The sequence below is a fragment of the Nerophis ophidion genome, linkage group LG05 (genome assembly GCF_033978795.1).
Source record: "Nerophis ophidion isolate RoL-2023_Sa linkage group LG05, RoL_Noph_v1.0, whole genome shotgun sequence".
NCBI classification, from domain to species: domain Eukaryota; kingdom Metazoa; phylum Chordata; class Actinopteri; order Syngnathiformes; family Syngnathidae; genus Nerophis; species Nerophis ophidion.
The window spans coordinates 4,117,205-4,189,293 of record NC_084615.1 but is presented as its reverse complement, the minus strand read 5'-3'; the positions used below and the strand labels follow the sequence as shown (position 1 = coordinate 4,189,293).

Sequence of the window (72,089 nt, the reverse complement as noted above, 5' to 3'; positions counted from 1 at the left end):
CTTTTCTTTTTCTCCTATGTCCCCCCCTCCCTTGTGGAGGGGGTCCAGTCCGATGACTATGGATGAAGTACTGGCTGTCCAGAGTCGAGACCCAGGATGGACCCCTCGTCGGGACCCAGGATGGACCGCTCGCCTGTGTATCGGTTGGGGACATCTCTACGATGCTGATCCGACTCCGCTTGGGATGGTTTCCTGTGGACGGGACTCTCGCTGCTGTCTTGGATCCGCTTTGAACTGAACTCTCGCGGCTGTGTTGGAGCCACTATGGATTGAACTTTCACAGTATCATGTTAGACCCGCTCGACATCCATTGCTTTCGTTCCCCTAGAGGGGGGGGGTTGCCCACATCTGAGGTCCTCTCCAAGGTTCTCATAGTCATCATTGTCACTGGCGTCCCACTGGGTGTGAGTTTTCCTTGCCCTTATGTGGGTTCTTCCGAGGATGTCGTAGTCGTAGTGGATTGTACAGTCCTTTGAGACATTTGTGATTTAGGACTATATAAATAAACATTGATTAATTGATAGTATATACATTGAATTATTGACATTATTTACAATCCCCGGGGTGGGATGAGGAGCTTTGGTTGATATCAGTACTTCTGATATCAACAGGCTATCAAAAGACACAAAGTACCGTATTTTCCGCACTATAAGGCGTACCTTAAGACCTCACATTTTCTCAAAAGCTGACAGTGTGCCCTATAATCCGGTGCGCCTTATATATGGACCAATATTGAGCCACAACAGGTCTCGCAACTACGATAAGCTGCCGCCGACTTCATTTTCCCTCGTTGAAGAAGATGTTATGATCCGCTGCCCAGATTATATTATGATTTAGTTTTTTGAGTCTGTTTGTGTTTTCTGTTAGTTTTGGACTCCTTATGTTACTGTTTGTGCACCTGTTAGTTAGTTTCGTCACCATAGCTACGTATTATTTTTACCTGCCGCTGGTTCCTGCCGCACACCTGTTTTTGTAATCACTGTCGTTATTTAAGCCTGCCTTCTCTCGTCAGTCTGCCTGGTTTCGTAGTTTGTGTTCATACAACAAGTGACGACTTTTGTTCCCGATTCTGTACCTGCTAGCTTCCACGCTAGGCCCTTTGTTCTTCTAGCTCCCATGCTAGCTCTTTTGTTTTGCCTTCTGTGCTTTGAGCAAGTTTTTCTTTTTCACAGTCTGATTCATTTTGAAATAAATCATTTGTTCTTACCTTCACGCTGTGTCCAAGGCTCGTCAGCATTCCTGGAAGAACAAATCTGCATCACCATGCGACCTGGTGCTGGGATATATGACTGCGGGAGGCGTGCCGTTTCTGTGTGTTTATGTAAAGACCCTGCTTATCGTAGAAGAAGAAGCGCACAGATGGATCATTGGCATGGTTCATCACAAGGTGCGTAACAGGTGATAGATGGTGATGTTGCCAGGACGAACAACAGAAACAGACTGGCTTAAATAGGAGTGACATGATCAGTGAAAACAGGTGTGCGAGTGCAAAACGTGATATAGGTGCGTGACACGAGGACAGGTAAAAACTAATGGGTAGTCATGGTAACAAAACAAACAAGGAAGTGCAAAAACAGGAACCGAGTGTCCAAAAAAAACAAAACATGATCACACAGACATGACACTTGTAAGTATTCATATATATGTAATATATGTAAGTACAGTATTTTGTATTTCTACAGTCTTTTGTATATTGCACAGGATTGCTTGTTATTTGTATTGGATAGTAGTCTGTTTATTTCATAAAACTCATTTGTATACTCTAGCCTTTAAATAGACTCCCTTTTTAGACCAGTTGATCTGCCGTTTCTTTTCTTTTTCTCCTATGTCCCACTCTCCCTTGTGGAGGGGTCCGGTCCGATCCGGTGGCCATGTACTGCTCGCCTGTGTATCGGCTGGGGACATCTCTGCGCTGCTGATCCGCCTCCGCTTGGGATGGTTTCCTGCTGGCTCCACTGTGAACGGGACTCTCGCTGCTGTGTTGGATCCGCTTTGGACTGGACTCTCGCGACTGTGTTGGATCCATTATGGATTGAACTCTCACAGTATCATGTTAGACCCGCTCAACATCCATTGCTTTCCTCCTCTCCAAGGTTCTCATAGTCATCATTGTCACCGACGTCCCACTGGGTGTGAGTTTTCCTTGCCCTTATGTGGGCCTACCGAGGATGTCGTAGTGGTTTGTGCAGCCCTTTGAGACACTAGTGATTTAGGGCTATATAAGTAAACATTGATTGATTGATTGATTTGTTAGTTTTTCCTTTATTACCTCTTGTGTTATTTATTTTACCCCATATTTGTTCCCTCAACCGCACCTTAAGTTGGAGTCTTTAATCTCGTTATATGCAAAAAAAAAATGACAATAGAGTCTATTCTATTCTATTCTGTTATTGTGCGCTGCCGAACATGCTCCTCTGCTCGTAAACCCAGCAATGTCATGACTTTTAAGTCTCATCTTAAAACTCATCTGTATACTCTAGCCTTTAAATATACCTCCTTTTTAGACCAGTTGATCTGCCGCTTCTTTTCTTTCTCCTATGTCCCCCCCCTCCCTTGTGTCCGATGACCATGGATGAAGTACTGACTGTCCAGAGTCGAGACCCAGGATGGACCGCTCGTCAGGACCCAGGATGGACCGCTCGCCTGTATCGGTTGGGGACATCTCTACGCTGCTGATCCGCTTGAGATGGTTTCCTGTGGACGGGACTCTCGCTGCTGTCTTGGAGCCACTATGTATTGAACTTTCACAGTATCATGTTAGACCCACTCAACATCCATTGCTTTCGGTCCCCTAGAGGGGGGGGGTTGCCCACATCTGAGGTCCTCTCCAAGGTTTTCCATAGTCATCATTGTCACTGGCGTCCCACTGGATGTGAATTCTCCCTGCCCACTGGGTGTGAGTTTTCCTTGCCCTTTTGTGGGTTCTTCCGAGGATGTTGTAGTCGTAATGATTTGTGCAGTCCTTTGAGACATTTGTGATTTGGGGCTATATAAACAAACATTGATTGATTGATTGATGACTTAACGGCGTGCTGTTATGCCTCTTAAAAAAATTATAAAAATACATTTGGAACCGATACTTTTCTAACAAAGTATAGTACCATTTTTTATTCATTAGTACCGCGATACTAATATCTAGTATGCCGTACAACCATAACACCAAATCACCTGGGGGGGTGTCGAGAATGTAATTTACAGCCATTTAAAAAAATTGAGTGACCAAATATGTCTGCTAGGTGCTCCGGATGCTTAGGAAGTCTCGTGGCCAATGCCGTGACATCATTGCTGCATCGTTGTGTTTACCTTCCAGCGTGGAGAAAAAGCAACTGTGAGACAGTGACAGCTCATATTAAGCAGTAAGTATCCACTGAAATATAGCGCTCTTCATGCTGTGTTTGTAATCCTGAGTCACGACCTCTTGTCTCCCTCTGTCCATATTGTTTGTATCATGGTTTGATGCCCCGTCTGTGAACCCTCACACACAGCAGCAGACGCCGTGCGTGAAGTCGCCCGAAGGTTTTCAAGTATTGCTGCGTAGGAAGTGGGGCTCTTAGATTTAGGAGATGTGTATAGATTTGTCATGCGGTCGTGCTGGAAAAGAGTGAAAGACCCAAATATAGACATGTCGGTTCTGTTTGTTTTTTTGCTTGCCTCCTTTTATCAGGCTGGTGGTCTGACCCAGTCCATAGATCCTTGTCGGCCATAACCGCACGTGATCCAAGTACTGATGTGAGTAACCTGGGTTTGATTAAGAAGACCCCCCCACGCCACCCGCCCCCCCGCCAGACACACTGTCACATTTCCAGATCAGACCCAGGTGTGTGTGTATGTTTCTCATGCAGGCTGTGTTTAAAAGTACTGTTGCACTGACCTATTTAATCTAGCACACAACCCAGAAGGCACAATAACTGTTTATGGTTATATCAATACTTTCTGTTTCCCACACTCTTTTACACGACATTCAAGCCCTCGCAAAATTGACTAATGATCTATTGCTAACGATGGACTCTGATGCGTCATCTATGTTGCTGCTCCTCGATCTTAGCGCTGCTTTCGATACCGTCGATCATAATATTTTATTAGAGCGTATCAAAACACGAATTGGTATGTCAGACTCAGCCCTGTCTTGGTTTAACTCTTATCTTACTGATAGGATGCAGTGTGTCTCCCATAACAATGTGACCTCGGACTACGTTAAGGTACCGTGTGGAGTTCCCCAGGGTTCGGTCCTTGGCCCTGTACTCTTCAGCATCTACATGCTGCCACTGGGTGACATCATACGCAAATACGGTGTTAGCTTTCACTGTTATGCTGATGACACCCAACTCTACATGCCCCTAAAGCTGACCAACACGCCGGATTGTAGTCAGCTGGAGGCGTGTCTTAATGAAATTAAACAATGGATGTCCACTAATTTTTTGCAACTTAACGCCCAAAAAACGGAAATGCTGATTATCGGTCCTGCTAGACACCGAACTCTATTTAATAATACAACTTTAACATTTGACAACCAAATAATAAAACAACGTGACTCGGTAAAAAATCTGGGTATTATCTCCGACCCAACTCTCTCCTTTGAGTCACACATTAAAAGCGTTACTAAAATAGCCTTCTTTCATCTCCGTAATATCGCTAAAATTCGCTCCATTTTGTCCACTAAAGACGCCGAGATCATTATCCATGCGTTTTTTGCGTCTCGTCTCGATTACTGTAACGTATTATTTTCGGGTCTCCCCATGTCTAGCATTAAAAGATTACAGTTGGTACAAAATGCGGCTGCTAGACTTTTGACAAGAACAAGAAAGTTTGATCATATTACGCTTGTACTGTATATACCTTTATATACATACAGTATATACATACATATATACCTATACTGTATATACCTTTATATACATATATACATACATATATACCTATACTGTATATACCTTTATATACATATATACATACATATATACCTATACTGTATATACCTTTATATACATACATACATACATATATACCTATACTGTATATACCTTTATATACATATATACATACATATATACCTATACTGTATATACCTTTATATACATATATACATACATATATACCTATACTGTATATACCTTTATATACATATATACATACATATATACCTATACTGTATATACCTTTATATACATATATACATACATATATACCTATACTGGCTCACCTGCACTGGCTTCCTGTGCACTTAAGATGTGACTTTAAGGTTTTACTACTTACGTATAAAATACTACACGGTCTAGCTCCATCCTATCTTGCCGATTGTATTGTACCATATGTCCCGGCAAGAAATCTGCGTTCAAAAGACTCCGGCTTTTTAGTGATTCCTAGAGCCCAAAAAAAGTCTGCGGGCTATTGAGCGATTTCCGTTCGGGCTCCAGTACTCTGGAATGCCCTCCCGGTAACAGTTCGAGATGCTACCTCAGTAGAAGCATTTAAGTCTCACCTTAAAACTCATCTGTATACTCTAGCCTTTAAATAGACCTCCTTTTTAGACCAGTTGATCTGCCGCTTCTTTTCTTTCTCCTCTGTCCCCCCCTCCCTTGTGGAGGGGGCCCAGTCCGATGAAGTACTCACTGTCCAGAGTCGAGACCCAGGATGGACCGCTCGTCGGGACCCAGGATGTGTATCGGTTGGGGACATCTCTACGATGCTGATCCGACTCCGCTTGGGATGGTTTCCTGTGGACGGGACTCTCGCTGCTGTCTTGGATCCGCTTGAACTGAACTCTCGCGGCTGTGTTGGAGCCACTATGGATTGAACTTTCACAGTATCATGTTAGACCCGCTCGACATCCATTGCTTTCAGTCCCCTAGAGGGGGGGGGGTTGCCCACATCTGAGGTCCTCTCCAAGGTTTCTCATAGTCAGCATTGTCACTGGCGTCCCACTGGATGTGAATTCTCCCTGCCCACTGGGTGTGAGTTTTCCTTGCCCTTTTGTGGGTTCTTCCAAGGATGTTGTAGTCGTAATGATTTGTGCAGTCCTTTGAGACATTTGTGATTTGGGGCTATATAAATAAACATTGATTGATTGATTGATTGATAGATAGGGCGCCCGGGTTGCTAATCCATGAAATGGATTGCTTTTACATTCTGCTTTTTCAGCATTGCACAAACAAGTTTTATAGTGAAGAATCACTTTTGCAATAGTAAATCCTGGTTGTGTTTTGTGATAATGTCTTCATGGAGGAGGAACAAAGCCATTTTTATGAAGTGCCTCCTTCACTTTAAAGGGTTACATTGTAATTTTTCACCTACGTTTAAAACACTCCCTTGAGGTCCGCATCAGGGGTGTCAAAATCGTTTTTTATTAAGATCCACGACGCAGTTATGGCTTCCCCAGAGGGCCGCTTGTAACTGTGAATAAATATTAAGAGAAACCAGTGGTGTGCTGTCAGGCCTAACATAACCACTTAGGATGTGACTTTAAGGTTTTACTACTTACATATAAAATACAAACCCCGTTTCCATATGAGTTGTGAAATTGTGTTAGATGTAAATATAAACAGAATACAATGATTTGCAAATCCTTTTCAACCCATATTCAATTGAATGCATTTCAAAGACAGCATATTTGATGTTCAAACTCATAAACTTTATTTTTTTTCCAAATAAGAATTAACTTAGAATTTCATGGCTGCAACACGTGCCAACGTAGTTGGGAAAGGGCATGTTCACCACTGTGTTACATCACCTTTTCTTTTAACAACACTCAATGAACGTTTGGGAACTGAGGAAACTAATTGTTGAAGCTTTGAAAGTGGAATTCCTTACCATTCTTGCTTGATGTAAAGCTTAAGTTGTCCGCTGTCGTATTTTACGCTTCATAATGCGCCACACATTTTCGATGGGAGACATGTCTGGACTGCAGGCGGGCCAGGAAAGTACCTGCACTCTTTTACTATGAAGCCACGCTGTTGTAACACGTGGCTTGGCATTGTTTTGCTGAAATAAGCAGGGGCGTTCATGATAACGTTGCTTGGATGCCAACATATGTTGCTCCAAAACCTGTATGGACCATTCAGCATTAATGGTGCCTTCACAGATGTGTAAGTTACCCGTGCCTTGGGCACTAATACACCCCCATACCATCACACATGCTGGCTTTTGAACTTTGCGCCTATAACAATCCGGATGGTTATTTTCCTCTTTGTTCCGGAGGACACCAAGTCCACAGTTTCCAAATACAATTTGAAATGTGGACTCGTCAGACCACAGAACACTTTTCCACTTTGCATCAGTCCATCTTAGATGAGCTATGGCCCAGAGAAGCCGGCAGCGTTCCTTTGTGTTGTTGATAAATGGCTTTTGCTTTGCATAGTAGAGTTATAGCTAACACTTACAGATGTAGCGACCAACTGTAGTTACTGACAGTGGTTTTATGAAGTGTCCCTGAGCCCATGTGGTGATATCCTTTACACACCGATGTCTGTTTTTGATGCAGTACACCTGAGGGATCAAAGGTTCTTAATATCATCGCTTACGGGCAGTGATTTCTCCAGATTCTCTGAACCTTTTGATGATTTTACGGACAGTAGATGGTAAAATTCCTAAATGCCTTGCAATAGCTCGTTGAGAAATGTTGTTCTAAAACTGTTGGACAATTTGCTTACAAATTGGTGACCCTCACCCCATCTTTGTTTGTGAATTACTTAGCATTTCATGTAAGCTGCTTTTATACCCAATCATGGCACCCACCTGTTCCCAATTAGCCTGCACACCTGTGGGATGTTCCAAATAAGTGTTTGATGAGGATTCCTCAACTTTATCAGTATTTATTTGCCACCTTTCCCAACTTCTTTGTCACGTGTTGCTGGCATCAAATTCTAAAGTTAACGATTATTTGCAAAAAAAAAATGTTTATCAGTTTGAACATCAAATATGTTGTCTTTGTAGCATATTCAACTGAATATGGGTTGAAAAGGATTTGCAAATCATTGTATTCTGTTTATATTTACATCTAACACAATTTCCCAACTCATATGGAAACGGGGTTTGTACTACACGGTCTAGCTCCATCCTATCTTGCTGATTGTATTGTACCACATGTCCCGGCAAGAAATCTGCGTTCAAAGAACTCCGGCTTATTAGTGAGCTAGCGGGCTACAGAGGTTTTTCTATTCGGGCTCCAGTACTCTGGAATGCCCTCCGGTTACAGTTCGAGATGCTACCTCAGTAGAAGCATTTAAGTCTCACCTTAAAACTCATTTGTATACTCTAGCCTTTAAATAGACCCCCCTTTTAGACCAGTTGATCTGCTGTTTCTTTTCTGCTCTGCCCCCTCTCCTCTGAAGCAAAGATACGGTGACCACAGATGAAGCGCTAGCTGTCCAAAGTCGGGGAACCAGGGTGGACCACTCATCTGTGTATCAGTTGGGGGACGTCTCTGCGCTGCTGACCTGTCTCCGCTCAAGATGATCTCCTGCTGGCTCCACTATGGACTGGACTTTCACTATTATGTTAGATCCACTATGGACTGGACTTTCACTATTATGTTTAGATCCACTATGGACTGGACTCTCACTATTATGTTAGATCAACTATGGACTGGACTCTCACTATTATGTTAGATCCACTATGGACTGGACTTTCACTATTATGTTAGATCCACTATGGACTGGACTTTCACTATTATGTTAGATCCACTATGGACTGGACTCTCACTATTATGTTAGATCCACTATGGACTGGACTCTCACTATTATGTTAGATCCACTATGGACTGGACTCTCACTATTATGTTAGATCCACTATGGACTGGACTTTCACTATTATGTTAGATCCACTATGGACTGGACTCTCACTATTATGTTAGATCCACTATGGACTGGACTCTCACTATTATGTTAGATCAACTATGGACTGGACTTTCACTATTATGTTCGATCCACTATGGACTGGACTTTCACTATTATGTTAGATCCACTATGGACTGGACTCTCACTATTATGTTAGATCCACTATGGACTGGACTCTCACTATTAGTGATTTAGGGCTATATAAGTAAACATTGATTGATTGATTGATTATGTTGGATCCACTATGGACTGGACTCTCACTATTATGTTAGATCCACTATGGACTGGACTTTCACTATTATGTTAGATCCACTATGGACTGGACTCTCACTATTATGTTAGATCCACTATGGACTGGACTCTCACTATTATGTTAGATCCACTATGGACAGGACTCTCACTATTATGTTGGATCCACTATGGAGTGGACTCTCACTATTATGTTAGATCCACTATGGACTGGACTTTCATTATTATGTTAGATCCACTATGGACTGGACTTTCACTATTATGTTAGATCCACTATGGACTGGACTCTCACTATTATGTTAGATCCACTATGGACAGGACTCTCACTATTATGTTGGATCCACTATGGGCTGGACTCTCACTATTATGTTAGATCCACTATGGACAGGACTCTCACTATTATGTTGGATCCACTATGGAGTGGACTCTCACTATTATGTTAGATCCACTATGGACTGGACTTTCATTATTATGTTAGATCCACTATGGACTGGACTCTCACTATTATGTTAGATCCACTATGGACTGGACTCTCACTATTATGTTAGATCCACTATGGACTGGACTCTCACTATTATGTTAGATCCACTATGGACTGGACTCACACTATTATGTTAGATCCACTATGGACTGGACTTTCACTATTATGTTAGATCCACTATGGACTGGACTCTCACAATATTAAACCAGATCCACTCGACATCCATTTACGTTATTGCAATCAGTTGATAAAACATTGTCCTTTACAATTATAAAAGCTTTTTACAAAAATCTACTACTCTGCTTGCATGTCAGCAGACTGGGGTGGATCCTGCTGCTATCCTATGTATTGAATGAATAGAGAATTATTTTAAATCGGGAAAAAAATCGTTTTTGAATCGAGAATCGTATTGAATTGAAAAAAAAAAAATCGATATTGAATCGAATCGTGACCCGAAGAATCGATATTGAATTGAATCGTGGGACAATCAAAGATTTGCAGCCCTACTTTAGATTCAACAAACCAACACAAACATTCGACAGACAGTTGCGATTGCCAATCAGATCACGATTTGTAGTCAGTAAGGCCTTCTAGCTGGCCTAAGGTAGATACATATTGTGATGTTATGAGCTAGGTAACATAAGAACTTCATTACCCAGCATACCACAGTACTGAAGAGCATGCGCAATAGCCTCATTTCGCCATGCCGGGATGTTTTTGATGGGCACACTGTGGAGTAAACTTTTAAGAACTCAGTCAACACGCCTCGTCTGCATCTTTTATGATTAGACCAGACAACACATATATTTGCAAGGCCATTTTCAAGAAGGATATTTAAAGACAAACTACATCTTGTGAGACGATGTCAGCCAACCCAGGAAGCTCGAATGGGTGCTACAGATTCAAATATTTTATTTCTTTATTTTATCACGTTTAATATGTTTTTTGCAATTTTGATTTTGACAGTAACACATAAGATATGTTTTAATTGGGGCTTATGGTAGAGCAATCAGGGCTTCACGGTGGGAGAGGGGTTAGTGTGTCTGACACACAATACGAAGGTCCTGAGTAGTCAGGGTTCAATCCCGGGCTCGGGATCTTTCTGTGTGGAGTTTGCATGTTCTCCCCGTGACTGCGTGGGTTCCCTCCGGGTACTCCGGCTTCCTCCCACTTCCAAAGACATGCACCTGGGGATAGGTTGATTGGCAACACTAAATTGGCCCTAGTGTGTGAATGTTGTCTGTCTATCTGTGTTGGCCCCGCGATGAGGTGGCGACTTGTCCAGGGTGTACGCCGCCTTCCGCCCAATTGGAGCTGAGATAGGCTCCAGCACCCCTGCGACCCCGAAAGGGAATAAGCGGTAGAAAATGGATGGATGGAATAAAAGCTTTCATTCAGTGAATGTGTGCAAAAGAAAAAAAATAGAATAAAATGGACCAAAATTGAATACAATTGAATAAAATTAAATAAAACTCAATAAAATAGGTTGATTGGCAACACTAAATGGTCCCTAGTGTGTGAATGTGAGTGTGAATGTTGTCTGTCTATCTGTGTTGGCCCTGTGATGAGGTGGCGACTTGTCCAGGGTGTACGCCGCCTTCCGCCCAATTGGAGCTGAGATAGGCTCCAGCACCCCTGCGACCCCGAAAGGGAATAAGCGGTAGAAAATGGATGGATGGAATAAAAGCTTTCATTCAGTGAATGTGTGCAAAAGAAAAAAAATAGAATAAAATGGACCAAAATTGAATACAATTGAATAAAATTAAATAAAACTCAATAAAATAGGTTGATTGGCAACACTAAATGGTCCCTAGTGTGTGAATGTGAGTGTGAATGTTGTCTGTCTATCTGTGTTGGCCCGGCGATGAGGTGGCGACTTGTCCAGGGTGTACGCCGCCTTGCGCCCAATTGGAGCTGAGATAGGCTCCAGCACCCCTGCGACCCCGAAAGGGAATAAGCGGTAGAAAATGGATGGATGGAATAAAAGCTTTCATTCAGTGAATGTGTGCAAAAGAAAAAAAATAGAATAAAATGGACCAAAATTGAATACAATTGAATAAAATTAAATAAAACTCAATAAAATAGGTTGATTGGCAACACTAAATGGTCCTTAGTGTGTGAATGTGAGTGTGAATGTTGTCTGTCTATCTGTGTTGGCCCTGCGATGAGGTGGCGACTTGTCCAGGGTGTACACCGCCTTCCGCCCAATTGGAGCTGAGATAGGCTCCAGCACCCCTGCGACCCCGAAAGGGAATAAGCGGCAGAAAATGGATGGATGGAATAAAAGCTTTCATTCAGTGAATGTGTGCAAAAGAAAAAAAATAGAATAAAATGGACCAAAATTGAATACAATTGAATAAAATTAAATAAAACTCAATAAAATAGGTTGATTGGCAACACTAAATGGATCCCTAGTGTGTGAATGTGAGTGTGAATGTTGTCTGTCTATCTGTGTTGGCCCTGCGATGAGGTGGCGACTTGTCCAGGGTGTACCCCGCCAAGTAGGCATTTAACTTAACTTTTAGCTGCCTGTTAAAACAAGCCATGAACCCCCTTTATAGTACATTTTAGAGCCAGATCAAGCCTGCAAGAGGGAACCGAAGAGGAAACAGTTTGCAGTGCAATACAGTCCTAATCTTAGTCAACATTGGGTGAAAATGTTGCCTAAAACTTCCCCACAACTGCATCCATCCATCCATCTTCTACCGCTTATTCCCTTTTGGGGTCGCGGGGGGCGCTGGCGCCTATCTCAGCTACAATCGGGCGGAAGGCGGGGTACACCCTGGACAATATTTACTTATTTAATTGCAGTCATCAAATTTTAGATGCAAATATAAGGCAAGGGTCTGACATTAGAGGGAAAAAAAGAGGCCTACTATAAATTACAAGGTTTTATGAACTGCAATATTAAAAAAAACCACGAGGCTCCCACAGAATTCTTACACATGAACACTTTCATGCACATTCTCTACAGCTCACTGTTAGGCAAAGTGATGGATGCCAAGTTAAAAATCCCTTCCTCACTGACCCCTGCCACCATGCCGGGGTGAAATGGTGCAGTCTTGGACTATAAAGCAGCTGTCTGTCAACGGTGGCATTTCCGTGCATTCTGGGAAGTGCGCCATATGCTGGGACGTCGTGTCCGACCGAATAGAAAATGAAGTTTCCTGAGAGAAGTTTGTTCTGGCACGGCTACACTGCAACATGCCTCGCTGCACAGCAACAACAATAGCCAGATCTGCGGGGTCGTAACCTCCTAATTACTTCAGCCCGAGAGGCGATGACATGTACTTGTCAGCGGAGCCTGTGAAGGAGGCTACCTGAGATTCAGCGGCGCTAGGTGATATAGAACTGGGGTGGGGGGGGATGAAAGGTCAATGCAACGGCTCCACCTGCCAGCACCTGGGCTATTTCAGCACCACCTTGCAACTTCTAGCCTCTTGCCTTTCAACCCGTGCTATCTTTTTCCCGAACTGATGGTGTGTCGCGGTGGAGATGTGGATATGCGTTCCCATGTCTGAGAGCCATCCACTACGGCTCTCGGGTTCTCAGCAGGATATATTTCTGAGCATGATCAAGGTCTTCGGCAGCAGCACCAGATCACAGCACTGCTTGCCTCAATGGAGGCTGGTGTGTAACCAATATCACCATTGACGTTATTCAGAGCTCTTTCATGCACTATTTGCAAGAATGAGCATTGAAAAAATGTACTTTTGCTATCCATCCATCCATCCATCATCTTCCGCTTATCCGAGGTCGGGTCGCGGGGGCAACAGCCTAAGCAGGGAAATCCAGACTTCCCTCTCCCCAGCCACTTCGTCTAGCTCTTCCCGGGGGATTCCGAGGCGTTCCCAGGCCAGCCGGGAGACATAGTCTTCCCAACGTGTCCTGGGTCTTCCCCGTGGCCTCCTACCGGTTGGACGTGCCCTCCTACCGTTCTTGAGGGTTCTTGAGGGTGCATGGGAGTTTGCCCAACCAGTCTACATGTGCTTTGTGGACTTGGAGAAGGCATTGGACCGTGTCCCTCGGGAAGTCCTGTGGGGAGTGCTCAGAGAGTATGGGGTATCGGACTGTCTTATTGTGGCGGTCCGTTCCCTGTATGATCAGTGCCAGAGCTTGGTCCGCATTGCCGGCAGTAAGTCGAACACATTTCCAGTGAGGGTTGGACTCCGCCAAGGCTGTCCTTTGTCACCCATTCTGTTCATAACTTTTATGGACAGAATTTCTAGGCGCAGTCAAGGCGTTGAGGGGTTCCAGTTTGGTAACCGCAGGATTAGGTCTCTGCTTTTTGCAGATGATGTGGTCCTGATGGCTTCATCTGACCGGGATCTTCAGCTCTCGCTGGATCGGTTCGCAGCCGAGTGTGAAGCGACCGGAATGAGAATCAGCACCTCCAAGTCCGAGTCCATGGTTCTCGCCCGGAAAAGGGTGGAGTGCCATCTCCGGGTTGGGGAGGAGACCCTGCCCCAAGTGGAGGAGTTCAAGTACCTAGGAGTCTTGTTCACGAGTGAGGGAAGAGTGGATCGTGAGATCGACAGGCGGATCGGTGCGGCGTCTTCAGTAATGCGGACGTTGTACCGGTCCATTGTGGTGAAGAAGGAGCTGAGCCGGAAGGCAAAGCTCTCAATTTACCGGTCGATCTACGTTCCCATCCTCACCTATGGTCATGAGCTTTGGGTCATGACCGAAAGGATAAGATCACGGGTACAAGCGGCCCAAATGAGTTTCCTCCGCCGTGTGGCGGGTCTCTCCCTTAGAGATAGGGTGAGAAGCTCTGCCATCCGGGAGGAACTCAAAGTAAAGCCGCTGCTCCTCCACATGGAGAGGAGCCAGATGAGGTGGTTCGGGCATCTGGTCAGGATGCCACCCGAACGCCTCCCTAGGGAGGTGTTTAGGGCACGTCCAACCGGTACTTTTGCTAGTCATTATACAAACCCCGTTTCCATATGAGTTGGGAAATTGTGTTAGATGTAAATATAAACAGAATACAATGATTTGCAAATCATTTTCAACCCATATTCAGTTGAATATGCTACAAAGACAACATATTTGATGTTCAAACTGATAAACATTTTTTTAACTTTAGAATTTGATGCCAGCAACACGTGACAAAGAAGTTGGGAAAGGTGGCAATTAATACTGATAAAGTTGAGGAATGCCCTCCCGGTAACAGTTCGAGATGCTACCTCAGTAGAAGCATTTAAGTCTCACCTTAAAACTCATCTGTATACTCTAGCCTTTAAATAGACCTCCTTTTTAGACCAGTTGATCTGCCGCTTCTTTTCTTTCTCCTATGTCCCCCCCTCCCTTGTGGAGGGGGTCCGGTCCGATGACCATGGATGAAGTACTGGCTGTCCAGAGTCGAGACCCAGGATGGACCGCTCGCCTGTATCGGTTGGGGACATCTCTACGCTGCTGATCCGCTTGAGATGGTTTCCTGTGGACGGGACTCTCGCTGCTGTCTTGGATCCGCTTGAACTGAACTCTCGCGGCTGTGTTGGATCCATTATGGATTGAACTTTCACAGTATCATGTTAGACCCGCTCGACATCCATTGCTTTCGGTCCCCTAGAGAGGGGGGGTCGCCCACATCTGAGGTCCTCTCCAAGGTTTCTCATAGTCAGCATTGTCACTGGCGTCCCACTGGATGTGAATTCTCCCTGCTCACTGGGTGTGAGTTTTCCTTGCCCTTTTGTGGGTTCTTCCGAGGATGTTGTAGTCGTAATGATTTGTGCAGTCCTTTGAGACATTTGTGATTTGGGGCTATATAAATAAACACTGATTGATTGATTGATTGATCAAACACTGACCAAGAAGTGATATATATATAAAACACAACCATTGAGAAAATCTGCGTACTGATAAAGATGGACAGTTTACCTTTGCATATAAAGTGCAATAGTGGACCAGGTTGCCGCAACCTGTAATAAAACGTAAGACACAGTGATATACAGTATCCAGTTTTTTCAAATAAGGGCAATCATTCATAAAAAGCAAGTCTCCATAATCTAGCAAAGACCTAAAAGTGGTCAGGATCAAGCGTTTCCTAACTTGTAGGGGAAAAAAAAAAAAAACAATTCTCGAGAAAAATCCCAATCCAATTTTAAGTTTAGCCACAAGTTTTTCAATGTGAGATGTAAAAGACAAGTACTCATTAATGACAATTCTCATGTACTTACAAACCCCGTTTCCATATGAGTTGGGAAATTGTGTTGGATGTAAATATAAACAGAATACAATGATTTGCAAATCCTTTTCAACCCAGTTGAATATGCTACAAAGACAACATATTTGATGTTCAAGCTGATAAACATTTTTTCTGTTGTTGCAAAAAATCATTAACTTTAGAATTTGATGCCAGCAACACGTGACAGAAGTTGGGAAAGGTGGCAATAAATACTGATAAAGTTGAGGAATGCTCATCAAACACTTATTTGGAACATCCCACAGGTGTGCAGGCTAATTGGGAACAGGTGGGTGCCATGATTGGGTATAAAAACAGCTTCCCAAAAAATGCTCAGTCTTTCACAAGAAAGAATGGGGCGAGGTACACCCCTTTGTCCACAACTGCAGGCTGTGGCCGCACACAATCTGCAATCTACACACCTGCAACTGATGAAAGCTCTACGTCAGCGGTGCCCACACTTTTTCTGCAGGCGAGCTACTTTTCAATTGACCAACTCGAGGAGATCTACCTCATTTATATATATCATTTATATTTATTTATTTATGAAAGAGACATTTTTGTAAACAAGTTAAATGTGTTTAATGATAATACAAGCATGTGTAACACATATAGATGTCTTTCTTTCACAAAGACAAGAATATAAGTTGGTGTATTACCTGATTCTGATGACTTGCATTGATTGGAATCAGACAGTAATGATGATAACGCCCACATTTTCAAATGGAGGAGAAAAAAAGTTGTCCTTTCTGTACAATACCACATGAAAGTGGTTGGTTTTTGGCATCTAATTCATCCAGCTTCCATACACTTTACAAGAAAAACATCGGCGGCAAATTCCGTAGCTTGCTTGATTGACATTCACGGCACCCGAGGGTCTTGTGAGATGACGCTGGCTGCTGCCAGTTCATTATTATGAAAAAATGACCGAGAGGAAGGCGAGAAACACTTTTTATTTCAACAGACTTTCGCGCCGTCCCTTCCGTCAAAACTCTAAAGGCCGACTGCTCATTTCCTATCTTCACAATAAAAGCCCTGCTTCATGCTGCCTGCGCTAACAAAATAAGAGTCTCGGAAAGCTGGCGTGCACAAGTGATGTGCACGCCAGCTTTCTGAGGGATCGCTTGTGCACGCCAGTTTTCCCAGACTCTGTATTTAGTTAGCGCAGGCAGCATGAAGCAGGGCTTTTATTGTGAAGATAGGAAATGTGCAGTCGGCCTTTAGAGTTTTGACGGAAGGTACGGCGCGAGAGTCTGTTGAAATAAAAAGTGTTTCTCGCCTTCCTCTCGGTCATATTTTCATAATAATGATCTTGCAGCAGCCAGCGTCATCTCACAAGACCCTCCGGTACCGTGAATGTCATTTAAGTGACGTCTTGGTGAAGATTGATGATCACTCATTTTTAGGTCTATTTTTTTTAAAAGCCTGGCTGGAGATCGACTGACACACCCCCCGCGGTCGACTGGTAGCTCGCGATCGACGTAATGGGCACCCCTGCTCTACGTCCTTCATAAGCCAGTGGATCCTGCGTTCCAGTGCCAGAACGTAGCTACTTGTCCCGTACAGTAAGCCCTACACGTCTCGAGCGCTCCTTGCCTATGTGCTTCCTTTCTCTTTGTGTCCTGTGTCGTCACCCTGCAGCTCTTCGTTCCCTGGATTCGAGCGGTGTGTCTCGATCCATGACTCGGATCTTCACATATTATTGTTTATTTTTCCATCGTTGTTCTCATTTTCCGTTTGATCCGTTTATTTCCCGTTTAGTCCATCACTATGGTTACTTATTAGTTTCAGCTGTTACTCCCGGTTCCTGCACACCTGTTCTCTGTTAATCACCTTCCCTTTATAAGCCTTCCTCTTTTCATTCTTCTGCCTGGGACTCTAATTTGCCTTCGAGCAACATTCACGACTGCCTACTACACGTATGTATATTCTCGCTAGCTTTTCTTGCTAAGCCTTTGTTTTACTCCAGCTCTCACGCTGATTAATTGTTTTTCCTTTTTGTGTGCCTTCGTGCCAAGTATAGTTTTTCTGTTTTCTATTCCTTGCTTTTATGCTAGCGCCCTTGGTTTATTTTGTCTGTTAGCTCCAGTGTTTTTATTCATAGCCTGTTTTTGTTAAGTTTAATAAATCATTTAAACTTACCGTTGCTGTGTTCATGTCGACGCATCCACAAAGGGACAAATTTGGCATCACTATGCCAACCAGTCATGATAGGTTTCCCTCCTATCTTCTTGCTGCCTTCCTGGATCTCGAACCCCTCGCTTGGACACGGACTCTTGACGCCTCGCTCCTGCCCTTGACCTCTTGCTTGCCCACGGACCTCCGTACCTGCCTTGCTCCTTCTGGACTTCCGCACCTTCCTCAACACGCACCTTCGACAAGTCCTAGTAACACTCAGCTAAACCCAACCCAGAGTCACATCGTACATATTTAGATAACTTGCGCATGTTATTATCTTAATAAACACATATAAGGCTAAGCGGCGTCCTTCTCCACCAACCGTAACAGTAAAGTTGGTTTTGCATGATCACCTTTAACGTTCAGATCTAATGTTTAGATTTAACATTTAGATTACTATTTAGATTTGGTATGCAAACCTAACATTTAGACTTAACTCAGTAGAAGCATTTAAGTCTCACCTTAAAACTCATTTGTATACTCTAGCCTTTAAATAGACTCCCTTTTTAGACCAGTTGATCTGCCGTTTCTTTTCTTTTTCTCCTATGTCCCACTCTCCCTTGTGGAGGGGGTCCGGTCCGATCCGGTGGCCATGTACTGCTTGCCTGTGTATCGGCTGGGGACATCTCTGCGCTGCTGATCCGCCTCCGCTTGGGATGGTTTCCTGCTGGCTCCGCTGTGAACGGGACTCTCGCTGCTGTGTTGGATCCGCTTTGGACTGGACTCTCGCGACTGTGTTGGATCCATTATGGATTGAACTTTCACAGTATCATGTTAGACCCGCTCGACATCCATTGCTTTCCTCCTCTCCAAGGTTCTCATAGTCATCATTGTCACCGACGTCCCACTGGGTGTGAGTTTTCCTTGCCCTTATGTGGGCCTACCGAGGATGTCGTGGTGGTTTGTGCAGCCCTTTGAGACACTAGTGATTTAGGGCTATATAAGTAAACATTGATTGATTGATTAACATTTAGATTCAACATTTAGGAAGGCAAAGCTCTCAATTTACCGGTCGATCTACGTTCCCATCCTCACCTATGGTCATGAGCTTTGGGTCATGACCGAAAGGATAAGATCACGGGTACAAGCGGCCGAAATGAGTTTCCTCCGCCGTGTGGCGGGTCTCTCCCTTAGAGATAGGGTGAGAAGCTCTGTCATCCGGGAGGAACTCAAAGTAAAGCCGCTGCTCCTCCACATCGAGAGGAGCCAGATGAGGTGGTTCGAGCATCTGGTCAGGATGCCACCTGAGCGCCTCCCGAGGGAGGTGTTTGGGGTACGTCCGACCGGTAGGAGGCCACGGGGAAGACCCAGGACACGTTGGGAAGACTATGTCTCCCGGCTGGCCTGGGAACGCCTCGGGATTGCCCGGGAAGAGCTGGACGAAGTGGCTAGGGAGAGAGAAGTCTAGGCTTCCCTGCTTAGGCTGCTGCCCCCGTGACCTGACCTCGGGTAGGTGGAAGAAGATGGATGGATGGATGGATGGATTTATATTTAGCATTTAGATTTAAAGTCCTACTGAAAGCCACTACTACCGACCACGCGGTCTGATAGTTTATATATCAATGATGAAATATTAACATTGCAACACATGCCAATACGGCCTTTTTAGTTCACTAAATTGCAATTTTAAATTTCGCGTAAAGTATCCTGTTGAAAACGTCGCGGTATGATGACGCGTGCGCGTGATGTCACGGATTGTAGCAGACATTTTATTCCAGCCCGATCCCAGCTATAAGTCGTCTGCTTTAATTGCATAATTACACAGTATTCTGGACATCTGTGTTGCTGAATTGTTTGCAATTTTTTCAATTAATAATGGAGACGTCAAAGAAGAAAGATGTAGGTGGGAAGCGGTGTATTGCAGCTGCCTTTAGCAACACAAACACAGCCAGTGTTTCCTTGTTTACATACCCGAAGGTGAAGCTTTACTATGGAAGAGAGCGGTCAAGCAAACATGATTCTCTACCACATGTCAACCGAAAGGTTTTGGTGAGAAAATTGTGGTAATAAGTCGGCTCTTACCGCAGACATGAGCGGAGCTTGCGTCGTTCCTCGTGCACCTGTCAAAGAGGCAGCTGCGGACTCTCTAGCCTCCTCCGACCGGCCGCCCCCGAACGTTGGATGCTTCCACCGTGAAGGAGGGGGGAAAAAAGCTCAGCCCGGCCCGACTGGCTGCCTTCGCCTTGCCTCGTCGAGAAACGTGGCTTCCCTCAGAGACACTGGCGGTCACCGCACCCGTGGCCACACCCCTCCGACTTTCAGGTACGACTATATAAAACAACAGTAACACAATTGCTTTCGTCCTCTCCAAGGTTCTTAGTCATCATTGTCACCGACGTCCCACTGGGTGTGAGTTTTCCTTGCCCTTATGTGGGCCTACCGAGGATGTCGTAGTGGTTTGTGTTGTGGTTTGTGTTGTGGTTTGTGCAGCCCTTTGAGACACTAGTGATTTAGGGCTATATAAGTAAACATTGATTGATTGATTGATTGACAATAACCAGATAAGGTATTATCCAGAATTATCCTAGTAAATGTGTCTAATAACATCAGATTCGCTCCCACTGCCCTGTCTTTTTTCTTCTTCTTTCTAGTCCTTCACTCTCACTTTCCTCATCCACGAATCTTTCATCCTCGCTCAAATTCATGGGGAAATCGTCGCTTTCTCGGTCCGAATCGCTCTCGCTGCTGGTGGCCATGATTATAAACAATGTGAGGATGTGAGGAGCTCCACAACCCGTGACGTCACGCGCACATCGTCTGCTACTTCCAATACAGGCAAGGCTTTTTTATTAGTGACCAAAAGTTGTGAACTTTATCATCGATGTTCTCTACTAAATCCTTTCAGCAAAAATATGGCAATATCGCGAAATGATCAAGTATGACACATAGAATGGACCTGCTATCCCCGTTTTAATAAGAAAATCTCATTTCAGTAGGCCTTTAACGTTAAGATCCACCATTTAATTTATACTTCAATTAAGAAAAAGTGAGTTAAATATTGGGCTTCACGGTGGAAGAGGGGTTAGTGCGTCTGCCTCACAATACGAAGGTCCTGCAGTCCTGGGTTCAATTCCAGGCTCGGGATCTTTCTGTATGGAGTTTGCATGTTCTCCCCGTGACTGCGTGGGTTCCCTCCGGGTACTCCGGCTTCCTCCCACTTCCAAAGACATGCACCTGGGGATAGGTTGATTGGCAACACTAAATTGGCCCTAGTGTGTGAATGTGAGTGTGAATGTTGTCTGTCTATCTGTGTTGGCCCTGCGATGAGGCGGCGACTTGTCCAGGGTGTACCCCGCCTTCCGCCCGATTGTAGCTGAGATAGGCACCAGCGCCCCCCCGCGACACCAAAAGGGAATAAGCGGTAGAAATGGATGGGATGGATGAGCTAAATATTAAAATAATGTGATTAAATGTCTTGTTGTCACCACCTTGCTTTGAATGATGGGTTCAAAGTCAGCCTGTTTTTTGCAGTTTCTCTTTAATATAGCCTGGAACTGTTTCCAATGCCTCAAGAAACTGGATTTAAATATGTCTTTGGAGCTTGTGCACACTGTAAAAGTTTCTACCCGCCGATGTAGACAAAAGTTGGGTTAATCTCCGCGCACTCCCACCTGACAAACCCAAAATTCCGCCGCCCCCATGTAAAAACTGGGAGGACTCGAACATGGCATATCAGACCTGCGAGAGCGCGCCTGCGCGTCCCCGGCGGCGAGTGACCCTTCTCTCCGGCGGCAGAGTCGTGCTTCTCATCGGGATAGAAACGCCACAAAAGACGGAGGGAGTAAATAAACGGCGGTGACATGTTGAAGTAAAGTGTTCCCCCGGGGAATTGTCGTCGCTTTTTTTATAGGTAAGAAAACTTTGTTATTAGTCCCAGTGCGCACAACTTGTTATCGTTTAACTGAACTGTTTGTCATCCTAATTGAGTTTACATGAACGCACGTTGAGTTGCTGTATCCACGTTGTACGTAAAGTGTCAACAAATACGTAAAATTGTTACCAAAATATGTTCTTAAAAAAAGTTTCGACAAGTTTTGCGCACTTTCGCTTTATCCTGACTACAACTTCCCCGCCTGTTTTAGAAAATGTATATCCTACTCCGGTGGTTCTCAAATGGGGGTTCGCGTACCCCTGGGGGTACTTGAAGGTATGCCAAGGGGTACGTGAGATTTTAAAAAATATTCTAAATAATAGCAACAATATATTTATTGAATAATACGTCAACAAAATATGGATTTAAGTTCATAAACTGTGAAAAAAAAATGCAACAATGCAATATTCAGTGTTGACAGCTAGATTTTTTTATGGACATGTTCCATAAATATTGATGTTAAAGATTTCTTTTTTTGTGAAGAAATGTTTAGAATTAAGTTGATAAATCCAGATGGATCTCTATTACAATCCTTAAAGGCCTACTGAAATGAGATTTTCTTATTCAAACGGGGATAGCAGGTCCATTCTATCTGTCATACTTCATCATTTCACGATATTGCCATATTTTTATTTAACTAAACTGTTTGTCATCCTAATTGAGTTTACATGAACGCACGTTGAGTTGCTGTATCCACGTTGTACGTAAAGTGTACGTAAAGTGTCAACAAATACGTAAAATTGTTACCAAAATCTGTTCTTAAAAAAAGTTTCGACAAGTTTTGCGCACTTTCGCTTTATCCTGACTACAACTTCCCCGCCTGTTTTTGAAAATATATATCCTACTCCGGTGGTTCTCAAATGGGGGTACTTGAAGGTATGCCAAGGGGTACGTCAGATTTTTAAAAATATTCTAAATAATAGCAACAATATATTTATTGAATAATACGTCAACAAAATATGGATTTAAGTTCATAAGCTGTGAAAAAAAAATGCAACAATGCAATATTCAGTGTTGACAGCTAGATTTTTTGTGGACATGTTCCATAAATATTGATGTTAAACATTTCTTTTTTTGTGAAAAAATGTTTAGAATGAAGTTGATAAATCCAGATGGATCTCTATTACAATCCTTAAAAGGCCTACTGAAATGAGATTTTCTTATTCAAACGGGGATAGCAGGTCCATTCTATCTGTCATACTTAATAATTTGGCGATATTGCCATATTTTTGCTGAAAAGATTTAGTAGAGAACATAGACGATAAAGTTCGCAACTTTCCGTGCTAAGAGAAAAGCCCTGCCTCTACCGGAAGTCGCAGACGATGGCTACTCACATATTCACATTGTTTTTAATGGGAGCCTCCAACAAAAAGTGCTATTCGGACCGAGAAAACGATAATTTCCCCATTAATTTGAGCGAGGATGAAAGATTCGTGTTTGAGGATATTGATAGCGACGGACTAGAAAGAAAAAAAAAACGCGATTGCATTGGGACGGATTCCGATGTTTTTAGACACATTTACTAGGATAAATCTGGGAAATCCCTTATCTTTCTATTGTGTTGCTAGTGTTTTAGTGAGTTAAATAGTACCTGATAGTCGGAAGGGTGCGTCCACAGGTGTCTTGACGCCAGTGTCTCAGGGGAGTCGACGGCAGCTTTATGGACGGCACAAGCTCAGCTTTTCTCCGGTAAGAAGCGACTTTTTACCACAATTTTCTCACCGAAAACTGCTGGTTGACATGTTGTCGTGATTCATGTTTGCTTGACCGCGCTCTGATCCATAGTAAAGTTTCACCTCCAGGAATTTTAAACAAGGAATCACCGTGTGTTTGTGTGGCTAAAGGCTAAAGCTTCCCAACTCCATCTTTCTACTGTGACTTCTCCAATATTAATTGAACAAATTGCAAAAGATTCAGCAACACAGATGTCCAAAATACTGTGTAATTATGTGGTTAAAGCAGACGACTTTTAGCTGTGTGTGTGTGCAGCGCTCATACTTCCTAAAAACCCGTGACGTCTTGCGTACACGTCATCATTACATGACGTTTTGAAGACGAAACTCCCGGGAAATTTAAAATTGTAATTTAGTAAACTGAAAAGGCCGTATTGGCATGTGTTGCAATGTTAATATTTCATATCCTGACTACAACTTCCCCGCCTGTTTTAGAAAATGTATATCCTACTCCAGTGGTTCTCAAATGGGGGTACGCTTACCCATGGGGGTATTTGAAGGTATGCCAAGGGGTACGTCAGATTTTTAAAAATATTCTAAATAATAGCAACAATATATTTATTGAATAATACGTCAACAAAATATGGATTTAAGTTCATAAACTGTGAAAAAAAAATGCAACAATGCAATATTCAGTGTTGACGGCTAGATGTTTTGTGGACATGTTCCATAAATATTGATGTTAAACATTTCTTTTTTTGTGAAAAAATGTTTAGAATGAAGTTGATAAATCCAGATGGATCTCTATTACAATCCTTAAAGGCCTACTGAAATGAGATTTTCTTATTTAAACGGGGATAGCAGGTCCATTCTATCTGTCATACTTAATAATTTGGCGATATTGCCATATTTTTGCTTAAAAGATTTAGTAGAGAACATAGACGATAAAGTTCGCAACTTTCGGTGCTAAGAGAAAAGCCCTGCCTCTACCGGAAGTCGCAGACGATGACGTCGCATGTGTGATGGCTCCTCACATATTCACATTGTTTTTAATGGGAGCCTCCAACAAAAAGTGCTGTTCGGACCGAGAAAACGACAATTTCCCCATTAATTTGAGCGAGGATGAAAGATTCGTGTTTGAGGATATTGATAGCGACGACTAGAAAGAAAAAAAAACGCGATTGCATTGGGATGGATTCCGATGTTTTTAGACACATTTACTAGGCCCCAGTGTGTGAATGTGAGTGTGAATGTTGTCTGTCTATCTGTGTTGGCCCTGCGATGAGGTGGCGACTTGTCCAGGGTGTACCCCGCCTTCCGCCCGATTGTAGCTGAGATAGGCGCCAGCGCCCCCCGCGACCCCAAAAGGGAATAAGCGGTAGAAAATAGATGGATGGATGGATACTAGGTTAATTCTGGGAAATCCCTTATCTTTCTATTGTGTTGCTAGTGTTTTAGTGAGTTAAATAGCACCTGATAGTCGGAAGGGTGTCTCAGGGGAGTCGACGGCAGCTTTATGGACGGCACAAGCTCAGCTTTTCTCCGGTAAGAAGCAACTTTTTACCACAATTTTTTCACCGAAAACTGCCGGTTGACATTTCGTCGTGATTCATGTTTGCTTGACCGCTCTGATCCATAGTAAAGTTTCACCTCCAGGAATTTCAAACAAGGAATCACCGTGTGTTTGTGTGGCTAAAGGCTAAAGCTTCCCAACTCCATCTTTCTACTGTGACTTCTCCAATATTAATTGAACAAATTGCAAAAGATTTAGCAACACAGATGTCTAAAATACTGTGTAATTATGTGGTTAAAGCAGACGACTTTTAGCTGTGTGTGTGTGCAGCGCTCTTACTTCCTAAAAACCCGTGACGTCTTGCGTACACGTCATCATTACACGACGTTTCGAAGACGAAACTCCCGGGAAATTTAAAATTGTAATTTAGTAAACTAAAAAGGCCGTATAAACTATTAGACTGCGTTGTGGGTTTCAGTAGGCCTTTAAGTTGATAAATCCAGATGGATCTTTATTACAATCCCCAATGAGGACACTTTAAGTTGAACTTCTATGTGTAGAAATCTTTATTTATAATTGAATTACTTGTTTATTTTTCAACAAGTTTTTAGTTATCTTTATGTCTTTTTTTCCAAATAGTTCAAGAAAGACCGCTACAAATGAGCAATATTTCGCACTGTTATACAATTTAATAAATCAGAAACTGATAACATAGTGCTGTATTTTACTTCTTTATCTCTTTTTTTCAACCAAAAAAGCTTTGCTCTGATTACGGGGTACTTGAATTAAAAACATGTTCACAGGGCACTGAAAAAAGGTTGACAACCACCGTCCTACTCTTACCATACGAGGACGTGTTCATGCCCAAACTCCGTGTTGTGATTAATGACTCGTTTTTTAAGCAGGCGTCTAAAACCTGTGAGTCAGCCCCTAATTGCATTACTAATCCTGCTTAAACCTGCCGGTACAAGTGTGTGCAACCGGGGATTCAGCCGTTAACCTCTCATAACGAGGATAATATTGGCGAGTCTACTCCCTTTTTTAGATTTTTTTGTATTGTGTGGTTAGCCTTGCATCACCCTTGCCATCTTTGTGTATTCTAATTGGAAGGGAGGAGGTGAACATGATGAAACAAGCACTTCCAGCAGAGAACTAGTCATTTTTGTCAACTTGGTAAAAAAAAAACAAAAAAAAACACCTTGAATCTGCATGGACAGTCATTTTTGTCAGCATATACTTTTGCCTCCACACTAAAGAAAAATAATTCTGGGTTATTTTCATAACCCAATTTATGAGTTGCGAGTGCTGGGTTAAATTTTGCGTTTTTTTTTCTTATGAAGAGCAATCCCTTTTTTGGGTTGTAAGGGTAATTATTTTAGCTGCCACCCCTCTCCTGCGTGGAGAGGTTTTTAGGTGACCACAGATGAGGCGCTAGCTGTTCAAAGTCGGGACCACTCATCTGCATACTTGCCAACCTTGAGACCTCCGAATTCGGGAGATGGGGGTCGGGGGTGTATATTGTAGTGTCCCGGAAGAGTTAGCGGTGCAAGGGGTTCTTGGTATTTGTTCTGTTTTGTTTATGTTGTGTTACGGTGCGGATGTTCTCCCAAAATGAGTTTGTTATTCTTGTTTGGTGTGGGTTCACAGTGTGGCGCATATTTGTAACAGTGTTAAAGTTGTTTATACGGCCACCCTCAGTGTGGCTGTTGACCACACTTATGTGTGTGTGTAAATGCCGCATATTTTATGTGACTGCACCGGCACCTTGTTTGTATGGAGGGAAAGCGGACGTGTCGACAGGTTGTAGAGGGCGCTAAAAATATTGTTGTCCGGGTGGAAATCGGGAGAAATTCGAGCGAATAGTTGTTGGGTTGGTGGTCGTGGGGTGTGTATATTGTAGCGTCCCGGTAAAGTTAGTGCTGCAAGAGGTTCTGGGTATTTGTTCTGTTGTGTTACGGTGCGGATATCCTCCCAAAATGTGTTTGTTATTCTTGTTTGGTGTGGGTTCACAGTGTGGCGCATATTTGTAACACTGTTAAAGTTGTTTATATGGTCACCCTCAGTGTAGCTGTTGACCACACTTTTGTGTGTGTGTAAATGCCGCATATTTTATATGACTGCACCGGCACCTTGTTTGTATGGAGGGAAAGCGGACGTGACGACAGGTTGTAGAGGGCGCTAAAGGCACGCCCCCAATATTGTTGTCCGGGTGGAAATCGGGAGAAATTCGAGCGAATAGTTGTTGGGTTGGTTGTCGTGGGGTGTGTATATTGTAGCGTCCCAGTAAAGTTAGTGCTGCAAGGGATTCTGGGTATTTGTTCTGTTGTGTTACGGTGTGGCTATCCTCCCAAAATGTGTTTGTTATTCTTGTTTGGTGTGGGTGTACAGTGTGGCGTATATTTGTAACAGTGTTAAAGTTGTTTATACGGCCACCGTCAGTGTGGCTGTTGACCAAGTATGCATTGCATTCACTTATGTGTGTGTGTAAATGCCGCATATTTTATGTGACTCCACCGGCAGGCACGTTGTTTGTATGGAGGGAAAGCGGACGTTTCGTCAGGTTGTAGAGAGCGCTAAAGGCACGCCCCCAATATTGTTGTCCGGGTGGAAATCGGGAGAAATTCGAGAGAATGGTTGTTGGGTTGGTGGTCGTGGGGGGTGTATATTGTAGCGTCCCGGAAAAGTTAGTGCTGCACGGGGTTCTGGGTATTTTTTCTGTTGTGTTACGGTGCGGATATTCTCCCGAAATGTGTTTGTTATTCTTGTTTGGTGTGGGTTCACAGTGTGGCGCATGTATGTAAAAGTGTTAAAGTTGTTTATACGGCCACCCTCAGTGTGACCTGTATGGCTGTTGACCAAATATGCCTCGCATTCACTCGTGTGTGTGTAAAAGCTGCATATATTATGTGACTGCGCAGGCACGCTGTTTGTATGGAGGGAAAGCAGACGTGACGATAGGTTGTAGAGGACGCTAAGGACACGCCCCCAATATTGTTGACCGGGTGGAAATCGGGAGAAATTCGGGAGAATGGTTGCCCTGGGAGATTTTCGGAAGGGGCACTGAAATTTTGGAGTCTCCTGGGAAAATCGGGAGGGTTGGCAAGTATTTTCATTTGTGCAATAAATTCAACCCAATAGTTGGGTTATCAATCAACCAACATTGAGTTAGCATGCCTCAACTTTTTGGGTTAAATAATTCAACGCAAAAGTTGGGTTGAAAAAATTCACCCAAAATGTTGAGTTAAACTAACTCAAATAAGGGGTTTGTCCTTTTCTGAGCCACCCATCCATCCATTTTCTACAGCAGTTGGGTTAAAATTGGGTTATTTTTCAGCCTAACCTTTTTTAGTGTGTAGTGTTTGCATGCATGTGAGGTGAATGTGATGAAACAAGCACTTCCAGTAGAGAAGGAGTCACTTTTGTCAGCATATACTTTTGCCTCCACACTAAAAAAAAATGCTGGGTTATTTTGATAACCCAATTTATGAGTTACAAGTGTTGGGTTAAAATATGGAGTTGTTTTTATGTAGAGCAATCCCGTTTTGGGCTATAACAGTATTATTTTACGTCTCTGCGCTGCTGACCTGTCTCCTTTCAAGATGGTCTCCTTCTGGCCCAACTATGGACTGGACTCTCACTATTTACTAGATCCACTCGACGTCCATTGCACCGGTGGCCCGGGGGTTGGTCCCCAAATCTGCGGTCCCCTCTAAGGTTTCCCATTGTATCCCATTGGGTTGAGGTTTTTCTTGCCCTGATGTGGGATCTGAGCCGAGGATGTCGTTGTGGCTTGTGCAGCCCTTTGAGACACTTGTGATTAAGGGCTATAAAAATCAACTTTGATTGATTGATTGATGATTGACCTCAATTTCTGGGTTTTTAAAACTATGAACCATTGTTCAGTTGTTTTACAAGTTACACATTTTTGGGTAAAAGGCTTTCTTTATTAAAAAGATACTTTTTTTTTTTAATTAAGGATTAATCTCATCAACATTACTTACAATCACACATCTTATGTACATGAACATATTTGAGCATCCATCCATCCATTTTCTACCGCTTATTCCCTTTCGGGGTCGCGGGGGGGCGCTGGCGCCTATCTCAGCTACAATCGGGCGGAAGGCGGGGTACACCCTGGACAAGTCGCCACCTCATCGCAGGGGCATTCACACTTACATTCACACACTAGGGCCAATTTAGTGTTGCCAATCAACCTATCCCCAGGTGCATGTCTTTGGAAGTGGGAGGAAGCCGGAGTACCCGGAGGGAACCCACGCATTCACGGGGAGAACATGCAAACTCCACACAGAAAGATCCCGAGCCTGGATTTGAACCCAGGACTGCAGGACCTTCGTATTGTGAGGCAGATGCACTAACCCCACAGCCACCGTGAAGCCCGCTGTATGTAACTCCTAATTTTGATCAGTAGTTGGGAAGCAGTGGGACAATTCAGCATTAAAATGTATAATTTTTAACCAATTTTTGGGTCAATGAGCGCTAAATTGCGCTACCCAATAGTTGGGTTTGGAATAACCCAACATTGTACTGAGCATAACTCAGCTTTTGTGTTAAATACATTCAACCCAACTGTTGGGTTATGAATCAACCAATATTGAGTTAGCATAACTCAATATTTGGGTTATATAATTCAACCCAATAGTGTGGTTGGGAAAACCCCAACATTAAGTTATCATAACTCAACTTTTTGGTGAAATAATTCAACGCAAATGTTGGGTTGAAAAAATTAACCCAAAATGTTGAGTTAAAATAACTCAAATAAGGGGTTAGTCCTTTACTGAACTTTTTGTAACCAGCGCGGTTGGGTTAAAATTGGGTTGTTTTTTAACCTAATGTTTTTTTTGGTGTGGATCGTTTGCATGCATGTGAGGAGAACATGATGAAACAAGCACTTCCAGCAGAGAACCAGTCATTTTTATCAGCCTCCTAAAAAAAACACCTTGAACGTGCATGGACAGTTGAAGCCGAGGTGAAGTCCAAAGTGAATGAAAGGAAAGGCAGGCTGATAAGCATGAGTTCCTCTCGTCTTTTGTGCTCAATGTTGCCTGAGTCGACCTTTCTTGTTGCCTTCTCCTAGACTGGTGAACCTTTGAACCTTGAGAAGATGTCCAAGTAGAGCCCCTATGCACATCAACCTGACTCTGGCCGTCAAGGAATCCGGTGCCTTTCATGGAACGCTGCCTCCCTTCCCCTCCGCCCCCGCTCCTGTGCAAGTGAAAGCCATGGATTCATGCACGGCGATGACGGCACCTCCGCCGCCGCCACCGCTTCCACCTCCGCCGCCGCCGCCTCCACCCGCTTCTTCCTCGCCTTTGAGCCGAGCGGACAGTGCAAGTCGGAGTCGGCTTAGGAAGCTCAACTGGGAGTGTATCCCCAAAGAGAAGGTGGAGGGGAGGAAGAGCGTGTGGAGTGGCGCGAGCCCGGGCGAGGATGAATTTCCCATAGATCTTCACTCTTTGGATGAACTGTTTAGCCAGAAGGACAGTAAGCCTCAGGACAGGACAGTCACGCTGAGACGGAGGTCTGCTCTTCTACGCTGCAGAACTCCTCAGGACAGTCCGGAGGAGGTCAGTTCTGTATACTTCTCTCGTGCCGAAGAAGCATGTTTTCTTTAATTGACCTTTTCCATTACAGATCTCTCTGCTGGACTCTAAACGCAGTATGAACATTGGGATATTCCTTCGCCAGTTCAAAATGTAAGCCATTTTCCATTATTAGCAAGAATAGTCAATTTAAATATTTACGATTACCGTATTTTCCGGACTAAAATGCGCACTTAAAATCTGCGCCTTATCTGATGTACGGAATAATCCTAGTTTTGCTTACAGGCCAGTAGATGGCAGTCACACATAAGAGATACTTGTAGACTGCAATATAACTCAAGTAAACACCAACATTTTATATGTTCCATAGAAAATATAGAACATTACACACTGCGCTCAAAAATCGATCAAAATGTTTTAGTACGAATTTGGTAACCAATGAAGCTAGGTGTGCTTCAACATACGAGTATTATTATGGTGTGTATACTATAAGGTAAGACATATTATCTGGCGTTTTGTTTCGCAATATTATGCAAAAGCAACTTATCTTACCTTTTGGTGCCTGCTGATCTGTATTTGGGATCTGCATAAATCCTGAAAAATTGCGTCCGCCTTTGTAGTCCGTGCCAAAACTGTAGTCCATAAGTTTCTTCCTTTTCTCTATCTTCTTGTTATGGGACATTCATCCTCCGCTGTTGCCGTTTCTAATATAAAGTAGTGTGAAGTTGTTACTTATATCTGTCAGTAAACTCGCAATGAAAGCTCTAAAAACTACCGAGGTAGTGAGTTTGCATTATTCACTCAAGGAACTTTAGTGATTACAGAGTTCCGGTCGGACGGTATTTCACGGGACACATTTCCTGCGTTGTTGTTTCCGGATGAGGAGATGCTGCTCCGTTATTGATTTAAGTAAAGTCTGAATGTCATTAAAATAGTTAGCTATATTTTTTGACACATCTTCCACTCCCGTCCTTGCACGCTACACCGCTACAACAGAGATGTCGGGGAGAAGACGCTGCCGAAGGTGAGCCTCGTGAATAAGAACGCCCACAAAACGGTGCATCCGGAAAGGACTCTCAGAAAGCGGTTTGAAGATGATCCGTAAAACATAATCTATGCAACATTTTGACCAAAGAACGACCATTACATGTTATGTACACCACATGGAAGTGTTTTCAATTTAGAAAAAAATTATAATATGAAAGGGACAAGCGGTAGAAAATGGATGGATGGAATATGACTCCTTAGTGCGCCCTATAATCCTTATATATGAAAATAGATAAAAAATAGACCATTCATCGGCAGTGCGCCTTATAATCCGGTGCGCCCTATGGTTCGGAAAAAACAGTATCTTGCAATAGTAAGCAGGTGCCACAGTTTGGAAAATATTACTTTAAGGCGGATCATCAACCTGGGAATCGACACAAGTACTCAACGGTACCAATGTTTGGTACTTTTGTGTGTTTATAAATAAAATATATTTTTATTTAACAATAAGCCGATTATGATAACTGTGCTGTTCAGTTCTTATATCTCGATTTATTACACTTCTGAGTCTCATTTGCAAGTACCGTATTTTCCCGACGGTAGACCGCACCAGTATATAAGCCGCACCCACTAAATTTGAGAAGAAAACTAAACCGAAATTAGTTATTTTCAAACATATCTTGAAAATGTTTATTTGCATACCATAACTGTTTCCAAATGGCTGATCAAACACAACAGAAGTCATCGTAGCAGCGGAAACTAGCTCTCCAATTAGTCAATCAGTCTCAAGAACTCTGTGGCGACGTTTTTGTGAATTTAATGAGGAATTTGTGAAACTAACACAATTCAAAAAGAATAACGTTGTATGTTAAATACTAACGCAGACACCCGTGGACGTGTTAGCATATTAGCTAATGATGCTAGTTTCATTACATTACAATAGCACAGGCAGATATGCATGAAAACAGTCCTACAGACATCACACTTGGCACGGTTGAGTAGTTATGAATTGTTTTAGTCAAATTGTTGAACTTACAAACGTTGTTTGGAGTGATGAAGAATCATTTCCAGCAGAAACGTTATGGGCGGTTTTACCTTCTGTGAGGAGGGAACTCATCCAAAAAAAATGGCACCATTTTTCTTTTTTGAAAACTATTGAACACAAAATGTTTTGTCAATTAGCAAAAAAAAAAAAAAAATCCAGAAATTAGCCATCCAGTTTTATAAGGCACAGGGTGCAAAGTGTAGGAAAAAAAGTAGCGGCTTTTTGTCTGGCATTTGCTGTATTTTTTGTAGTAAATTTTGCAAGCAGTCACACATCAAGGCATTAGATGGGAGTGTATAGACAACAGTGTGTTGCCTTAACCAGGAAGTAGTCTTTGCCATTAAGTTGAACGTGCCAGTCTTTGTTGAAACCGCCATGTAAAATCGCTAATACTCGTACCATGTCTCTGGCAAAGCCAATGTAATTTGGCATGGAGCGAGCATATTTTGAAAAAAGTGGACTCATTTGTGTGTTTTCTATCAGGCACACTTGCTTTGTTGGCATTGACAATTCTAAATTTACAGTTTGGCAGAGTCTGCTCTGAGTGCTGCTTACCAAGTGATTGTGTTGCTTTAAGTATTAAATGAGTGTAACTAATAAAAAGGGATACAATTCACGCACAATGGATTGCCAGGAACTTTAAATACGCGGACGTAGTTTCTGCACGGCCCCTGCAATAGAGTGCACATGAGAGCAAAATACGCATTGAGGCTATGAAGTGTGTTTTATCGGAATAATCAATTAATTGAACAAAGTAATGCATAGATTCCTCAATTACTAAAATATTCAATATATGCAATACATGGATAGTTGATTCATCGTTGTTGAAACAAATGATTCAAAATGGAGTCAGTACTTCACTGCAACCAACAGAGGTGCTGTAGTTTCAGTATTTACCAGCTGACCTTCTTTAAAAAGAACATATGACTTGCTATGCTCTTTATGTTTAATTGTTAGTAAAGGACTCTTAAAATAAAAATAAAAATCTTAGTTTTTTGCGATGTTTAAAGATTTTTATCCAAAAAATAAAAATTAGGGTATCGATCCGATATTGATATCGGATATTGGTCCGATATCAGCAAAAAGCAAAAATGGGATGATATCGGCTTGCATCAAAAATATCAGATACTGCAGCATGTTTACTTGTGCAAAGCTGGGCAATGTCCAAATGTCCTCCAATAAGCACACTAGATATATATTTTTGTATTTAAGTCAAGTAATTCATCAAAAGGAAACATGGTAGGCTATAGGCTATTAGGAGCTTGCAGCTACACAGAAGCTAAGCACACAATAGCACACAAGCTAGACATACATTATGAGTGCCTTTAATTAAACACCACATTTTTCAATATAAGCAAATATCCAATAATTATTTGTTGCATATTACTTACCCATACAAGGTCGATGCATATGAGTAACATTACTAATATGCTTACTGCGCCATGATCTCAATTGAATGAATTACTGTGACTACTAGGTGTTGCTAAAACAGATGTAACACTTCAAACGCATACATTTGTCATGAGGTCAGTGTTTTTCATACCTGCCATTGTTCTCTAAGTAATTTCAATTGCGAAAGCCATTTCCAACATTGCACACTACAGAACTATAAATGTATCTACTGTTGGATTAATACCGGCTTCCCACAATAGTAAAGGCTCCATTTTTGGTATCGTTTCGGAAGTGAAAAAGTTGTATATCGTGACACCCTTGATAAAAATGAACTATTTTAATTGTCCTTCAAAGCTATATTTGGATCAGCACCAATTGTCATTTCAGTGTATCATAATATACACCAAGAATTGTCGGAAGTCGTTTCAACAAATGTCATGTCTTACTTATCTTCCAATGTTCAAAGCAGATATTTTTGAAAAACAAATTGAATAAGCATCAAAAGGTAAAAAGTTCACCTTGTTCTACCCTTGGGCAAATTGGCTTAATTGTTGTTGTGTAATCTTGCTCACTTAGAAGCGCAAAACAGAAATTATTCTGAGTGAGTAGAACCGCCTGTCAGCAGTTTTGGTTTTGCAGGTTTTGCTTGAGGTCTCGTCAGTTCCAAAGGGTTCAGGAAACAGACACAGCGTTTAAAGGTGCCCTGAGGGGGGTGGGCACCAATTGAACTACCATAAATCAATCTACATGAAGTGTGGTGGAAGGTGTTTAACAGGAGGGTGTGAGAGTCATGGCTGGGGTTCTTGAGGATATTGCAGAAGACAGGTGCTAAAGGAGGGTCCAGTCTAAGCAGATGGACTGAACGTCTCAAAGTGTCCACTTAAAGCCCTTGTTAGGAGTCAGAGTTGACACCTGCTAAGGCCCCCAGGGAGTGTCTCCTGTTTAAGTGACCCCCTACTGTGAGGGACCTCGCTGGTGACCTCTAATGTCATTACTCATTTCTTTTTCTTTTACTGTTGTTCTATTGGGTTGTATTGTAAAGCTCACTTAATGTAATGACGCCTTTTTGTGCAAATGTTGACTATTGTGCTGTTGTGGCGGCAACATGTCTATTCCAAACCAGACTGTGTCAAGACTTGTAGGTGAAGCTTCTTGTAAAAAGAGCCTCTTCTTTAAGCAAACATTAGTCCTGTCTGGAGCTTATTCGACTTCTGTTCTCCATGCAAATGGAGTCCCTGTTGAAATGCGGCATGAGTTAAAACAGCGTACATGTTGTTTGTCTTTAGAACAAGCGCACAGGTGAGCACAGTGTAATGGAATAAAATCGAAGAATAAAAATGGAAGTTCTGCATTTACAAAGTTAACTAGAAAGGCACTCCATTCAGCACAGGTGGAGAGATTATGTTCTGTGTATCGGCACAAAGGATTTTAGTTTAATTCACACGTACAACAGAGAGAGAGCTTTTATTAAAAAAAGCAGCCCACACACATACTGAGTTTCAACACGTTTTCTTGTGCCTTCACTTCTGTATGCCACTTTATTTTGAGTTTTTGTTTCCATTTAGATGTGCACTTTGTGGGGATTTTTGAATCTGCATTTATTTCTCATTTAAATGCAATGTGTATGCTATCTGTTTGGATTGATACTGTTAGAAAGCTATTACTCCAAGTGTTTATTTTAGGGCTTTGGAAAAATAAGGAGTTAACTCATGTGATTGATAATGTATGAAGACAGATTGGCTTCCTGTGCACTTAAGATGTGACTTTAAGGTTTTACTACTTACGTATAAAATACTACACGGTCTAGCTCCATCCTGTCTTGCCGATTGTATTGTACCATATGTCCCGGCAAGAAATCTGCGTTCAAAGGACTCCGGCTTATTAGTGATCCCCAAAGCCCAAAAAAAGTCTGCGGGCTGTAGAGCTTTTTCATTTCGGGCTCCAGTACTCTGGAATGCCCTCGCGGTAACAGTTCGAGATGCCACCTCAGTAGAAGCATTTAAGTCTCACCTTAAAACTCATTTGTATACTCTAGCCTTTAAATAGACTCCCTTTTTAGACCAGTTGATCTGCCGTTTCTCTTCTTTTTCTTCTCTGTCCCACTCTCCTTTGTGGAGGGAGTCCGGTCCGATCCGGTGGCCATGTACTGCTCGCCTGTGTATCGGCTGGGGACATCTCTGCGCTGCTGATCAGCCTCCGCTTGGGATGGTTTCCTACTGGCTCCGCTGTGAACGGGACTCTCGCTGCTTTGTTGGATCCGCTTTGGACTGGACTCTCGCGACTGTATTGGATCCTTTATGGATTGATCTTTCACAGTATCATGTTCTCATATGTTCTCATAGTCATCAGTATCATCAGTATCACAGTATCATGTTCTCAAAGTCATCATTGTCACCGACGTCCCACTGGGTGTGAGTTTTCCCTGCCCTTATATGGGCCTACCGAGGATGTCGTAGTGGTTTGTGCAGCCCTTTGAGACACTAGTGATTTAGGGCTATATAAGTAAACATTGATTGATTGATTGATAATCACATTTTATTTTGAGGGTATATGCTTCTTTAACTTAACCGTGAAGGGTTACCTGAAAGGCGGCGCGGGTTGTTATAAGGTCGGTGATCAGGTCAATGCATACAGTGCATCTGGAAGGTATTTAAATACCGTATTTTCCGCGCTATAAGCCGCCCCGTGTTATAAGCCGCACCTTCAATGAATGGCATATTTAAAAACTTTGTAAACCTATAAGCCGCACCGGGTCGTAAGCCGCGCCCACGCTGCGCTAAATGGAATGTCCAAAAAACAGTCGGATAGGTCAGTCAAACTTTAATAATACAAACCAGTGTGCGAATGTGCAATCACAACAATAGTAACACTCAAAATATTGCAGAGCAACATCAATAACTCAACTTTGCTCGAACGTTAATGTCACAGCACACAAAATAAACATTTAAAGCTCACCTTCAGAAGTTATTCCTCATCCATAAATCCCTCGAATTTTTCTTCTTCGGTGTCTGAATTAAAAAATTGGGCAAATACGGCATCTCGTCGAAGTCATCAGAGTCAGTGTCGCTGTTGCTGTCCGGCAGTTCCATGAATCCTGGCCGGATCTTTTTTCAGCTATCTTGTTTTTACAATATGCGTGGAAAGTAGCCAGCTTTTCTTGAAAGTCTTTTGGCACTTGCTGTGAAATAGTAGTCCGTGTGCGGATGGAGAGATTGCGTCTTTTCATGAACCGGAAACACCAAGAAGCACCACCTTTTAAAATCATCCAAGTAAAGTTTGCTTGCTGGCGCTGTTGCCTTCATTGGAATAGTGATGGTACTGACACTTCTGCTTGCTGCTCTCTGCTCAACTACCCACTGTTCCAGTTTGTCTTCCAACTGTTGCCATCTTGCTTTGTTCCCTCAAACTCTGTGTTGTCTTCTTTACTCGGCGCAGGTCATCTTGTTGCTTCCTCCACCTAAGCACCATTGATTCATTTATGTTCAATTCTCTCGCTGCTGCTCTATTTCCGTGTTCTTCTGCGTGACTTATTTCCTTGAGTTTGAAGTCTGCGTTGTACGCGTGTCTTTTAGTAGGAGCCATTTTGTGGTCGTCTTTACAGAAACACACAAATTAAATGAATCGGATTAGCCGCGCGCTTCTTCTTCTACGGGGGCGGGTGCTTACCTTGGCGGTTGCGTACCGTAGAAGAAGAAGCGCTTCCTCTTTCCAGGTGGGCGGGCGCTTACCTTGGCGGTTGTGTACCGTAGAAGAAGAAGCACTTCCTCTTCTACGGGGATAAAAGATGGCGGCTGTTTACCATAGTTGCGAAACCTAAACTCTATGAAAATAAATATTTATATTAATACATATATAAGGCGCACTGTCATCTTTTGAGAAAATTTTTGGTTTTTAGGTGCGGCTTATAGAGCGGAAAATACGGTAGCTTCACTTTTCCCACATTTTGTCTTGTCACAGCCTTATTCCATAACGAAATGAATATTTTTTGTTCTCATAATACTACAGAAAAAGAACCGATAATGACAATGTGAAAAAAAATGTTCTTTAGTTTTGCAAATTAATTACTTAATTACTCAATTACAGCCTCAAGTCTTTTTGAATACAATGCCACCAGCTTGGCACACCCATTGTATCTTTCGACCATTCCTCTTTGCTGCACCGCTCCAGCTCCATCAGGTTGGATGAGAAGCGTTGGTTTTCATCCAGGATGTCTCTGTACATTACTGGATTCATCTTAATCTAGTCAAGGTGACCAAGAACTCGATAGTCACTCCGTCAGAGCTACAGGAGTCGTCTGTCAAGAGAGGAGAACCTTCCAGATGGACCGCTCGCCTGTATCTGTTGGGGACATCTCTACGCTGCTGATCCGCTTGAGATGGTTTCCTGTGGACGGGACTCTCGCTGCTGTCTTGGATCCGCTTGAACTGAACTCTCGCGGCTGTGTTGGAGCCACTATGGATTGAACTTTCACAGTATCATGTTAGACCTGCTCAACATCCATTGCTTTCGGTCCCCTAGAGAGGGGGGGTTGCCCACATCTGAGGTCCTCTCCAAGGTTTCTCATAGTCAGCATTGTCACTGGCGTCCCACTGGATGTGAATTCTCTCTGCCCACTGGGTGTGAGTTTTCCTTGCCCTTTTGTGGGTTTTTCCTAGGATGTTGTAGTCGTAATGATTTGTGCAATCCTTTGAGACATTTGTGATTTGGGGCTATATAAATAAACATTGATTGATTGATTGACAACCATCTCTGCAGCAAACCAGCAATCAGGACTGTACGGTTTAGTGGCCAGACGGAAGCCTTTTCCTTAGTTAAAAGTTTGTCTAAATACACCTGGAAGACTCTCAGACCATTAAAAACTAAATTCTCTGGTCTGATGAGACAAAAATTACATTTTTGACGTGAATGTCAGGCATCATCAGGCCAAAACCATCCCTACAGTGAACGTGGTGGTGGCAGCATCAGGCTGTGGGGATGTTTTTCAGCGGTTGGAGCTGAGAGACTTGTCAGGATAGAGGGAAAGATGAATGAAGCAATGTATAAAGACATCCTGGATGAAAATCAAGGCATATCAAGCAATCTGATGGAGCTTGATAGGTGCTGCAAAGAGGAATGGGCGAGACTGCCCAAAAACAGGTGTGCCAAACTTGCGGCATCGTATTCAAAAATACTTAAGACCGTAATTGCTGCCAAACGTGCATCAACAAAGAAGTGAGGAAATTATGTGAATATTTATGTAACTGTGATTTGACTTGTGTTTGACATTTTCACATTGTCATAATTTTGATGAGAAGAATGAATGTATTCTATTGTGGAATAAAGTTGTAACATAACAATATGTGGAAAAAGTTAAGCGCTGTGAATACTTTCCGGATGGACTGCTCATCATGTATGCAAGAATGAGTGAGAAGGAATTTCGCTCCAAAATAAACTTGTGAAGGAACTTTAGATACAACTTAACAAGATTTGAACAATTAAATCACGTGCATTAAAGTAAAACGTAAAAAAAAACATTCTGACAGTAAAAATTTGGGCCTTTTTAAAGTTAATTTGAATCATGCAAGTGAGTAATACTCTGATTAATAAGGATTAATTCCATTCCAAAAGTGTGATTTATTTGATCAAGTATCTCAGGGGTGCCCATTACGTCGATCGCGAGCTACCAGTCGACCGCGGGGGGTGTGTCAGTCGATCTCCAGCCAGGCTTTTAAAAAAAATAGACGTAAAAATGAGTGATCATCAATCTTCACCAAGACGTCACTTAAATGACATTCACGGTACCGGAGGGTCTTGTGAGATGACGCTGGCTGCTGCAAGATCATTATTATGAAAATATGACCGAGAGGAAGGCGAGAAACACTTTTTATTTTAACAGACTTTCGCGCCGTACCTTCCGTCAAAACTCTAAAGGCCGACTGCACATTTCCTATCTTCACAATAAAAGCCCTGCTTCATGCTGCCTGCGCTAACTAAATACAGAGTCTCGGAAAACTGGCGTGCACAAGCGATCCCTCAGAAAGCTGGCGTGCACATCACTTGTGCACGCCCGCTTTCCGAGACTCTTATTTTGTTAGCGCAGGCAGCATGAAGCAGGGCTTTTATTGTGAAGATAGGAAATGTGCAGTCGGCCTTTATAGAGTTTTGACGGAAGGGACGGCGCGAAAGTCTGTTGAAATAAAAAGTGTTTCTCGCCTTCCTCTCTGTCATTTTTTCATAATAATGAACTGGCAGCAGCCAGCGTCATCTCACAAGACCCTCGGGTGCCGTGAATGTCAATCAAGCAAGCTACGGAATTTTCCGCCAATGTTTTTCTTGTAAAGTGTATGGAAGCTGGATGAATGAGATGCCAAAAAACAACCACTTTCATGTGGTATTGTACAGAAAGGACAACTTTTTTTCTCCTCCATTTGAAAATGTGGGCGTTATCATTACTGTCTGATTCCAATCAATGCAAGTCATCAGAATCAGGTAATACACCAACTTATATTCTTGTCTTTGTGAAAGAAAGACATCTATATGTGTTACACATGCTTGTATTATCATTAAACACATTTAACTTGTTTACAAAAATGTCTCTTTCATAAATAAATAAATATAAATGATATATATAAATGAGGTGGATCCCCTCGAGTTGGTCAATTGAAAAGTAGCTCGCCTGCAGAAAAAGTGTGGGCACCCCTGAAGTATCTGAATAATTTCTGAGCACTACTTTCTTTCAGAGAATAAAAAAAAGTTTACCAATCGAGGGTTGGTCTTGTATTTAGGGCTGTAGGGATTTGTGCATGCAAATGAGCAAAACAGGTGGCAAAAAGCGAGACAAAGCTTTTCTTCCTGGCACTCATTTGGGAGTGGTTTGAAGATATGTGTCAGGTTGGACAAGTAAGTAGAGGACAAGTAGTACCAGTAGTTATTTCACTGATTATATTATCTTAATAAAACATCTGGGGGTGTAAAAAGGGTTTCCGTGCTGCCTATATCCGAGTAAATATGTTATTATTGTAGTTTGCAGAGGTAACAAGACATACTGACATGTTTTAAATGTTTTCCCATCCATAGCTAAATAATTAAATATAATGAAATCAGAGACACTCAATATATTAATTAGTGCCTTTGTATTTTTCATAATAACACACCTCTACAAGCAAGGCAAGTTTATTCATCAAGCATCAATCTATACACAAAATGCAAATCAAAGGATTTTACAGATAACTACAAGAAGTGTCATGATCCGTTGCCCGGGTTCTGTTTTGTTTAGTTTTATATTTCATTAGTTGTTGGTTAATTCTGTTTCAGCACTCTTGTGTTGTTGGTTGTCATGGGTGCTGATTTTTGTCACCAGCCTTTGATTAGTGGTCGGGGCGCTCACCTGCTCCTGGTCACTAATCAGAGCTATATATTCCTTAGTCTTGTTCGCAACACGTGACACTTACCTTGGGTGTTTATTTTCTTGAGAGTTTAGAAATACTAGTTTCTTGCTCCTATGTTGTCTACTAGTCTATTAAGCATTGCTGTAGCTTCTAGTGCCATCCGCACGTTTTGCTTTTTTTGTATCTTTTCCCTTGTTATTGGAACAAATCATCCTTCTTACCTGCACTCTGCTTCTGGGCGTCCTTCTGCATCTTGGGGAGGCGACCACCGCAAAATCATGCGACCCCGACGTGACAAGAAGGCAAAGAAAATCATGAATGAAAATAAAATCATTGTAAAAAATAATCATGAATAATTAAAATCAAAGTTGTCTATGAATGTTCTCATTCATCCAGGTCATTGTCATCTCAGGGCATTTAATCGACCGCAACTTGACTGTTTGGTTTGTCTTGGAAGATGTTTCGCCTCTCATTCGAGTAAACTTCATCAGTTAGTCCTCAAAGACTTAGATTGGTGAGATCTAGTCTTAGACTTAGAATGGTCAGATCTAGTCTTAGACTTAGATTGGTCAGATCTAGTCTTAGACTTAGATTGGTCAGATCTAGTCTTAGACTTAGATTGGTCAGATCTAGTCTTAGACTTAGATTGGTCTGATCTAGTCTTAGACTTAGAATGGTCTGATCTAGTCTCAGTCTTTAAGTGGTCTGATCTAGTCTTAGACTTAGAATGGTCTGATCTAGTCTTAAACTTAGAATGGTCTGATCCAGTCTTAGACTTAGATTGGTCTGATCTAGTCTTAGACTTAGAATGGTCTGATCCAGTCTTAGATTAGATTGGTCAGATCTAGTCTTAGACTTAGATTGGTCAGATCTAGTTTTAGGCTTAGATTGGTCAGCTCTAGTCTTAGGCTTAGATTGGTCAGATCTAGTCTCAGACTAAGATTGGTCAGATCTAGTCTCAGACTAAGATTGGTCAGATCTAGTCTCAGACTTAGATTGGTCTGATCTAGTCTCAGACATAGATTGGTCTGATCTAGTCTCAGACTTAGATTGGTCAGATCTAGTCTTAGACTTAGATTGGTCAGATCTAGTCTTAGACTTAGATTGGTCTGATCTAGTCTTAGACTTAGAATGGTCTGATCTAGTCTCAGTCTTTAAGTGGTCTGATCTAGTCTTAGACTTAGAATGGTCTGATCTAGTCTTAGACTTAGAATGGTCTGATCTAGTCTCAGTCTTTCAGTGGTCTGATCTAGTCTTAGACTTAGAATGGTCTGATCTAGTCTTAGACTTAGAATGGTCTGATCCAGTCTTAGACTTAGATTGGTCTGATCTAGTCTTAGACTTAGAATGGTCTGATCCTGTCTTAGACTTAGATTGGTCAGATCTAGTCTTGGACTTAAATTGGTCAGATGTAGTTTTAGGCTTAGATTGGTCAGCTCTAGTCTTAGGCTTAGATTGGTCAGATCTAGTCTCAGACTTAGATTGGTCTGATCTAGTCTTAGACTTAGATTGGTCAGGTCTAGTCTCAGACTTAGATTGGTCAGATCTAGTCTCAGACTTAGATTGGTCAGATCTAGTCTCAGACATAGATTGATCTGATCTAGTCTTAGACTTAGAATGGTCTGATCTAGTCTCAGACTTAGAATGGTCTGATCTAGTCTCAGACTTAGTTTTGTATGATTTAGTCTCAGACTTAGATTGGTCAGATCTCATCTTGGCCTTAGATTGGTCTGATCTAGTCTTAGACTTAGATTGTTCAGACCTAGTCTTAGATTGGTCAGATCTAATTTTCAATCGGTCCAATCTAGTCTTAGACATAGGTTGGTCAGATCTAGTCTAAGACTCGGATTGGTCAGATCTAGTCTAAGACTCGGATTGGTCAGATCTAGTCTAAGACTCGGATTGGTCAGATCTAGTCTAAGACTTGGATTGGTCAGATCTAGTCTTAGACTTGGATTGGTCAGATCTAGTCTTAGACTTTGAATGGTCAGATCTAGTGTTATATTGGTCAGATCTAGTCTTAGACTTAGATTGGTCAGATCTAGTCTTAGACTTGGATTGGTCAGATCTAGTCTTAGACTTGGATTGGTCAGATCTAGTCTTAGACTTTGAATGGTCAGATCTAGTGTTATATTGGTCAGATCTTGTCTTAGACTTAGATTGGTCAAATCTAGTCTTAGACTTGGATTGGTCAGATCTAGTCTTAGACTTGGATTGGTCAGATCTAGTCTTAGACTTTGAATGGTCAGATCTAGTGTTATATTGGTCAGATCTAGTCTTAGACTTAGATTGGTCAAATCTAGTCTAGCGGCTGTTGCCAAAACCCCAAATATCATGCCTAGGAAAGGAATTTTTTTGCCCTATTGTTAATTTAAAATGTTGGAATTGTGATGCATGATAGTGATGAGCTAAGGGACGTACAGTGCGGCCTACATGCAGTAGCATGCTGGTGTGTGTGTGTGTGTGTGTGTGTGTGTGTGCATGCGTGTGTGTGTGTGTAGTCTGTGGTAAGATGAGGCTAATGGAAAGCTGCTGGAGTAAAAAACAAAATGTGTCACTGGGACAAAGTAAGCCAGAGGTCAACAAGATCAGTTTCTTGATATCCCAAAGCTCTTCAGACATGTTCCGCATTATAAAACACACAACTTTCCATGCTGGCGTCAACCAACCCTCTTCTCCACGCCGACTGATAAAAATAGGGTAAACCTCATTATCTCATTATTGTGTGAAAACAAAAGAGCTGATATTGCTCAGCGGAAAGGGGGGTTGGAAATGACACTTGCTGGTCTGGCAGCCTCATTGCGTGAATGATGTCATACTTTTTTTTTTTTCCACAGGCCAGCAAAGGAGATAGTTGAGGACATCAGGCATGGAACTGGGGATCGTTACGGAGCAGAGAAGCTCACGGAGCTCTGCAAACTACTGCCGGACAATGAGGAGGTAAATTGCACCCTTAGTCCCCTCATCTGGCTCTGCTTAGAATGATCAAAAAGTGCGGCGTTACACCCCGGTGTAAGATGTGGTCTGTTCCTTCCGCGGCGGGAACACGGTGAAAGATATTGGAATAGACACCTAAACTGCAAGCTGGTTTTCCAGATTTTTTCCCCAACATCTGGTCTCTTTCAGGAATCCCGCCTGAGGAGGTTCAGCGGGGAACGGAGATGGCTTGGAGAGCCTGATCTATTCCTGCTCCTGCTGGTGGAAGTCCCCAGGTACGCTCCACCTTAGCCCTGCTATGGATAAAATTACCCAGCAACCCCCCGCCCCGATAGCTCTGTGTGCCTTTCATTTTTTCCCCGCTCTGTGACTCACGTGCCTTCTCTGGAAATGACGTGTGTTTATTTAGGTGATGATCAGGAGTGCTTTTTTTTTGTCTTCATCATCATTCATCCGCGCGTATTCACTCATCCGTCCCCCTCTCTTCCCCCTTTCCATTAGTTTTCGCCTACGTTTGGATGCCATGATTCTCCAGCAAGAGTTTGACCCTGCTCTGACCTCTTTGTGTGTGGCAGCCAGATGTCTGAGGGAGGCGGCCAGAGGTAAAGGAACAGCAGGGAGTTATGTACTCTGCCCCTATAAAGATCTTTGTCTTTGCCCTTTTTCAATGCGCACATATAGAATTAGGTGGTTAGTGGGGAATGCAGAGTACGGATTTTCTTCCTTTTTTGGGAGAATTTTAAAGGTGAATTTCGTCTTTTCTGACCGTTAAATTTTACAATGTTGGATACTCGTGTCAAACAACATCAAACTGTCAAATTATAAGGTTCATGCATTTTGGCTTTTGTGGTGACCGCGAGCTGGACGTACTTATTCTATACATTAAAGGGGAACTGCACTTTTTTATTTTTATTTTGCCTATTGTTCATAATCCTTATGGAAGACAAAATGTTTTTTTTTTTTGTGCATTAGAATTTGTAATTATCGGCTTGTTCTATGTGGGTACCAATTCAGCTAATAGGAGCGTTTCGACTCTACCACTAAATCACTTTAAAATGCATCCAAAAACCATCAACAACAACATGGGACGGCGTGGCGCAGTGGGAGAGTGGCCGTGCGCAACCCGGGGGTCCCTGGTTCAAATCCCACCTAGTACCAACTTCGTCACGTCCGTTGTGTCCTGAGCAAGACACTTCACCCTTGCTCCTGATGGGTGCTGGTTAGTGCCTTGCATGGCAGCTCCCTCCATCAGTGTGTGTGAATGGGTAAATGTGGAAGTAGTGTCAAAGCGCTTTGAGTACCTTGAAGGTAGAAAAGCGCTATACAAGTACAACCCATTTATTTATTTATTTAACAATACTTAATTTACATTCCGTAACTTGTATAATAACCAAACCAGGGGTGGGCATTACGTCGATCACGATCGACTGGTCGATCTCGGAGGGTGTGTCAGTCGATCTCAAGCCAGGCATTAAAAAATAGACATAAAAATGAGCAATCATCGATCATACCAAGACTTCACTTTCGTCAGTTGTTTGACATTCTCGGCACCCGAGGATCTTGTGAGATGACGCTGGCTGCTGCGAGCTCATATTTAAGAAAAAAATCACTAACAGGGCGGACGCAGAGAAACACATTTTATTTCTAGAGACTCCGTACCTGCTGTCAAAACTCTAAAAACCGACTGCACACTTCCGGTCTTCACCATAAAAGACCTGTTTCATCCTGCCAGTGCTAACAAAATAAGAGTCTCAGAAAGCTAGCGTGCACAAGCTAGCAAGCTACGGAGTTTGATGCCAATGTATTTCTCCCCCGGCCTCAGCGACCGCTCCCTCTCCTCGCTCGCCCACACACTCACTGACGTCACTCACCTGCTGCCAGACATTAAAGGGCCACACACATATGCTACTCTCATAACAAAGTGTTTAAAAAGGAGTATGCAAGTTGGACAAATGAGATGCCAAATCCAACCACTTTCATGTGGTATTGGACAGAAAGGACTTTTTTTTCCTCCATTTGAAAATGCGGACGTTATCAGCAACACTGTCGGATTCCAATCAATGCAAGTCATCAGAATCAGGTAATACACCAACTTATATTCTTGTCTTCATGAAAGAAAGGAATCTATGTGTGTTAAACATGCTTGTATTATCATTAAACACCATTAACTTGTTAACAAAAATGTCTCTTTCATAAATAAATAAATATAAATTATAAATAGGAATTAGGTAGATCTCCTCGACTTGGTCAATTGAAAATAGCTCGCCTGCAGAAAAAGTGTGAGCGCCCCTGAACTAAACTGTAGCGACGCTAAGAAACAGTCTTTCTATCGTAGTAATACATTGCAGTATTACGGTATTAGCCATAAAAGCTAACTACGGCAAGAGATAACCTAGATTTTATGTCAGTACGAAATACGTTTGAGTTTGTTATGCTCAGCAAAATGCGATAAGACACCAATCTGTACGGACTGAAAAACATGAACAATCATATTACAGTGTCTGTAAAGTTTTAGCCCACATTTCCTGTTTTTTTTTTTGTATACCACTAGCTTGACCGTGTATACAGTTGTACTAAGAAGCATGACGTGCTGTGTGTATCATGATCCACTTACTCGATAAACAGTTGTCTATTAGGTCAAGCTGCCGGGGACATTTTTTCCGGTTTATTTTGGGTAAGCACTATATTTCTGACGCCGAGTTCCACATTTGTAGCAGCATGCTGGTCCTGACTCTCTCTGCTTCCGTCTGCTCCAATGTTTTACCTTCTCTTTACGCTCGCTACTGTAAGAAGCAGTTCCTCTGTATATTCAGGTTCAAAAACATAAGGTTGTGATTCCTCATTTGTCAAAAACTAGACATCTTCGTCGTCTATTAGCAAGTCTGTTATAATTAGAACACACACACGTTTTTTTTTCCGGAAGCAGGAACACACATTTGATGCCAGAAGTGCGTTTCTATGCGAACGGAAATAAATGCGCTGAGAAAATAAGTTCCAAATTATTGAACACATTACACTTTGTTATGAAGGTGTCTGTTACTGTAGGGACGGCGTGGCGCAGTGGGTGAGTGGCCGTGTGCGACCCGAGGGTCCCTGGTTCAAATCCCACCTAGTACCAACCTCGTCACGTCCGTTGTGTCCTGAGCAAGACACTTCACCCTTGCTCCTGATGGGTGCTGGTTGGCGCCTTGCATGGCAGCTCCCTCCTTCAGTGTGTGAATGTGTGTGTGAATGGGTAAATGTGGAAGTAGTGTCAAAGCGCTTTGAGTACCTTGAAGGTAGAAAAGCGCTATACAAGTACAACCCATTTATTTACTACATTATGTGTAGACTTGCAATGTGTTTACAAAACAGTTGTTTTAGACGGCTTTGAAGGCTACAACCCTGACTCTCATTAGCCACATCTTGTAAGCGTTTTTTTATCATCATAATCCACATCCACATTTTCATTCAGTTGTAGTCCAAAGTTATTGTTAATAATTTCTCAATTTTTTTCTATCGTCTTGTTGTGGGGCAGACTGGCTCGTGCATGCACATGCATGATGAAATCCTCCATTGTTGCCATCTTTCATAAAAAGTAGCATATAGTTCTCACTTATATCTGTCGGTAGACTAAATATGTAAGTGCTAAAAACTACAACATGGCAGATAGAGTGGAGACGCCTGGAAGAGGGCTTTGAAACGTAAATAAAACCACCCACAAATTACAACATGAATTGATTAACGTGGACCCCGACTTAAACAAGTTGAAAAACTCATTCGGTTGTTACCCTTTAGTCGTCAATTGTACGGAAATGTAACCTTACTGCGCAATCTACTAATACAAGTTTCAATCAATCAATCAAACATTCTAAAGAAATAGTCAGAAAGCGACTTAAAGATTGTCTGACTGTAAAACATAATTTTGCAAAATTAAAACATCACATTATGACTCCTTTAAGTCAAGCCGTCAGTTCTACTTCAGGCTATGAGGAAACACAAAAAGTAAGATTAAGTATTATTTTCATCTAATCATAGCATGTGCACAGACTTGCAACATGCAGTGCCATAAATGCTGTTAACAGCATTTTAAAAGTCAAACGTTTTTTTCTCTGAATCAATCAACTGTGCAGGTGTACCTAATGTTGTGACTGGCGAATCTATATATTTACGAAGTTTGTTTTCCACCGTGTCTGGAAAAAAAATGTAGGTGACAATTTCAAGATATACAGTACATCTAAGTCAGGGGTGCCCACACTTTTTCTGCAGGCGAGCTACTTTTCAATTGACCCACTCGAGGGGATCTACCTCATTTATATATATCATTTATATTTATTTATTTATGAAAGAGACATTTTTGTCAACACGTTAAATGTGTTTAATGATAATACAAGCATGTGTAACACATATAGATGTCTTTCTTTCACAAAGACAAGAATATAAGTTGGTGTATTACCTGATTCTGATGACTTGCATTGATTGGAATCAGACAGTAATGATGATAACGCCCACATTTTCAAATGGAGGAGAAAAAAAGTTGTCCTTTCTGTACAATACCACATGAAAGTGGTTGGTTTTTGGCATCTAATTCATCCAGCTTCCATACACTTTACAAGAAAAACATTGGCGGCAAATTCCGTAGCTTGCTTGATTGACATTCACGGCACCCGAGGGTCTTGTGAGATGACGCTGGCTGCTGCCAGTTCATTATTATGAAAAAATGACAGAGAGGAAGGCGAGAAACACTTTTTATTTCAACAGACTTTCACGCCGTCCCTTCTGTCAAAACTCTAAAGGCCGACTGCGCATTTCCTATCTTCACAATAAAAGCCCTGCTTCATGCTGCCTGCGCTAACAAAATAAGAGTCTCGGAAAGCTGGACTTGTGGACGCCAGCTTTCTGAGGGATCGCTTGTGCACGCCAGTTTTCCGAGACTCTGTATTTAGTTAGCGCAGGCAGCATGAAGCAGGGCTTTTATTGTGAAGATAGGAAATGTGCAGTCGGCCTTTAGAGTTTTGACGGAAGGTACGGCGCGAGAGTCTGTTGAAATAAAAAGTGTTTCCCGCCTTCCTCTCGGTCATATTTTTATAATAATGATCTTGCAGCAGCCAGCGTCATCTCACAAGACCCTCCGGTACCGTGAATGTCATTTAAGTGACGTCTTGGTGAAGATTGATGATCACTCATTTTTAGGTCTATTTTTTTTAAAAGCCTGGCTGGAGATGGACTGACACACCCCCCGCGGTCGACTGGTAGCTCGCGATCGACGTAATGGGCACCCCTGATCTAACCAGTGTACATTTTCAAAAGATAAATGATGATGCTTATGAACGCCACTCAAGTTCTGTCTTGTTAATTTTTTTACTCTAATCTGTATCTCTTCTAGAACTGCTGAGCTGTCCTGAACTACACTCTATCCTCCGTTTGGTGCTTAAAGCTGGGAACTACATGAATGCTGTGAGTGCATCTCTCTTTATTGTTTCTTCCACAAACCCGATAAGGCTGACATTTTGTTTGTGTACAATACACTGTGTCACTCTGACACCCCCTATCTTTCTTTGAAATGATCACAATGTGTCTGTGTGTCTTTGCTTTTTCGACCTTGTATGTGGTGTTCTTAGGGTGGATACGCAGGGAATGCAGCTGGATTCAGAATTTCATCTCTGCTCAAACTGGCTGACACCAAAGCAAACAAACCCGGCATGAATCTACTCCATTTTGTAGCAATGGTTAGTATCTACAATAGAGTTTTTCTACCTTTTTTGAGACTAAGGCACATTTTTTGCGTTGAAAATATGCGGCGGCACACCACCAGCAGAAATCCTTTAAAAAGAAACTCAGTTGACAGTAAAAAGTCGTCGTCACAATTGTTGGATACGACTTTAACGCATAAGCATGCATGCATCACTATAGCTCTTGTCTCAAAGTAGGTGTACTGTCCCCACCTGTCACATCACACCCTGACTTATTTTCACTTTTTTTGCTCTTTTCCTGTGTGAAGTGTTTTACTTCTTGTCTTGGGACGGTTTAGCTCGGTTGGTAGAGTGGCCGTGCCAGCAACTTGAGGGTTGCAGGTTCGATTCCCGCTTCCGCCATCCTAGTCACTGCCGTTGTGTCCTTGGGCAAGACACTTTACCCACCTGCTCCCAGTGCCACCCACACTGGTTTAAATGTAACTTAGATATTGGGTGTCACTATGTAAAGCGCTTTGAGTCACTAGAGAAAAGCGCTATATAAATATAATTCACTTCACTTCACTTCTTGCGCTCCGATTTTGGTGACGTTTTCTCTTTTTTTTTGGTATTTTCCGGTAGCAGTTTCATGTCTTCCTTTGAGCGATATTTCTACTTTGTTTTAGCAATCAAAAATATTTCAGTTGTTTTTATCTTTCTTTGTGGGGACATTGTTGGTTGTCTTGTCATGTACGGATGTACATTGTGGACGCCGTCTTTGCTCCACAGTAAGTCTTTGCTGTCGTCCAGCATTCTGTTTTTGTTTACTTTGCAGCCAGTTCAGTTTTAGTTTTGTTCTGCATTGCCTTCCCTAAGCTTCAATGCCTTTTCTTAGCGGCACTCACCTTCTGTTTATTTTTGGTTTAAGCATTAGACACATTTTTACCTGCACGCTGCCTCCCGCTCTAGACAGCACCGACACCCAACAACAACACATCATTTGCAGACTATAATTACTGTTTTGCAAACGATATTTTAAACCCAAATAGGTGAAACTAGATAATCTCCCACGGCACACCAGACTGTATCTCACGGCACACTAGTGTGCCGCGGCACAGTGGTTGAAAAACACTGATCTAGAGTAGTGAAGTGAAGTGAATTATATTTATATAGCGCTTTTTCTCTAGTGACTCAAAGCGCTTTACATAGTGAAACCCAATATCTATTTTTTTTTTTTTTTTACATCTAAACCAGTGTGGGTGGCACTGGGAGCAGGTGTGTAAAGTGTCTTGCCCAAGGACACAACGGCAGTGACTAGGATGTCGGAAGCGGGAATCGAACCTGCAACCCTCAAGTTGCTGGCACGGCCGCTCTACCAACCGGGCTATACCGCCCCTAGTATGCATCTAGTGCGAGAACTGGAACTGAATAAGTTAAAATGATAGCAAATAGCCAGGTAAACAAAAATAAATTAAAATCCTGCAGATCAGTGCCCAAATTACAAAGGTGTTGAATAGAATAGAACAAATATAAATAACTTTAGCCCTGCGATGAGGTGGCGACTTGTCCAGGTTGCCTGATTGTAGCTGAGATAGGCACCTGCGCCCCCCGCAACCACAAAGGGAATAAGCGGTAGAAAATGGATGGATGGATGGATGGATAATTAACTTTAAAATAATTCCTAGCCAAAAGGTGATTTTTTAAAGAAAATATAAGTGTTTGTCACTATATAAACAAACTGACATTGACCAAAAATAATAAAAAATATTAATTAAACTATTTAATACTATTAAAAAAAACCATTATTTAAATTTACTAATTTTTTTTCCCTCATTGTATTTATTTTCTTTTCAACGTGTCCCTGATACTTTTTCATGCAATATTTAATGTATTTCATCAAGGAAACCAATGTTGTGTTTAATGATGTTTTACTTCATTTGGGACAATAGCTCCACAATCACGTGTTTGTCTCCACAGGAAGCTGTGAAAAAGGACCAGAGTTTACTTTCATTTCCTAGCCAACTGGGCCATGTTGGCTCCGCCTCAAGGTCGGTCTTTTCCCAAAACATGGATTCCATTATGAATATACAAGCTAAACGCAAACCTACCAATACTGCAGCTGCTACAGACTGCAATAGCACATGTTTAATTATGTCTTTGTAGTATATTTTTCTATAATTTTTTTTTAATGTCATTTAATTGTCTTTAATTTCAGTTATTTAAATGTCGTGATTTTATGTTTCCATTTAGGTTGTGTGAGGAGTCTGTGTTGGAGGATTTATCCAAGTTAAAAAGCAGAGTGTTGGCGCTGGAAGCAAATGTCCAGACGGAGGCGGAAATTTTGGAGCATACACAACTTTTCCTGGAGGTATAACACATTGATCCAGGTCACAGGTCCCATATTATACAATTTTTCAACTATTTGCTGTAAGTGTCACAGGGCCCAGCTATACTAACACATGCAGTGTAATACTGTGCTCTAAGTGGGGTAACCATATACAAATTAAATGTCACGGTTATGGTGACCAAATTATTAGTTATCATCATTATTACCACAGTTCTGTTGAATGTGCTCAAAAAGTACTTACACTGTAATATTTTAACCAAGTTTTATTTTTTATAAATTATAAATATATATTTATATGTATGTATATATATATATATATATATATATATACACACAGTATATTGTGCAAGTTCTCCCACTTAAAATGATGACAGAGGTCTGTAATTTTCATCATAGGTACACTTCAACTGTGAGAGACAGAATGTGAAAAAAAAATCCAGGAATTCACATTGTAGGAATTTTAAAGAATTTATTTGTAAATTATGGTGAAAAATAAGTATTTGGTCAACCATTCAAAGCTCTCACTGACGGAAGGAGGTTTTGGCTCAAAATCTCACGATACATGGCCCCATTCATTCTTTCCTTAACACGGATCAATCGTCCTGTCCCTTTAGCAAAAAAACAGCCCCAAAGCATGATGTTTCCACCCCCATGCTTCACAGTAGGTATGGTGTTCTTGGGATGCAACTCAGTATTCTTCTTCCTCCAAACACGACGAGTTGAGTTTATACCAAAATGGATACATGGATGATACAGCAGAGGATTGGGAGAATGTCATGTGGTCAGATGAAACCAAAATAGAACTTTTTGGTATAAACTCAACTGGTCGTGTTTGGAGGAAGAAGAATACTGAGTTGCATCCCAAGAACACCATACCTACTGTGAAGCATGGGCGTGGAAACATCATGCTTTGGGGCTGTTTTTCTGCTAAGGGGACAGGACGATGGATCCGTGTTAAGGAAAGAATGAAAGGGGCCATGTATCGTGAGATTTTGAGCCAAAACCTCCTTCCATCAGTGAGAGCTTTGAATGGTTGACCAAATACTTATTTTCCACCATAATTTACAAATAAATTCTTTAAAATTCCTGGATTTTTTTTCACATTCTGTCTCTCACAGTTGAAGTGTACCTATGATGAAAATGACAGACCTCTGTCATCATTTTAAGTGGGAGAACTTGCACAATCAGTGGCTGACTAAATACTTTTTTGCCCCACTATATATATATATATATATATATATATATATATATAAAATTTGGGCAAAATAAACATCGGACATTGTTCTGGCTTCTTAACAGCCATATTATTTTTATGTGTGTGTTTAAATAGCTGGGTTGGTTATGACGTTCGATCCGTTTTTCTTCTTCGCGGCTTAATTCACACGATGGTCAAGCAGCTTTAGCGTAGCATTAAAACAAGTGAGAGTGTAGCGTTTGAGCGGAAAACCCTTTATTGCTGTTCTGTTCTTGGGTGTTCCAGTCGTTCAAATAGAAAGATAAGAATTAGCTTTCATAGAATCCCGAAAGAAGTAGTTCACGAGGGTAATAAAGTCAGGGGAAGAATTGAAAGTGCATCCAAGAAAATGGCTCTTGAAAATAATCACTTTCATCATCTTTTGGAAACCAATCGGACCATGCTTGCGCCTGCAGCGATCACTTTGTAAAATGTTTGTTTGAACACTTGATTTCTTTGATAAGCTTTCTGTGATGCAATCGAGTTTATTCTCCACTATATTAGTCGAGTTTATTCTGCACTATATTAGTTGCGTTTGAGAGCAGAACTCATCGTAAAGAAAGGACGAGATCAAAGTAGTCTGTGTTCTTTTGTGGTTTCTATGCCTAAATATAACTACCAAGCCTTTCTTGTGCAAATAAACTAACCCCATGTTAAGTCATAGTAATAAATATTGTGATTGTTGGTCCAATACACCGTATTTGTGTTGTACATTTTCATAACAGAAACTAAAAGCTTAGTTGTTGTTGTTGTGCAGAAAAGCCAAGTGTTTTATTTGACATGGATGACCACATTATAGCATCTTTAGTGATATTTGTTAGCATCAAGAAAATAGTCTTAATAGTATTTAATTGTATTTATTGTTTTAATTTCCCCTCGGGGATTAATAAAGAATTTCTGATTCTGAATAATAAACTCGATGAATGAAACTCTCCTAGGCTCAACTGCATGTACGGAATCTTGAAATCACTAGCACAGATTCATGATAAACAACCGGGACATCTCTCGCTCAATAATGAGGCAAAATATATTCATTACACCATAAACAACTGCAGACATGAATTGTAGATGACAGAAATATTTTTAGCAATAAATCAACTACAAACAACCTTATTTTTTCACTTATTAGCATCACGATCACAGCAGCACAACATTTATGTCTAATCAAATACAGTACTTAGCAGTGCATGAACAAGTCCAACTTTGTCTTTCACCGATTAATGCTTTTTTGTGGACCACGCCCAGATTTAAAGACAAGATGTGCCTCTAATTATTTTCTTCTCTAAATACCGTGAGTGTCTGGTTGTATCTGCTGCTTTAATGTCTTTAATGTCCTCTGTGTTCTTTGATGTTTGATGTTTCCTTCTTACACACATGTAAGAGGGATGTGTACTATGGCTATGAGTTGTTTTTTTTCCCTTGGCCTCAGTCTGCACCCCCTCTCCAGGGCCCAGGCTAAGACCGATTTTTAATTTTATTTTATTTTAATCTTCTATTTTTTTTTCTCCCATCCCCACCCCTTGTTTACCTGTATCTCATCTTTTTTGTAAGGGGCGCTGGAAGCCGGCAGACCCGTCAGCGATCCTGTTCTGTCTCCCTGTAATGTTTGTCTGATCTTGAATGGGATTGTGCTGAAAATTTTAATTTTCCTGAAGGAACTTGCCTGACGGAATAAATAAAGTACTATCTAATCTAATCTTATCTAAAAATGGAGTGAGAAATCGTAGCGAGCAGTAACCTCTTGGTGATGATAAATGGTTTAAATCTATAAAAAATATATTTTTCTTGAGAGTGTAAAAATCCACTCCGTCCCATTTTTTTCATGATCAGTTTTACATTTGCTTCCGAACCTTTCAAAATATGCCCAAATCTGCACTGATTCAGGTGAATAAACAGTAGCCTAATGGGACTCCAGACCATTGCCTGAAACCCGGAAGTGCCCGGATGTGCTTTGGGGTCACCTGATTGCAACCCAGCTGTATGTTTATCTTCGTCCGTTTTAATTTGTATCAATCAATCAATCAATGTTTACTTATATAGCCCTAAATCACTAGTGTCTCAAAGGGCTGCACAAACCACTACGACATCCTCGGTAGGCCCACATAAGGGCAAGGAAAACTCACACGCAGTGGGACATCGGTGACAATGATGACTATGAGAACCTTGGAGAGGAGGAAAGCAATGGATGTCGAGCGGGTCTAACATGATACTGTGAAAGTTCAATCCATAATGGATCCAACACAGTCGCGAGAGTCCAGTCCAAAGCGGATCCAAAACAGCAGCGAGAGTCCCGTTCACAGCGGAGCCATCAGGAAACCATCCCAAGCGGAGGCGGATCAGCAGCGCAGAGATGTCCCCAGCCGATACACAGGCAAGCAGTACATGGCCACCGGATCGGACCGGACCCCCTCCACAAGGGAGAGTGGGACATAGAAGAAAAAGAAAAGAAACGGCAGATCAACTGGTCTGAAAAGGGAGTCTATTTAAAGGCTAGAGTATACAAATGAGTTTTAAGGTGAGACTTAAATGCTTCTACTGAGGTGGTATCTCGAACTGTTACCGGGAGGGCATTCCAGAGTACTGGAGCCCGAACGGAAAACGCTCTATAGCCCGCAGACTTTTTTTGGGCTTTGGGAATCACTAATAAGCCGGAGTCCTTTGAACGCAGATTTCTTGCCGGGACATATGGTACAATACAATCGGCAAGATAGGATGGAGCTAGACCGTGTAGTATTTTATACGTAAGTAGTAAAACCTTAAAGTCACATCTTAAGTGCACAGGAAGCCAGTGCAGGTGAGCCAGTATAGGTATATATGTATGTATATATGTATATAAAGGTATATACAGTATAGGTATATATGTATGTATATATGTATATAAAGGTATATACAGTATAGGTATATATGTATGTATATATGTATATAAAGGTATATACAGTATAGGTATATATGTATGTATATATGTATATAAAGGTATATACAGTATAGGTATATATGTATGTATATATGTATATAAAGGTATATACAATACAGGCATAATGTGATCAAACTTTCTTGTTCTTGTCAAAAGTCTAGCAGCCGCATTTTGTACCAACTGTAATCTTTTAATGCTAGACATGGGGAGACCCGAAAATAATACGTTACAGTAGTAAAGTTTCTAGTGTGTTTTTTGAATGATACAGGAAAAATGGTCACTTTACTTTTGGTTTATGTGACATCCCGTGACTTCACTTCCTGTTGTAGACACTGTGTCATTATTTCTATAAAAAACAGCCTGTAGGTTCAATAGCTTAGTTGCTCAGACTGCAATTTGTTGACACAAGTTTAGATTGTGGTATGTCATTTCTTTAAGGGGAAAGACATTAATGCCTCTTGTTTTCATGTTCGCATTTAAACCAACTTGCGTCTCCAGTAAATGAGCTGTGTCACCGGTCAGTGAGTTTATCAAAGTGTTAATGATCATGGTTTTACGCTAATTTCAATTTAAAGGCCTACTGAAATGAGATTTTCTTATTTAAACGGGGATAGCAGGTCCATTCTATGTGTCATACTTGATCATTTCGCGATATTGCCATACTTTTGCTGAAAGGATTTAGTAGAGAACATAGACGATAAAGTTCGCAACTGGAGAAAAGCCCTGCCTCTACCGGAAGTCGCAGACGATGACGTCACATGTGTGGGGGCTCCTAACATATTCACATTGTTTTTAATGGGAGCCTCCAACAAAAAGTGCTATTCGGACCGAGAAAACGACAATTTCCCAATTAATTTGAGCGAGGATAAAAGATTTGTGTTTGAGGATATTGATAGCGACGGACTAGAAAAAAAACAACAAAAAAACGTGATTGCAATCGCGTTGCATTGAGTTTTGATTGATTGATTGATTGATACTTTTATTAGTAGATTGCACAGTACAGTACATATTCCGTACAATTGACCACTAAATGGTAACACCCCAATAAGTTTTTCAACTTGTTTAAGTCGGGGTCCACGTTAATCAATTCATATGGATTCATATGTTTTTAGACACATTTACTAGGATAATTCTGGGAAATCCCTTATCTTTCTATTGTGTTGCTAGTGTTTTAGTGAGTTTAACAGTACCTGATAGTCGGAAGTGTACGTCCACGGCCGGGTGTTGACGCGCAGTGTCTCGGGGATTTCGACGGCAGCTGTACGGGAGGCGCAAGCTCAACTGGCGACTTTTTAACCACAATTTTCTTACCGAAACCTGCTGGTTGACAAGTGGTCAGGATCCATGTCCGCTGTGATCCATAGGAAAGTTTTAACTCCGTGAATTTTAAACAAGGAATCACCGTGTGTTTGTGTGGCTAAAGGCTAAAGCTTCCCTACTCCATCTTTCTTCTTTGACTTCTCCAATATTAATTGAACAAATTGCAAAAGATTCAGCAACACAGATGTTCAAAATACTGTGTAATTATGCCGTTAAAGCAGACGACTTTTAGCTGTGTGTGTGTGCGTAGCGCTCTTACTTCCTAAAAACCTGTGACGTCTTGGGTACACGTCATCATTACACGACGTTTTCAAGACGAAACTCCCGGGAAATTTAAGATTGAAATTTAGTAAACTAAAAAGGCCGTATTGGCATGTGTTGCAATGTTAATATTTCCATCCATCCATCCATCATCTTCCGCTTATCCGAGGTCGGGTCGCGGGGGCAACAGCCTAAGCAGGGAAACCCAGACTTCCCTCTCCCCAGCCACTTCGTCTAGCTCTTCCCGGGGGATCCCGAGGCGTTCCCAGGCCAGCCGGGAGACATAGTCTTCCCAAAGTGTCCTGGGTCTTCCCCGTGGCCTCCTACCGGTTGGACGTGCCCTAAACACCTCCCTAGGGAGGCGTTCGGGTGGCATCCTGACCAGATGCCCGAACCACCTCATCTGGCTCCTCTCCATGTGAAGGAGCAGCGGCTTTACTTTGAGTTCCTCCCGGATGGCAGAGCTTCTCACCCTATCTCTAAGGGAGAGACCTGGAAACTCATTTGGGCCGCTTGTACCCGTGATCTTATCCTTTCGGTCATGACCAAGAGCTCATGACCATAGGTGAGGATGGGAACGTAGATCGACCGGTAAATTGAGAGCTTTGCCTTCCGGCTCAGGTCCTTCTTCACCACAACGGATCGGTACAACGTCCGCATTACTGAAGACGCCGCACCGATCCGCCTGTCGATCTCACGATCCACTCTTCCCTCACTCGTGAACAAGACTCCTAGGTACTTGAACTCCTCCACTTGGGGCAGGGTCTCCTCCCCAACCCGGAGTTGGCACTCCACCCTTTTCCGGGCGAGAACCATGGACTTGGACTTGGAGGTGCTGATTCTCATTCCGGTCGCTTCACACTCGGCTGCGAACCGATCCAGCGAGAGCTGAAGATCCCGGTCAGATGAAGCCATCAGGACCACATCATCTGCAAAAAGCAGAGACCTAATCCTGCGGTCACCAAACCGGAACCCCTCAACGCCTTGACTGCGCCTAGAAATTCTGTCCATAAAAGTTATGAACAGAATCGGTGACAAAGGATGTTAATATTTCATCATTGATATATAAACTATCAGACTGCGTGGTCGCTAGTAGTGGCTTTCAGTAGGCCTTTAACATAGTAATACTAACTGTCGAGAATTTAATTGCACATTACCATTATACTTTTTTCTACATTTCGGAGTTCAACGTTTTGATGGCATGTACAGTAACCTGCCTGTTTCAACAATGTATAAATAGTGAGTAAGGGGCTAAACATTAGCAACAATAGCTATGAGAATCTGTGTTAACTTCAAAGTCACAATTTAACAGGTTGTCATAGTTTAGCCCAGGGGTGGGCATTACGTCGATCGCGATCGACTGGTCGATCTCGGAGGGTGTGTCAGTCGATCTCAAGCCAGGCATTAAAAAATAGACATAAAAATGAGCAATCATCAATCATACCAAGACTTCACTTTCGTCAGTTGTTTGACATTCTCGGCACCCGAGGATCTTGTGAGATGACGCTGGCTGCTGCGAGCTCATATTTAAGAAAAAAAATCACTAACAGGGCGGACGCAGAGAAACACATTTTATTTCTAGAGACTCCGTACCTACTGTCAAAACTCTAAAGACCGACTGCACACTTCCTGTCTTCACCATAAAAGACCTGTTTCATCCTGCCTGTGCTAACAAAATAAGAGTCTCAGAAAGCTAGCGTGCACAAGCTAGCAAGCTACGGAGTTTGATGCCAATGTATTTCTCCCCCGCCCTCAGCGACCGCTCCCTCTCCTCGCTCGCCCACACACTCACTGACGTCACTCACCTGCTGCCAGACATTAAAGGGCCACACACATATGCTACTCTCATAACAAAGTGTTTGAAAACGAGTATGCTAGTTGGACAAATGAGATGCCAAATCCAACCACTTTCATGTGGTATTGGACAGAAAGGAGGATCGGACCGATCCGGTGGCCATGTACTGCTCGCCTGTGTATCGGCTGGGGACATCTCTGCGCTGCTGATCCGCCTCCGCTTGGGATGGTTTCCTGCTGGCTCCGCTGTGAACGGGACTCTCGCTGCTGTGTTGGATCCGCTTTGGACTGGACTCTCGCGACTGTGTTGGATCCATTGTGGATTGAACTTTCACAGTATCATGTTAGACCCGCTCGACATCCATTGCTTTCCTCCTCTCCAAGGTTCTCATAGTCATCATTGTCACCGACGTCCCACTGGGTGTGAGTTTTCCTTGCCCTTATGTGGGCCTACCGAGGATGTCGTAGTGGTTTGTGCAGTCCTTTGAGACACTAGTGATTTAGGGCTATATAAGTAAACATTGATTGATTGATTTTTTTTTCCTCCATTTGAAAATGCGGACGTTATCAGCACCACTGTCTGATTCCAATCAATGCAAGTCATCAGAATCAGGTAATACACCAACTTATATTCTTGTCTTTGTAAAAGAAAGACATCTATGTGTGTTAAACATGCTTGTATTATCATTAAACACCATTAACTTGTTAACAAAAATGTCCCTTTCATAAATAAATAAATATAAATTATAAATAGGAATGAGGTAGATCTCCTCGACTTGGTCAATTGAAAAGTAGCTCGCCTGCAGAAAAAGTGTGAGCGCCCCTGGTTTAGCCTATTAGCACAAACAAAAAACACATTTTAAAATATACTGTTCCCAAATCTGTACTGTATCTGATTGACATAGTTGGCAGAGCTGAAGGCATTATTTTAAAACATGAAGTGAAGTAATGCTTTTCTTTGTGAAGTGGTAGGCGTCTCCGTGCTTATTTCACTAGGTGTGGGCCAGAGGCAGCACCCTCAGAGGTTTTTCCTTCCTGACCAACTCTTTCCAGTTAAAAAAAACGATCGTTGGAATGCATCATCTCTCAAAAGTTGCAGAAGTGACTGTTAGGAAATCATTGAAAAGTATTATTTGCAAACAAGTGGACCATTTTAAAGTGAAACTTTCCATTCGGTACAAAGAGTTTGTTGAATCCGTTGTTTACTATAGCGTCTATGTCTGTGTGCAGATGACAGAGGAACGTCTGAAGGAGGCAGAGGATGAAGTTGAGGGTATGAGGATGTCAAGTAGAGCGCTGGTGGATTTTTTTTGTGAGGACGACAGCACATTTAAACTAGAGGAGGCATGCAAAGTCTTTGACTTGTTTTGCCACCGCTTCCAAAAAGCTATCAAGGTTAGAAGCAGAAATAAAATAAGTCAAGGCTCAGAGCTACTACTCATTCGCTCTTTTCTACAGGAGAATGCAGAACGTGAGCTGAAGGAGAAGAATCGTGTGGAACGTCAGAGGCTGATTGGGGAAAAGCGCCGCTCACTGGCTGTGTGCACAGATCTGGATCCTGGCCTCCGCCTGGCCAGAGAGCCTCACGGTCACGACAACCAAGACGAGCTGGAAAAACTTCTGGAGAAAAACTTGAGCTACACTTGGAGCCGCCGTAGCCTGAGAAACTCCGAGTCGCGCAGGTACTCCCACCACCTGTACAGTGACAAGAGTTTCCCAGAGCTGGGTAGCAGCCCAACTTCCTTCAGTTGTCATTCGAACAGCTCCTCTGATCACGAGAGTTCTGTCGGGCTTTGTAGCTCTCCGGAAATGGAGGGTACTTGTTCTCCCGTTGGTCAAGGACATGTGTTTGTAAGGCACAACAGGACTCAGTCGATTATGGAGGGTGTTCATGACCCTCTTATTGCATCGTACTCTCAACATGGACATGGATTTACTCTTAGGAAACTTGGGTCTAGGAGTTTTTCTACTGAACAAATAAGTGGACAAAAGACTACCAAGAACACTGAGTTTTCCCCCTTCTCCTGTCGGAATTCTGCTGCTATAAACACTGATGCACCTTCCCAGACCTCCAGTCATGGACACAGCTTTGGTCTACCAATGACCGATAAGAGTCATTCTCTTCAGAATAAGTCAAATGATGTGTGTGCTAACAAGAGTGGAATACTTCACAGTGACAACCGGGCTGCATTGGGGATATATCGAGGATCTGAGAAAGAATGTGTTAATGTTCCAGATAAAAGGGAGTTGAAGCCACTAAACAAAGGAAATAAAGTAATTTCTGCGATAGCCGGTCCTGATGAAACTCTGAAAAAGCAAATAGACACAGAAGGGCTGTTGACTCCTCCTGTCAAGGAGACTTGGATGCCACCCAGTCTTCCAGAGTTCAGCCAGTCACACCCAGATGAGTGCTCGGATGTCCCGAGTCCTGAGAGGGAACAAGGAAGGTCATACTCTTCCGTGGGGGAGACTTTAGAGTGCCACACTCTTGTGAAAGGCCTCCGATCCTATGACCCCTTGTCACCCCCTACGTCTCCACTCCCACGCCCAACGCCGAGCCTCTGCTCCAAGTGGAGAAAAGAGAGAGAGAGTGATCCTCGGGAGGCGTCAACATCGGCATCATTAAAAGACGAGAGTCGAGGCTTGAAGCTTCCGGTGCGGAATGGGATCAGGGCCAAAAGAGGACTTGGGTCACATGCCGGACCGTCTAACAGCCCAGGTATTTCAAAGGTGCGACCTGAAATGGAGGCTTCAAATAACCCTGCCCCTGCCGTGACACAGTCACGAGCCCCAAGCCGTCCAACAAGCTCACGTTTGTTTTTGCGTTCAACTCCTGTCACACAACCCACTTCACTGCGTGCGAATGTGAAAAGAAGTAGCAGCGCACGTGAGAGGCCACAGAGAGGGAGTGACACACAACCTCCAGCTAAGTCCGCCCTAAACAAAAGAACGCTAGAGAGACCAACCACCGAGAAGGTCTTAGGCAGGACCCAATCCACCTTCATCCGAGGAAGTCCTTCGCGTGTGTCCAAACGAGTCGCCCCCAACTCCGAGACCCCGGCTACAGCCCAGGCTCTCCCTTCCCACAATCCCTCGTCGGCCACCGCCAAGACAATACGTACGACGGTCATATCCGCCACCCAGAACAAAAACCCCAAAACCGCAAACACGAGCGTCTCTTCTGCTACCTCTAAACTCCCTTCACGACTTCCTGCTTCCAAAATGCCTCGACCTACTACAACGCAGCCACTGTGGAAGTAAAAATAAGCCTTTTTATCTCCTGGAGTCTATGCAGATCTGGTTATTTCTGTACTTGATAGACTCCACTGCAGTCTGTAGCCCATCTACTTTGCTATCAACCGGGACACGTTCTCTCTTGTGTTTCACGCACCGGCAGAAGAGTAGATCCTCTAAATAAGCCCTACCTCTTTTTTTACGTCCATTTGTGTCCTTTGCAGGCAATAGGATGCAAGTGTGTAGCAGGTAAATTCTCGATTGGTGTATGAACTAACAGCCAAATGTGCCCCGTCAGACACCACGAGTGCTCTTGGTAATTAAAAGGTGTATTTATCAGCCTTTAGGTATACCGTATTTCCTTGAATTTCCGCACCTGCCTTGAATTACTGCCGGGTCAAACTCGCTTCCCAAAATAATTAGCGCATGCTTAGTATTACCGCCTGGTCAAACTCGTGACGTCACGAGTGACACTTCCTCTGTCATCATTTTCAAAAACGAGGAGGCTGATTTGAATACCGGTAATTTGAAATTGCATAAAGGGAAGAAGATTAAGAGCTATTCGGTAGGATTTAAGGTCCAAGCTTACATCACACTCAAATTTTTACTGCATACCTTTGGTAAGTGCCGGAGTGAGAAGAGGTTTTAAAATAATTAGCCCATGCTTACTTTTACCGCATACCTTTGGTAAGCGCAGGAGTGAGAAAAGGCTTTAAATTAATTAGCGCTCCGGCGGCAATTCAAGGAAATAGTTTAATAGTGTTTTCCGACACTGGGATGCGGATGCTATTGTGTTCCCACTCTTGCTTGGTACAAACTTGTTGTGAAAGCCTCATTCGGATGCACATATTTTTACTGAAGAAAATGCCATGAGGAGAATTTGACTGCTTTATTACGGTTTTATATGAAAAAGTTTAAAACTGAATAACATTGGTTGTTATTCACTGTATTATGTGGATTTGTAAATAAGATAAATAAAGGAGGTGTTGAGGAAAATGGTTTTCTCTCTACTTATGAGAAGTTGTGTTAAAGGCCTACTGAAAGCCACTACTAGCCACCACACAGTCTGATAGTTTATATATCAATGATGAAATATTAACATTGCAACACATGCAACACAAATTGCAATTTTTAATTTCCCGCGAAGTTTCCCTGTTGAAAACGTCGCGGTATGATGACGCGTGCGTTTGACGTCACCGGTTGTAGCGGACATGTTTTTTCCAGCCCGATCCAAGCTATAAGTAGTCTGCTTTAATCGCATAATTACACAGTATTCTGGACATCTGTGTTGCTGAATCTTTTGCAATTTGTTCGATTAATAATGGAGAAGTCAAAGTAGAAAGATGGAGGTGGGAAGCTTTTAGCCTTTAGCCACACAAACACAGCCAGTGTTTCCTTGTTTAAAATATCCGAAGGTGAAGCTTTGCTATGGAACAGAGCGGTCAAGCAAAAATGGATCCCGACCATATGAGAAAATTGTGGTAATAAGTCGGCTCTTACCGTAGTTATGAGCGGAGCTTGCGTCGTCCTGCTGTTGCGGACCCTCTTAAATAAGATAAATAAAGGAGGTCTTGAGGAAAATGGTTTTCTCTCTACTTATGAGAAGTTGTTTTAAAGGCCTACTGAGACCCACTACTACCCACCACGCAGTCTGATAGTTTATATATCAATGATGAAATATTAACATTGCAACACATGCCGATACGGCCTTTTTAGTTTACTAAATTGCAATTTTAAATTGACGACGTGTATGACGACGCGTGCGTTTGACGTCACCGGTTGTAGCGGACATATTTTTTCCAGCCCTATCCAAGCTATAAGTAGTCTGCTTTAATCGCATAATTACACAGTATTCTGGACATCTGTGTTACTGAATCTTTTGCAATTTGTTCGATTAATAATGGAGAAGTCAAAGTAGAAAGATGGAGGTGGGAAGCTTTTAGCCTTTAGCCACACAAACACAGCCGGTGTTTCCTTGTTTAAAATATCCGAAGGTGAAGCTTTGCTATGGAACAGAGCGGTCAAGCAAAAATGGATCCCGACCATATGAGAAAATGGTGGTAATAAGTCGGCTCGTACCGTAGTTATGAGCGGAGCTTGCGTCGTCCTGCTGTTGCGGACCCTCTTAAATAAGATAAATAAAGGAGGTCTTGAGGAAAATGGTTTTCTCTCTACTTATGAGAAGTTGTTTTAAAGGCCTACTGAGACCCACTACTAGCGACCACACAGTCTGATAGTTTATATATCAATGATGAAATATTAACATTGCAACACATGCCAATACGGCCTTTTTAGTTTACTAAATTGCAATTTTAAATTGACGACGTGTATGACGACGCGTGCGTTTGACGTCACCGGTTGTAGCGGACATATTTTTTCCAGCCCTATCCAAGCTATAAGTAGTCTGCTTTAATCGCATAATTACACAGTATTGTGGACATCTGTGTTGCTGAATCTTTTGCAATTTGTTCAATTAATAATGTAAGTCAAAGTAGAAAGATGGAGGTGGGAAGCTTTTAGCCTTTAGCCACACAAACACAGCCGGTGTTTTCTTGTTTGAAATTCCCGAAGGTGAAGCTTTGCTATGGATCAGAGCGGTCAAGCGAACATGGATCCCGACCATATGAGAAAATTGTGGTAATAAGTCGGCTCTTACCGTAGTTATGAGCGGAGCTTGCGTCCTCCTGCAGCTGCGTACTATTACCTCCTCCCACCGGAGACACTGGCAGTCACCACACCCGTGGCCACACCCCTCCGACTTTCAGGTACCATATAATCTCACTAAAACACTAGTAACACAATAGGCAGATAAGGGATTTTTCACAATTATCCTAGCAAATGTGTCTAATAATATCTGAATCGCTTTCACTGCCCTTGCCTTTTTTTGTCTTTTTTCTAGTCCTTCACTCTCACTTTCCTCATCCACGAATCTTTCATCCTCGCTCAAATTAATGGGGAAATTGTCGCTTTCTCGGTCCAAATCGCTCTAGCTGCTGGTGGCTATGATTGTAAACAATTTGAGGATGTGAGGAGCTCCACAACCCGTGACATCACGCGCACATCGTCTGCTACTTCCGGTACAGGCAAGGCTTTTTTATTAGCGACGAAAAGTTGCAAACTTTATCGTGGATGTTCACTAACTAAATCCTTTAGGCAAAAATATGGCAATATCGCCAAATGATCAAGTATGACACATAGAATGGACCTGCTATCCCTGTTTAAATAAGAAAATCTCATTTCAGTAGGCCTTTAACTTCATTTTTTTTGCCTCTTTGGCATCACTTGACACAGTACCCCCAATTCTGTCGTCATGGAGATGCTTAAGACGCTTCTTCTGCCAGAACAAGGGTCGGGGTGGAGGGCGACTGCGGGAGTCGGGGTCCCAGCAGTGGGAACTCTTCTCTTTACAGGCCACAGTGACGCCAGAACTTCTTGGGAAACGCAATAAAGCTGTGCCTCTTTTGTATGCTCAAGTGTCCGGTTGTCGCAGGACTATAGCCTCTTAACCCCCGCTGTGTAAAGGTGACATCATCACTGAGTCTCCAGTGGAGCAGGAGTGGTCCAAAGTGAGCCCACTTGGAGTTGCTTTTGTCTATTCTCCATGGATCTTAATTTTCCTCTCATGCCAAGCGAATGTCAATTTGAGTATAGGCCTGCACCGTATAAACTAGAGAAAGGCATTTGACCAAATTATATAAGTCATGGTAAAAAATAACATCCAATTACTTATTTAAGTCAAGTACAAACCCTGTTTCTATATGAGTTGGGAAATTGTGTTAGATGTAAATATAAACAGAATACAATGATTTGCAAATCCTTTTCAAGCCATATTCAATTCAATGCACTACAAAGACAACATATTTGATGTTCAAACTCATAAACTTTATTGTTTTTTGCAAATAATAATTAACTTAGAATTTCATGGCTGCAACACGTGCCAAAGTAGTTGGGAAAGGGCATGTTCACCACTGTGTTACATCACCTTGTCTTTTAACAACACTCAATACACGTTTGGGAACTGAGGAAACTAATTGTTGAAGCTTTGAAAGTGGAATTCTTTCCCATTCTTGTTTTATGTAGAGCTTCAGTCCTTCAACAGTCCGGGGTCTCCGCTGTCGTATTTAACGCTTCATAATGCGCCACACATTTTTGATGGGAGACGGGTCTGACTGCAGGCAAGCCAGGAAAGTACCCACACTCTATTTTTACGAAGCCACGCTGTTGTAACACATGCTGAATGTGGCTTGGCATTGTCTTGCTGAAATAAGCAGGGGCGTCCATGAAAAAGATGGCACTTAGATGGCAGCATATGTTGTTCCAAAGCCTGTATGTACCTTTCAGCATTGATGGTGCCTTCACAGATGTGTAAGTTACCCATGCCTTGGGCACTAATGCACCCCCATACCATCACAGATGCTGGCTTTTGAACTTTGCGTCGATAACAGTCTGGATGGTTCGCTTCCCCTTTTGTCCGGATGACAAGATGTCGAATATTTCCAAAAACAATTTGAAATGTGGACTCTTCAGACCACAGAACACTTTTCCACTTTGTATCAGTCCATCTTAGATGATCACGGGCCCAGAGAAACCAGCGTCGTTTCTGGATGTTGTTGATAAATGAGTTTGGCTTTGCAGAGTAGAGTTTTAACTTGTACTTACAGAAGTAGCGACCAACTGTATTTAGTGACAATGGTTTTCTGAAGTGTTCCTGAGCCCATGTGGTGATATCCTTTAGAGATTGATGTTGGTTTTTGATACAGTGCCGTCTAAGGGATCAAAGTTCACGGTCATTCAATGTTGGTTTCCGGCCATGCCGCTTACGTGGAGTGATTTCTCCAGATTCTCTGAACCTTTTGATGATATTATGGAGCGTAGATGTTGAAATCCCTAAATTTCTTGCAATGTCACTTTGAGAAAGGTTGTTCTTAAACTGTTTGACTATTTGCTCACACAGTTGTGGACAAAGGGGTGTACCTCGCCCCATCCTTTCTTGTGAAAGACTGAGCATTTCTTGGGAAGCTTGCACACCTGTGGGATGTTCCAAATAAGTGTTTGATGAGCATTCCTCAACTTTATCAGTATTTCTTGCCACCTTTCCCAACTTCTTCGTCACGTGTTGCTGCCATCAAATTCCAAAGTTAATGATTATTTGCAAAAAAAAAAAAAGGTTAGCAATTTGAACATCAAATATGTTGTCTTTGTAGCATATTCAACTGAATATGGGTTGAAAATGATTTGCAAATCATTGTATTCTGTTTATATTTACATCTAACACAATTTCCCAACTCATATGGAAATGGGGTTTGTAAGAAAAAAAACACCTCATGCGTTTTAATATAATACAGGGGTTTTCCAACCATTATTTCTAAATTTGTTACATTTATGTGCTTGTTAGTCCCCTAAAGGTACATCCTAAAGTTGGACTTGCTGTTGTGTTAATGGAAATTACTTATCAGCTGTATGAGAAATTTGAAGTCAGTACAACTTAGGTGTCATACTTTTTTGTCAGAAAAATGAAAGCACAGTGGACTCCGACTTAAACAAGTTGAAAAACGTATTCGTGTGTTAGCATTTAGTGGTTAATTGTACGGAATATGTACTGTACTGTGCAATCTACTAATAAAAGTTTCAATCAATCAATCAAAGGCAGCACCGTATACCAGGGGTCACTAAGGTGGTGCCCGTAAGGACCAGATGAGTCGCCCGCTGGCCTGTTCTAAAAATAGCTCAAATAGCAGCACTTACCAGTGAGGTGCCTCTATTTTTTAAATTGTATTTATTTACTAGCAAGCTGGTCTCGCTTTGCTTGACATTTTTAATTCTAAGAGAGACAAAACTCAAATAAAATTTGAAAATCCAAGAAAATATTTTAAAGATTTGGTCTTCACTTGTTTGAATAAATTCATTTTTTTTTTTTTACTTTGTTTCTTATAACTTTCAGAAAGACGATTTTAGAGAAAAAAATACAACCTTAAAAATGATTTTAGGATTTTTAAACACATATACCTTTTTATGTTTTAAATTCCTCTTCTTTCCTGACAATTTAAATCAATGTTGAAGTGAATTTATTTTTTAAATTGTAAAGAATAATAAATACATTTTAATGTAATTCTTCATTTTAGCTTCTGTTTTTTCGACGAAGAATATTTGTGAAATATTTCTTCAAATTTATGATTAAAATTTCAAAAAAATATTCTGGCAAATCTAGAAAATCTGTGGAATCAAATTTAAATCTTATTTCAAAATCTTTTGAATTTCTTTTTTTAAAAAAATTTTGGAAAATCCAGAAGAAATAATGATTTGTCTTTGTTAGAACTATAACTTGGTCCAATTTGTTATATATTCTAACAAAGTGCAGATTGGATTTCAACCTATTTAAAACATGTCATCAAAATTCTAAAATTAATCTTAATCAGGAAAAATTACTAATGATGTTCCATAAGATTTTTTTTTTTAATTTTTTCAAAAAGATTCGAATGAGCTAGTTTCTCTTCTTTTTTTCAGGTGAATTTTGGAATTTTAAAGAGTCGAAATTGAAGATGAACTATGTTTCAAAATTTAATTTTCATTTTTTTTGTGTTTTCTCCTCTTTTTAAACGTTCAATTAAGTGTTTTTTTCTATCATATTCTCTCCGTAGGAGGAAAAAAAAAATAAAACGGAATGACAGACAGAAATATCCTTTTTTTTTAAAATATTTATCTTTTTATACATATATTTATTGTGAGAAATCATTACGATGATCAGTGTTTCCACAAAGATAAATATGATTAATTATTAATAATAACATAGAGTTAAAGGTAAATTGAGCAAATTGGCTATTTCTGGCAATTTATTTAAGTGTGTATCAAACTGGTAGCCCTTCGCATTAATCAGTATCCAAGAAGTAGCTCTTGGTTTCAAAAAGGTTGGTGACCCCCAGGCCAAAAGTTTTGGACACGCCTTCTCTTTCAATGTATTTTCTTTATTTTCATGGCTATTTACATCAGGGCTGTCAAACTAATTTTAGTTCAGGGGCCAAAAAAGGGAAGCCTATTACCAAGTGGGCCGGAATGGTGAAATCATGGCATGATAACTTAAAAATAAAGTTAACTCTGGGTTGTTTTTTTCGATTTACTTTGGCCAAAAATAAAACAGGCACATTCTGAAAACGTACAAATTACGGATAATCCTCTGGACAAAACACTCGAAGTTTGTTGAAAATTCTGAGGAAGTTGGTGCAGCTTCAAAAAAACAATGAGCTGTATATACAAAGCTAGGATTAAACTTTAAATCACATTCTTTCAGGGATTTAACAAGAAACACATGTAAACTCTTGTAAGTTTCAAATACCTCCTTTGTCGTATCCACACATCAATCCAGTGCTAACTCAACAGACCGTAAGAAACGGAGGTAAAAACTATTCAAAAGGGTTAAGTTTTCTTGTTTTTGACCGAGACATTATGGGGGAACAAAATAACGATGTGTTTGAAGCAGAAGACATTAAACCTGAGATTTTAGTTTAATTTCGGTCAAGGTAGAGGAAGCCGCCACGCTTTACTTTCTACTTCTTGCTAGTCCTAACAGAAATGCTATTGTGACATCTAGTGGACACATTTAGAACAGCAGTTTCTTTCTTTCAAAATACTTTAATACTTGGCAAACTCATCACGCGGGGACGTTTGACAACCCTGATTCAGATTGTCACTGAAGGCATCAAAACTATGAATCAATCAATCAATCAATGTTTACTTATATAGCCCTAAATCACTAGTGTCTCAAAGGGCTGCACAAACCACCACGACATCCTCGGTAGGCCCACATAAGGGCAAGGAAAACTCACACCCAGTGGGACGTCGGTGACAATGATGACTATGAGAACCTTGGAGAGGAGGAAAGCAATGGATGTCGAGCGGGTCTAACATGATACTGTGAAAGTTCAATCCATAATGGATCCAACACAGTCGCGAGAGTCCAGTCCAAAGCGGATCCAACACAGCAGCGAGAGTCCCGTTCACAGTGGAGCCAGCAGGAAACCATCCCAAGCGGAGGCGGATCAGCAGCGCAGAGATGTCCCCAGCCGATACACAGGCGAGCAGTACATGGCCACCGGATCGGACCGGACCCCCTCCACAGGGGAGAGTGGGAAATAGGAGAAAAAGAAAAGAAACGGCAGATCAACTGGTCTAAAAAGGGAGTCTATTTAAAGGCTAGAGTATACAAATGAGTTTTAAGGTGAGACTTAAATGCTTCTACTGAGGTGGCATCTCGAACTTTTACCGGGAGGGCATTCCAGAGTACTGGAGCCCGAAATGAAAACGCTCTATAGCCCGCAGACTTTTTTTGGGCTTTGGGAATCACTAATAAGCCGGAGTCCTTTGAATGCAAGATCGGATGGAGCTAGACCGTGTAGTATTTTATACGTAAGTAGTAAAACCTTAAAGTCACATCTTAAGTGCACAGGAAGCCAGTGCAGGTGAGCCAGTACAGGTATATATGTATGTATATATGTATATAAAGGTATATACAGTATAGGTATATATGTATGTATATATGTATATAAAGGTATATACAGTATAGGTATATATGTATGTATATATGTATATAAAGGTATATACAGTATAGGTATATATGTATGTATATATGTATATAAAGGTATATACAGTATAGGTATATATGTATGTATATATGTATATAAAGGTATATACAGTATAGGTATATATGTATGTATATATGTATATAAAGGTATATACAGTATAGGTATATATGTATGTATATATGTATATAAAGGTATATACAGTATAGGTATATATGTATGTATATATGTATATACAGTATAGGTATATATGTATGTATATATGTATATAAAGGTATATACAGTATAGGTATATATGTATGTATATATGTATATAAAGGTATATACAGTACAGGTATATATGTATGTATATATGTATATAAAGGTATATACAGTACAGGTATATATGTATGTATATATGTATATAAAGGTATATACAGTATAGGTATATATGTATGTATATATGTATATAAAGGTATATACAGTACAGGTATATATGTATGTATATATGTA

At 41.8% G+C, this 72,089-nt stretch overlaps 1 protein-coding gene across 1 annotated transcript; it reads left to right on the top strand.

Moving 5' to 3' along the window:
* Positions 1–21,587: 21,587 nt before the first annotated feature.
* fhdc2 (FH2 domain containing 2) lies at positions 21,588–64,020 on the top strand. Its single transcript, XM_061899753.1, has 12 exons — positions 21,588–21,773; positions 30,076–30,565; positions 30,633–30,694; positions 44,170–44,272; positions 44,459–44,544; positions 44,771–44,871; positions 49,635–49,705; positions 49,870–49,977; positions 51,898–51,968; positions 52,171–52,288; positions 61,021–61,185; positions 61,249–64,020. The coding sequence occupies exons 2-12, from the start codon at positions 30,122–30,124 to the stop codon at positions 63,049–63,051; spliced, it is 3,132 nt and encodes a 1,043-aa protein (XP_061755737.1). The 5' UTR covers positions 21,588–21,773; positions 30,076–30,121; the 3' UTR covers positions 63,052–64,020.
* Positions 64,021–72,089: the final 8,069 nt, after the last annotated feature.

What these genes read in the sequence shown, in the direction of transcription:
- fhdc2 (XM_061899753.1), top strand. Translation starts at nt 30,122, where the DNA reads ATGCACATCAACCTGACTCTGGCCGTCAAGGAATCCGGTGCCTTTCAT. An exon ending in CTCAGGACAGTCCGGAGGAG is followed by an intron (nt 30,566 to 30,632) that starts GTCAGTTCTGTA and finishes TTTCCATTACAG; the next exon opens with ATCTCTCTGCTGGACTCTAA. An exon ending in CATGTTGGCTCCGCCTCAAG is followed by an intron (nt 51,969 to 52,170) that starts GTCGGTCTTTTC and finishes GTTTCCATTTAG; the next exon opens with GTTGTGTGAGGAGTCTGTGT.